The sequence below is a fragment of the Antennarius striatus genome, chromosome 6, assembly GCF_040054535.1.
Source record: "Antennarius striatus isolate MH-2024 chromosome 6, ASM4005453v1, whole genome shotgun sequence".
NCBI lineage: Eukaryota > Metazoa > Chordata > Actinopteri > Lophiiformes > Antennariidae > Antennarius > Antennarius striatus.
This window is the reverse complement of record NC_090781.1, coordinates 25,891,338-25,957,066: the sequence shown is the minus strand read 5'-3', so window position 1 is coordinate 25,957,066 and position 65,729 is coordinate 25,891,338. Positions and strand designations below refer to the sequence as shown.

Here is a 65,729-nt window from a genome sequence, read left to right as displayed (position 1 = left end):
AGTACAGAACTAGGAATGGTTATCTACAGTTTAGCCTGGAGTTCATTCAACTTATGTCTCCTGGAACTGATTAACAACGTAAATCAAGGTGTCAAATTATATTTATATTTTAAAAATTATACTGTATTTAAATACTTTAATTTATTTTTAAAATTTATATGTACATAAAAACATATCTTTAAAATTCTATATTTGAATTAGAATTTAAAATTCTTCTCAGTTTCTGTATCCAGTACTGTATATACTGTATACAATCGTATTGATGCTTTTGCAAGTAAACCACCTGCAGTCCCACTCCTGACCGAAGGGCGTCGCCGTCGGGACAAGCAGCGACCCGGAAGTGTGGCGGAAGCAGCGTCTGGACCTCAGCCGTCCCACACAGGCGGAGTATCTCCGGCAGCAGCAGCGGGATGCTCCGACAGCTGCTGGGCTCCAACACCAAGAACAAACGTCCTGTCGTCATTTCCTAACGCCGCGCGGGAACCCACCTGACCGGAAGGGGCGCGCGCACCGGGCGGAATCGATCGCGCGCGTGCGGAACTCCCGGTTCCAGTCTGAGGTAATGGTTTGTTTTCCCTGAAGAGTGACGTCATCATCAGAGACGCTCCGCTGGATGAAAGACACGCCCCTGGTCGCTGCTAAGCTAACAGGCTAACCGCATCGATAAAGTTTGAATAACTTTATCAACACCTGGGCGCGTGAACACAACAATCATGGAGCCGCTGCTCGACTTTGAGGAGTGTCTGGAGGACTCACCTCACTTCAGGTAAGGCGCGCGCTCACCCAGCATCTCCGACGCGCGCGTGCGCAGAACGCCCCTCTGACGCTGCCCCGCCCCCTTCAGGCTGAAGCTGGAGCGGTTCGAAGATGACGTCACGGAGCTGGAAACTCACCTGGACAAGGTATTTAATGACGTGTGGGGGGCGTGGCCTTTGCAGCTGTAAGAGACGCGTCATCCAGTCTTCATCTGATTGGTCTGCGTTCTGTCTCCAACCAATCAGGTGATGAGGCTGTGTGGTAACATGGTGGAGGCGGGGCAAGCATATAGCGCAGCCAATCAGGAGCTGCTGAACGGCTTGGCTGAGATCTCCACGCGCCACGAGAAGGATGATGTCATCAGGGTGAGTTGGTGCTAATGCTACACATAGCTTTAGCATTAGTGATGCTAACTCGACATATAGCATTAGCATACTGCAGCTGTTAGCAATTCATCGCTAACACCAATGGAAATGGTAACCTACAGACGCTGGCCTCTGACTGGTCCTGCAGCGCCACCAGGAGGCGTGGCTTCAGGCTAAACAAAGCTAACGTTTTGATGCTCCCCTCACTTCCTGGAGGAGACTTCCTGTTTGTCACTGACTTCCTGTTTCCCTCCCTTCAGAACTGTTGGAACCAGTTGAACCAGGGGCTGCAGGAGCTGGTCGGCTTCCACACGGTGAGCACACACACACACACACACACACACACACACACACACACACACGCACACACTGATCATGTGACCTCCTCCTCAGATGCTATTGGATCAGACCCAGAGGTCCCTCCTCCAGCAGCTGAACGCCCTCAGTGTGCAGTAGGTCCCCCCCGTCGGCCAATCAGTGCCTCCCTGCTGTTCTGGTTTCTACTTCCTGTGGCTGTTGGCTCTTCCAGGTTCCGCCCCCCGCTGCTGGAGACCCGGCGGGCGTTCCTCCGGATCGGGGGGGACGTGGAGGCGGCGGCGCTGAGGAACGCTCAGGCGCCGCGCCACAAGGTCGCCGACGCTGAGCGGGCGAGTCACGTGCTGCTCGCCACCAGGAAGTGCTTCCAGCACTTCGCCCTGGACTACTGTCTGCAGGTACACCCGCCGCCGCCACGCCTGTAGGGCGCCGCAGGGGGGGGGGGACCGTGTCTCAACACCCAACGCTGCCCTCTTGTGTTCCAGCTCAACGCCTTCAGGACGCAGCAGCGGGTCGACGTCCTGAACGCCGTCAGTCCCACAAACGCACCGCAGTGACGGCTCGCCGGCCGCCATGTCGCTCACAGGTGTGTGTGTGTGTGTGTGTGTGTGTGTGTGTGTGTGTGTGCAGGTGCTCTCCTTTGTCCACGCCCACTTCACCTTCTTCCACCAAGGCTTCGACCTCCTGAGGGACCTGGAGCCCACCCTGAGGATCATGGGAACGCAGGTGAGCAGTGGGTGTGTCCTCCAGGTGAGGGGGGCGGGGCGATGTCTGACCGTCCTCTTACTGACCTCAGGTGACCCGGGCGGCGGCGGACGTGGTGGCGAAGCGTAAAGACCTGGAGAGCCGACACCAGCTGGTCCAGCAGAGGGTGAGACCCCGATGCTAACCTTTAGCATCACTAAGCATCACTGAAAGGCGGAGCTTAACAAGCGCTGTGCGTCCAGGCTACCGGAGAGCCGCCGCTGGGCCGTTGCCCCGGCGACGATGACATCATCCACGGCTTCCTGTTCAAACGCTCCAGGAGGAAGTCCAGCACCTGGAGGCGGGGCTGGTTCTCCGTCCGCCACAACCAGCTGCTGTACAGGAAGTCCCACAAGGTACGACCTCTGACCCCCCGGGAGCCACTTGAGCGTCGCCGTGGCAACCGGGAGGCTGACTCCTGTCCCCGACCCGCAGGAGGAGGACCTGGTTCTGTTCGACGACCTCCGGCTGTGTGCCGTCAAGCCTCTAGAGGGCGCCGAGCGCCGCTTCTGCTGGGAGCTGCTGTCGGTCCACAAGTCAGTCATCCCACCGCTCGTACCACCGCTCGTACGACCGCTCGTACGTCCGTTCATCCCACCGCTCGTACCACCGCTCGTACCACCGCTCGTACGACCGCTCGTACGACCGTTCATCCCACCGCTCATCCAACTGTTCACCCGACCGTTCATCCGTCTGTCCGCTGCGAGCTGATTGGTTCCCTCCTCCAGGCGCTGCCTCCTTCAGGCCGACTCGGAGCAGCTGAGGGGGGCGTGGCTCGCCGCCCTGCGGGGGAGCATCGACCTCGCCTACAGACAGAAGGGCGACGCCCACAACCCCACCCAGGTGGGTTCAGGCGTCACATGATCAGATGACCATCAGGAGCAAAGACGCTTCTGACCTGATCGTTCCCGTGCAGACAACAGAGCTCCTCCCCCCTCTCGAGGGCGGGCCCTCCTCCCCGGCCCCTCCCACTCAGAAGGCCCCGGCGCTGGGCGTGGCCCTCAGGGGCCCCGGGAACCGCCTGTGCTGCGACTGTGGGGAGGCGGAGCCTCGCTGGGCCTCCGTCAACCTGGGAGTCACCGTGTGCATCGAGTGCTCCGGGATACACAGGTACCGTCGCCACGGCAACGCCACGCTACAGCCACGCCCAGTGTTACCCAGAATGCACTCTGCCTCTGTTTCGTTTTCCCAGGAGTCTCGGCGTTCACCTGTCAAAGGTGAGGTCACTCACTCTGGACTCATGGGAGGCCGAACAGCTGAAGGTAACACACACACACACACACACACACACACACACACACACACACACACACACACACACACACACACACACCCTGACATCAGGTCTCCTTCAGCTGCTGTGCATTCTGGGAAACGACGTCATGAACCGGATCTACGAGGCCAGGTGTTCAGAGGAGGGGCGTGTCAAGCCCCGCCCCCACAGCCCGAGGTTGGTCCTGCCCCCTGATGTTGTGGGCGTGGCCTAGCCGCATACATTAACGGGTTTTCCCTCCAGGGCCGATAAGGAGGCGTGGATCAGGGACAAATACGTAGACAGGAGATTCGTCGTCGTCGGGGGCGGAGCCAGTAAGTCCCTGAGGGTGTTAGTCTCCTCCCACCTCCTGTTTTGTGTCACACTGTCGTTCTGTTTCAGTTGCCGGGGGCGACGCCGTCGGACTGCGTCTGTACCGGGCCTCGCTGGCGGGGGATCTGCCTGCCATGGCGGTGGCGCTGGCCGAGGGGGCGGAGCTAAACAGGAGCGTGGCAGAGGAGGAGGGACGGACGGCGCTGATCGGAGCCGCCGTGGGGGTGAGGGGGCGGTCCGGTGGGCGTGTCCTGTCGTTGTTGTTGTTGTTGACGTGTGGTCTGCTGTTCCACCACCAGGGGTCGCTGTCCGCCTGCGAGTTCCTGCTGCTGAACGGCGCCAACGTCAACCACCGCGACCGCACGGGGCGGGGCGCGCTGCACGCCGCCGCCGCCGCCGGACACACTGGGTAAGGACACGCCCACGCCGATACGGCCCCGCCCACCGGCGCTGCTGACTCTCATTGGCCTCCGCAGGCAGGTGTGTCTGCTGCTGAGGCGAGGAGCCAATCAGTACGCGGCGGACGAGAGGGGGCAGGACCCGCTAGCCATCGCCGTGGAAACCGCCAACGCTGACATCGTCACGCTGTGAGTTCACCTGCGCCCCGCCCCTCCACGCCGGGTGGAAGCTTCTGATTGGACGCTGGCCGTGCTAATGCTAGCTGAGCGCTACTTCCTGTCTGTCGTCACGTTTCAGGCTCCGGATGGCGAGGATGAACGAGGAGATGAGGGACGCAGAGGGGGGGTTCGGCGCTGCCGGTGGGTACACGCCCCCCTCTTCCTCTTCCTCCTCTTCCTCTTCCTCTAAACCCACTTCCTGTCTTCAGGCGACGACGAGACGTTTCAGGAAATCTTCCGTGACTTCAGCGACATGGCGTCACATGACCCCGAGAGGCTGAGCAGACGACAGTTCAGCCGCGGAGGAGAGGAAGAGGAGGAGGAGGAAGGAGGAGGAGCCTCAGCGAACGCTAATGAACGTTTCTGAATGTGTTTTTAACCCAAACATTTGAAAAGGTCATTTCTGTCCCCGTGTGTGTGTGTGTGTGTGTGTGTGTGTGTGTGTGTGTGTGTGTGTGTGTGTGTGTGTGTGTGTGTGTGTGTGTGTGTGTGTGTGTGTGTGTGTGTGTGTGTGTGTGGTGGTGGGAGGCGGGGCATTTCAAAGGCATTTCATAAATTATCAAGTTAGCTCAGAGGCTACATAAGCAGAATAAAATTGTGTAAATAAAGTTTTTCAAATATGTGATTTCCAAACACTTGATGTTTCGTGTCATGAAACCCCCCCTCGGCGTTGCTATGGTAACGATTTTTGATGCCGGAAAACGAGACTTGGGACCACAGGAAATGACCCAGGATGTGTTGAAAGAACTCAAGGTGAGCGTCACCATGGAAACAACTTTGGGTGGAGCTACAGTTTAATCAGATTTCAGATGGGCGGAGCTCCTCATAAACAGACGGAGCAGATGAACATTGGTTTACATCATTAATCAGTTCCAGGAAACGTTAGAATTAAAAAATACACATAATTAATTTAAAATACACATAATTTAAATATATAATTTTAAAAGTATACGAGTTTACGTACATATAAATCTAAAAATATATAATTTAAACTATTTACACAGTATAATTTTAAAAATTAAATTATATACTACATATAAATACATATTGAACACCTTGATATACGACGTTAACTAGTTCCAGGAGACATAATTTAAATCAACTGGTCTCCAGACTAAACTGTAGATAACCTCAGTTCAGTTCAGAAAATTATTAATGAATATATTTCAATAATATGTGGTTCATATGAATCTATTTTAAGCTGACAATTACATTTTATTTTTTAATATAGTACAGAAAAAACGTCTCGTCTTCAGCTGCTTCTTCCTCATTGTGGGTCACGGGGGTTGCTACGGGCTAATAGTATGATATATGTTTTATTCTGATTTATTGTACAGTAACATTTATTTTTCCGTGTATTTTTTTTAAACCGACATAATCGAGAACGACGTAACAAAACGACATAAACCCGAGGTTGACCTGTAGTGATGGCTGATCCCCTGCAGGTGGCAGCAGCCTGCCTTTGGATGAGAGATGAACATGTCTTATAATAGATACCGTATTGGCCCGAATATAAGACGGTGTTTTTTGCATTAAAATAAGACCAAAAAAGTGGGTGTGGTCTAATGATCAGGGTCGTCTTATAATCAGGCCAATACGGTATCTATTATTCATAATAGTTATCTATTAGAAGTTGTCATTCAAGGAATGTTGTGGTAGTTTGGGGAGACAGTGTCACGAGTGTGAGTAGAGACGACCCCCGTGACCCCCCAGTGAGGAAGGAGTGGATAAGAAGATGAATGAATGAATGAACCTCTGTTCAGACGTTTGAGGTGTCGCTAAAGCATTAGCATCAAAATCAGACTTGGTTATACTAACAAAAGTTAACACAGTTTAACCAGTTATAGTTAGTTAAGTTATAATTAGTTAAGTTATGATTAGTTTAGCTATATTTAGTTTAGTTATATTTAGTGTTGACGTTTCTACTGACGTTCAGTCAAGGGTTTCTCTTACCTCGTTTTTTTAGCAGTCAGATGAAGGTCACGACCCCTGTCAGGAGTTTATCCATTAGTTCTGACTTGTCTCCACCTCCCAGCATGCAATGCAGCTGCTCCCTGTCACCGGTGGCCACCTGCGGCCCATCATCCAATCAACCTCCACGGTACATAGATCCTGTTCACCGTCTGCTCCCGGTTAGCTTGTTAGCGCCTTCGGTTAGCGCCCGTCGTCTCACAGCAGGAGGTTGTGGGTTCGACTCCCCCCTGCATGTCGAATGTTCTCCTCGTGTCTCGGTCCAGAAACACGCAGCTGAGGATCGATTGATCTACACTGAAAGCAGGTGTGAGTGGGTTTGTCTTTCATGTGGCCACGCCTCCGGGGTGACCCCGCCTCCCAGCCATAACCAGCTGGGATTGGCTCCAGCAACCCCCATCACAAATATCACAACTTGTACTGCTAATGCTACAGGAAGTAGCTGCACTAATTCACAGCCTGCTAATGCCTGCTAATGCTACCAGCTAGCAGCTGTTAGCAACACTAGCGACAGCTTCTCCATCCAGCTCTCATCTCATATTTAGCTCCTCCTCTTCCTGTTTTAAGGACAGGTGAAGAGCATTTGCTCCATTGGAGGCGGGGCTTAATGAATTACTCGACTCAATGCCAGAGTCAAATACTGTAACCGTGACAACCAGAAATTACAACTGCAAAAAGAACTTTATCTCATAGTACTATAGATTTATCCCCATTTTTGACAGAGAAAAATGTCCTAAAAATTTTTTAGTCCTAAAACGACCTTTTTTCCTGTAATATTGAAAATAATTTCAGTATCCATTCATCCTCAATCTGGTTTTAATCTCACAAAAGGTCAAACTTAATTTATATTGAATATTTGTGACCAGAAACATTTTTTAAAAATCCAAAATATTTTCATTTAGTTTAAATGTGTTTTTTGTAAGTTGAGCGTTTTACTAAAAAAACCTTTTTGTTTGTGTAAATGTTTTCATAAACAACATAAAGTTGTTTTTTACATTTTAGGACCTGAACCATTTTTTTTAACTCCATGATCAAATTTATTTTTTAAATTTATTTTTAATTTTCTTTAAATGATGTCGAGTCGAATTTTACTCAAAAATCTTTGTTTTTATTTAGTTTTTATTTTACATAAAAACATTTTTATTGATGAACATAAAAGAAAGACAAAGAGTGAAACGGTGAAAACCTTTGATGTCAGGACTGAACGCTGACGTTGGCGGCGCGGCTCTGTTGTCAATGCGTGGCGTTTGTCCCCTTTGGCCTCCGTACCGCCAGCAGGGCGGCGCTGTGGGTTCACATGTGGTTCAGTTTGTTCTGGACCATCTGGACCAGCTGGTCCGAGTACCTCTCCAGTAAAGACGCCTCGCCGTCTTCCTCCAGCGGCCCAGAGGGGGCGCCGTCACCGCCGCCCCGCCAGCCTCCAGGCGGCGCCAGCGAGCGCAGCTCCGAGTCGACGTCGTGGAACGCCTCCTGCAGGACCGACGCCCACGCCCGTCGATCCGACCCGGCGAGCTGAAACGAACGCGGTTTGAACCTCGAAACGGAAACAACTGGCGTGACGCTCGGAGCGCCGCTCACCTGCCGGTAGAGACGCCCCGCCCGCTGCGCCGCCCGCCTCAGGTCGCCGGCGACGTGCTGACTCAGCAGGAGACCGAGGTCATCATCACCTGGACCTGCAGCGAGCATCGAATCAGAACCAAGAAGCGGAGAGCAGGGGGCGGGGCCTAGATGGCGTCCCACCCCATCACGTGTTCAGGTGTCGTCTCACCGGGGTCGGTCCGGGTTCTGGTCTCCGATCCGACTGGACCTTCCTCCTGCTTGGGGGCGGAGCTTGCGCTGAGGTCACACAGACTGGAGGTGCTGGAGGGGGCGGGGACTTGGATGAGCGTTTGGTTTTGATTCGTGGGCGTATCCTCGACGCTGCTGACGCTCCACTGCCTGAACCCGCCCACCTCGGTGGGCGTGGCCAACGCCTGCGGGCTGGTAGGTGTGGGGGCCGACGGGGCGTCGCTGATGGACGGAAAGATCAGAAAACAAGAAGGAAACACTGAACGTGTTCGTCACCCCGGGGCGGGTACCGGGGCTCACCTGCTGGCCCCGCCCTGGTGGGGGGCGGGTGTGGCCCCGTGGGGGGCCGGGCAGGACGACAGGTTCTCCTTCTCTTCTTCTGGGCTGGAGGTGGGCGGGTCCTGGGTCAGTTTGGCTCTGGAGCTGGCCGTGGTCCCCAGGTACCCGAGGCGGGGCGCCCCCTGCTGGACGGAGGACGCCACAGCCCTGGAGGTGACGTCTGAGAAGAGGGTCAGACTCAGAACCGGAGCCTCAGGTAAAGGTAGAAAAAAAAGGGAGTGGCTCCGATGGAAGGGGGCGGGGCCAAGAATCACTTTGTAATCACGCCTACATCATTCAAAAGTCTTGATTGGCATACATGTGAGAAGTGATCCGCGCCGTCTGATTGGTCGGTGAAGAAAAACCCCGAAGACACCCGTGTGACCACACACACACACACACACACACACACACACACACACACACACACACACACACACCTTTCAGGATCTCTCTGCTCTGGACGACCACCACGGTGTGTCGCCGCCTCCGCGCTGGGTGGCAGAGGGGCTGATGGGTAATAACGGAAGAATTTCTGCGACGAAGCACTGGGGGGGGGTTGCGTCTCACTGCGATCACACAAACATAGGGACACCCCCCTCACACACACGCCTCACGTTAAGAACGCGGCGTCCCTCAGGGATTAACCCTTTATTTAACCATTAGGAGCTCATTAAGCTCCGCCTCCTTCTTGTGGAAAGGCGGAGCCATCTTGTTAAGATGAGCTGCACGATTCATGTAAGATAAAATGTCTTCATACACGGATGACGTCTTCCTGTTTGTACCAACCTGTTCTAAGGAACACGCTGTGAGCTAACGTTAGCACGACAGAAGCTAATGTTCCATCGATACGACCTTTTAGCTCCGCCTCCGCGGCTTAAACACACAAGACTGATCATTTTTTACTTTCTACCGCTACGGAACGAAGAATCTTTTGTACGTTTTGGTCCAGGTTTCTGTTGGCCTCACCTCCTCTGGGCTCCGTGGGCTCTGATTGGCCGGCGGTGGGCTCTGATTGGCCGGCGGTGGGCTCTGATTGGCCGGCGGTGGGCTCTGATTGGCGGGCGGTGGGCTCTGATTGGCCGGCGGTGGGCTCTGATTGGCCGGCGGTGGGCTCTGATTGGCCGGCGGTGGGCTCTGATTGGCCGGCGGTGGGCTCTGATTGGCCGGCGGTGGGCTCTGATTGGCCGGCGGTGGTGTCGCTGCTGCCTGTGGAGCCTCCCTGTGAACAAACACTGATTGGTTGGCTGAACGTCGTCGATCCCATCGATCAGCATCAGGTGCGTTCGTACCGCCGCGTCGCCGATGTCGCTCTCCTCCGAGATCCGGGTTGTCATGGAGACGGGAGGCAGGGCTCCACCCTGTAACGCCCTATAAAGACAACAGAGATAACGTGGTGTCGCCACGACAACAACAGAACCCTGATCTGGGGCATTGTGGGTCGTCTGACCTCATCCTGTCCTGGAAGCGGGACAGGAAGCGGGCAGAGATGCTGAAGCGGGGGTTCAGGAAGTGCTTCTCGTCCGGGGGGGGCAGCGCCCGCAGGTCCGTGTCGAACGTCTCTGAAACACGCGAGACGCCTCGTGAGGGGGGGGCGGGGCCAGACGTAAGCGACCAACATCGGAGGGGGCGGTACCTTCATCCGGCGCGGTCGCCAGCGTGTGGAAGTGGTTCTTCAGGGAGTCGCGGTCGTCCTCGTCCTCCAGGGACGAGCCCCCCCCCGAGCTGCCCTGGCTCAGGGAGTCCGTGTCTGAAACGGGACGGACAGGAAGTTGGCGGCGGCGGCGAGGACGCGGGATACCAACGTGAGAATGCTTCCTGACCGCCGTCCGGGGGCGGGTCCAGACTTCCTGCTGATCCCTCGGAGCAGGCGGAGTCCGGGCTCAGCTGGCCGCCCCACCCTGGCTGCTCCTGACCTTTGACCTCCCTGGAGACGCAGACAGACGCCGGTCGGTGGCAGGAGGAGACGCGTTCAGTCGTTGTTGCCCCCGGTTACGGCGCTCACCTGTCGGCGGCGTCCAGGATGAAGGTCCTCCTGCACACCTCCTCACCCCCCCCAAGCAGACTCTCCAGGCTCTGGGGGGTGAACTCCTCCTCCTCTTCCTCCTCCTCTTCCTCTCGCCGCGTGGCGAAGTCGGACGAGTCGATCAGGCGGTCTGGTTGGACCGCCCACCTCCCACGCGCCTGACGAGGCTCGGCTCCCGATTGGTCGGCTGCAGGGGCGTCGACCTGCGCTTGCTGCACACACACACACACACACACACACACACACACACACACACACACACACACACACACACACACACGGTGGGAAACAGGTCGTCTCACACGCTGACAGCTGATTGGTCGCTGGCGTCTCACCAGGCGTCGGAACCACATGGGCAGCTTCCCATTGGTCTGCAGGAGGAGAGGATCTGAAACACAAACAGCCAGGAGCCAATCAGAGACGGGGGGCGGAGCCAGTTGCTTCACGTCCGTCGCTCGTCCTGACCTGCGGCGGGTTCGGGTCTCGCCGGAGTCTTCAGGTCCTCCTCCTCCTGGGGGGGCAGCGTGATGAAGGTCTCCCTCCTGGAACAGAACTTGGTCTCAGGCCGGCGCTCGTTTCTCCCGCAGACCCTGAACGCCTCCTCACCTGATGCTCTGGACTCTGTGGCTGCAGCTCTCAGGGGCGGCGGTCAGGCCCCGCCTCTTCCTCATGACGCCGGTCATCTGGGCGTCCAACCGCCACACGAACACGCAGCTACGGACGCACAGGATGGGTTCGTGAACGCAACGTGGCCACGCCCCCTGATGACCCCCATGACCTCTAATGACACCCTGAAGACCCCTAATGACCCCAGTGATCCAACGATGACCCCTGATGGCCCGTTGACCCTATATGACCCCTGCTGACCCCTTGTAACCCCTGATGACCTGTTGTTGACCCCTGATGACCCCCTAATGACCCTCTGATGGTGCTTCAATGTTAACCCCTAAAGATCCTGACGACGCCCTAATGACCCTCTGATGGCCCTTCAATGACCCCGTTGACCCCTAATGACCCCTGTGAACCCCTTGATAACCCACTGTTGACCCCTGTTGACCATTGACAACTCCAGTGACCCCTGATTAATGACCCCTAGTAACCCCTGTTGACCCCTAGTAACCTCTAATCACCCCTGTTGACCCCTAGTAACCCCTGCTGACCCCACTCACCTGTCTCCGGACGCGGTGATGAGGCGTCTGCAGTCCTGGCTGAACCTCATGCAGGTGACGATCTCTATGAGGACACGCCCGTTAGCGACCGTTAGCACGATGCTAGACATCAGACGCGTTGGCGTCTCCTCACCCGCGTGTCCGAACAGCGTCGCCACCCGCTCCCCCGTCTCGTAGTCCAACACGCAGATGTTCTTGTCGGAGCAGCTGGTGGCGAGGAACGCCCCCGACGGGTCCAGGTGAACCTGGGGACAACGCTGGCATCAGACAGGAAGTGCCAACGGCAACTGGACGAGCTGGCTCCGCCCCCCCGGCGTTCACCTTCAGCAGAGCTCCTTCGTCACCTGACGAGCCTTTCAGGCACTTCTTCAGCTTCCCCGTCTGGACGTCGTACACCCTGAGGGGACACGCCCAGTCAAGCTCCACCCCCTCCGGGTGGGTGGATCCGGAAGCTCCTCCCCCTTACGCTCACCTGACGTTCCGGTCCTGACAGGCGACAATCACGTGGGCCCCCGTCGGGTCGCGGTCCATGTCGTACAGCGTAGTCTTCTCCACCACGTGGTGACTCCGCAGGAAGGACACGCCCTCCGTCGCCTAGACAACCACACAGAAACACCGGGGGCGGGGTCTGACACGGTTCCAACAATTTGTTCTTAAGTTGAGGACTTGAGCTCCGACCCACCTGCTCCGCCCTCTGGAAGTAGATGCTCTTGTCGGCGCCACAGCTCACCATCCGGACCTCGGGGCTCTCACCTGGAACACAGGTAACACTCGTGAGCCTGGCCCCGCCCCCCCGCCGTGTGCGTGGCGTCGCTGGTTTACCGGTGAAGGCGACGGCGGTGACGGCGGCGGAGTGGTCGCTGAGCGTCTGCTCCAGGCTGTAGCGCGTCTCCGGGTTGAACACGTGGATCAGGCGGTCCCGACTCGCCGTCGCCAGCAGCGTCACGCCTGGAAGGATGACAGCGTGAGGCGGGAAGCGCTCGGCAGCGACGCCCGACCAGCGACCTCTGACCTCACCTGTGGACGCCGGCGAGAACGCCAGACACGTCACCTCGGCGTCGTGAGCCTCGATCTTCACCAGCTCGTCCAGGAAGTTGGCACCAAACACCCTGGACGGGGGAGGGGGGTGTCAGTGGGCGTGGCCGTACGCGCCAGTGGGCGTGGCCGTACGCCTCGAGTCTCTCACCTCAGGTTTCCGCACCGGTCGCCGGCTGCCAGGTGGCGCCCGTCGGGGCTGATCGCCAGCACCCTGAGCCCCGTCTTCCCATCGTGTGCTGCAGGCTCCGCCCTCTCGCCCTCCGCATTCTCGTTGACGTACGCGATCCTCAGCAGGTCCTGTCGGGCAAACAGGAAGTGGCGTTAGCTCTCCTCGTGTGCTAGCGCTCGGGTAGTGGCGTGGCGCCGGCCTCACGTCGCTGCAGCGCTCGCCGTCTCCAGAGGGGGCGTCGGCCTGCCACAGGCGGATGGTGTTGTCGGACGAACAGGTGAAGAAGGTGGACGGGGGCGGTGGTAGGAGGCGGGGCTGGAAGGCATCGCGCGGCTCCGGGTGCACCTGAGGGCGGGTGACAGGGTTGGTGGAGGGGCGGCGCCCGGGGGGCGTGTCTCAGGTGTTTCCTGATGTACCTCCACGCTCCACACGGCGGCGCTGTGGTAGAGGGCGGAGTAGAGCTTCGCGCTGCGCAGCACGTTGCTCACGTCCCACACGTAAAGGCTGTGGTCGCCGTAGGCGCAGGTGAGGCGTCTGGAGGCGGGGTCGAAGGTCAGCGCCACCGTGTCAGGGTGCTGGGCGGGTCCCAGGCTGCCAGGGAGACAGGGTGGGATCAGGGGGGGGCGTGTTCTATGGCGTCCTGAGGGCAGCGGCGGTGTTCCTACCTGTGGGCGGCGTGTAGGTCGATGCCCAGCCGGTGTGGGCGGGGCAGCGTGGTGACATACTGCAGGTGGGAGGGGCTAAAGGCCCGGATGACGCCGTCGGCGCAGCCACAGAAGATGTAGTCCTCACTGACCGCCAGGCAGCTCGCCGCCGCCGTCTGGCATCGGGTGTTTACAAACAAACAACAACAGAACGTTCTTATTGTGAAAGGAAAACGTCCTACGGGTGTGTTTGTAGTCCTACGTGTGTGTTTGTAGTCCTACGTGTGTGTTTGTGGTCCTACGTGTGTGTTTGTAGTCCTACGTGTGTGTTTGTGGTCCTACGGGTGTGTTTGTGGTCCTACGGGTGTGTTTGTGGTCCTACGTGTGTGTTTGTGGTCCTACGTGTGTGTTTGTGGTGCTACGGGTGTATTTGTAGTCCTACGGGTGTATTTGTAGTCCTATGGGTGTATTTGTAGTCCTATGGGTGTGTTTGTAGTCCCACAGTAGGACTGTCCCACTGACCTTGAGGTCGACCCAGGCCTCCAGGTGTCGGCTGCTGTTGAACAAACACAACAGGCCGGAGCTGGTGATGCAGTAGGTGTTGCCGGCGGCGAGGCCACGCCCACACGCCACCCCGCTGAACATGGTGTTTTTGTGGTCGCCTAGCAAAGCCGAGCGACCAATCAGAGGCACCGTGCTGTTCACCTGGAAGCAGGGAGGAGTTTCAGACCACAAGCGTGTTCAGGCGGCAGGGCTGGGTCTACAGGGGCGGGGCTGGGGTGTGTTCGGACGCGTACCCGTCTCTCTTTGGACGCCTTCAGGTACCAGAACTTGACATGTCGGTTTCCCGCGGTAACGAAGTAGCTGTTGTCCTCGGAGACGGAGACGGACAGCACTCTGCTGGACACCTTGTTGGAGGCGATGACCAAACCTTTCTGCTCACAGACAGGAAGGACGTCAGCATGTAGCACGTTAGCATGTAGATCAAAGCATGTTTTTATGATCCGTGTGTGTGTGTGTGTGTGTGTGTGTGTGTGTGTGCTCACCCTCCAGTCCCACACACTGACGGTCATGTCGTGCTGGTATCCCACGGAGACGATGTAGTTGCTGTTGATTGAGAACGCCACGCAGGAAACGCCGTATTTGTGTGACTGGACCTCGGCCACCTGACCTCCGTCCACGTCCCACACGCGCACGCAGGGCATGTGACCGCTCTGAAACATACACACACACACACACACACACACTGACCGACACGCCACGCGTCCTGACTTACTCAGACTGATGACATCACAGAGTCCTACCTCGCCGGTGGCCAGGTATTTCCCATCGTGGGAGAACGCCAGCGCACTGAAAGGCTTCCTGAAACAAACAGGAGAAGAGTAGACACCGTTACTGCGCCAGGAGGCATCCCAGCATCACCACTGGACCAGAACATAACATGACCCCGCCCCCCCACAACAATGCGGCGTCCATGGGATGACGTGCTTGTGACGACGGCTGATGGATCTACCTGGACGTGTTGATGATGTGACTCTGCTTGTTCTTCTTCAGGTGAAGCAGCACGATGACACACCTGTAACACACACACACACACACACACACCAGGAAGTCAAGTTTTCAGCTCCGTGTTTCCTCTCTTTGGGTCAGAGGAGGCGGGGCTTACCCTGCAGGATATGCGATGAGCCCCGTGTTGGGGTCAGAGGTCAACCCGCTGCCACTGGATGTACTGATGCCCAGAACTTTCTCCAGGGTCACCTGCGACCACACAGCTGAACGTCACTTCATGTATTGATTACATGATTGACAACACAGGTACAAGTTAGCTGGAAGCTAAATTTGCTAACGGGTTGTCTGTGCAGTTTGCCTGATTAAAATTAATTCAGGAACATGAAACACAAACTTATGTAACTAGTTGTAGTTGACCTCCTACATTACCCAGAAGCCCCTGGTTGGGCTCCAACCAGCAGCTGATCAGCAGCAGTTTGTTTATTTGTTGTGTTTGTCTTCTAGTTTGTTGTGGAGTGACGTCACTGAGGTGTACTGGTGTTGCTCTAACCCCCAGAGCAGCTGACCAATCCCGTGTGAACTATTCGCTCCACCTGTTGAAGGTTTGGCTCTAAACTTTGAGCTAACCGAGGCTAACGGCTAGCCCCGCTAGCATCGAGTCCTACCCGGCTGCTGGACGTCTTCTTGTGGCCGCTCGGCCGGCTCTTCCTCCCGGCTGTTTGTCGCCTCTTCGCGGGGTTGACCGGACCACCGTCCGCTCCCTCCGCCATGTCGGACGTTAACGTTTAAAATATCCACAGATAAAAACAGACGATAAAAACCCGGGTTAAAACCGTCTAAAACCCGTGTCGCTCCATGGAAGTCGGCTGACACGAATCACGAGCCCGTTAACGGGGCTGCTAGCTTAGCTTTATGCTAACTGTCGCTAAGGGAAACCTGACACTTCCCTCTGCGGCGGGACTTTGGTTCAAATAAAGCCCCGCCCACTTGCTCGGGCACAAACCAATGACAGCAAAGGACCCACCTTATGGCCAAAAGCAGCCAATGGGCGAAGGAAATCTGGTTTGTTGTCAAGAGTCGAACCAATCAGGAGCCATTTTACAACAGACATTCAGAGTCAACTTCCGGTTTCTGCCGGATGAGAAACTTTCCGTCTTCTATTTAGAACATTTTAAAATTCGAAAGTAAAGTATTTAAAAAATCATGATGAACTAAACGTTGATGAAGACATAATTTATTTATTGTTGTTTTATTGTTATGTTTAATATTAAACCCTTTCGCAATTGTCTTAATGTTCTTCAATGCATATTTTCCATGTCTGTCTTCTTATATTTAAATACTACTGTACCATTTAAATTTCCCAGTTTGAGATAAATAAAGTTTAACAATTTTATGAGAAAAAAATTACAAAATATAACATTTTACAGGACGTTCAAATATTACCTGAAAGTTCTTCATTCACAGCAGAGAGGACAACACACAATTTAAAGAACATTAGTTGTTTTTATTACAAAATTATTCACCACGAAAACTAAAATATATGATTTTATTAAATTCCAGTTAAGTTTCAAGAGCATCACAAAGTATCTGAATTTCGCTCAAACAGGTGCACTAAAGCAGAACTGCGCTTCAGCGTTAGTGTTTCTCATTTGGACTGAAGCAGCGGCCCCCAACCTGGGAGTCGGGGCCCCCCCAGTGGGTCACAAGTAGAGACGGTTCAGTCGAACACCACAGAACAGGGTTGTTGATCATAGAAAGCTCCCGTTTCTGCGATTCGGTTATTTTTTTGAGGGTGGGGGTGGTGCAGGAATCGAAGTGCAGTAGAATTCAACGTTACAGACGTGTGATCCTACGAGTACAAACCATCATTTCACCAAGAAATTACATAAAAACCTCTTAAGAACAAAAAAAAAACCCAGAACAAAACGTTTCTCCGGAGCAAATCTGTCAAGTTCAAACAAAACAAAGCAACTAAAAAACCTTCCAGATCCAAAGGATCGTGCCGCGTTTCAACAACAGCAGCACACGACGGGTAAAAGTCTATCATGGTGTTCCTCAGGCGGGGGGCGGGGCTTGATTTCAGGATAGAACGATATAAATGTGCAAAAACTTCATCATCAAGCACTGGAAGACAGGAAACAGCATTCAGGATGTTGGGTGGAGTCAACAGGACTCCAAGGCGTTCTTCCTCGTATGGATGAGGGTTGTCCTGCTCTGGACGAGCAGAGGCAGGATTAACCTCAGGGGGAGGGGCCTCTACACATCTGGTTTTCCTCAAACTGGCGCTACAAACAGCTGTGCTGTTCCTCAAACAACAGGACCGGGTTCCAGGAGTCGGTCCGGTCCGTTAATGCCCACAAACGTCTCACCAGGTGAAACGAGGAGAATCTGAAACACGTGGATCGGTGAAACGAGCTGAAACTCACCAGAGGCTGGAAACCGTTAGCTCCACTGTTAGCTTAGCTTAGCTTACAGACTCAGTTTAGCTACAGACGGCGAGCCTAGCGTAGCAGGAAGTGAAGGCGTGTCTGGCCGACCTGGGAGCAGGAACGGCCAACATTTGGTCGGTGTTTACGTCACGTGACGAACTCTACGGCGTAAACAGGAAGTAACAGGATGTTGAAGGCAGCGTGGAGACCCCCCCGTCGTCCGCCAGCCCGACGCCACGTTTCTCTTTGGCCTCCTGAAGCTTTTTTAAACTGATTGAGGATTCCCCGTTTCTACTGACCGTCGCCCCCACTGAGGTGTTGAAGGCACGGAGGAGTCCTGTGGGCGGGGTCAGAGGTCGGAGTCTGGGGTGGGGGTCCGCCTCCTGTAGCGCCGTCGGTCGGCCTACATTCAGCGTCTGTTAAGGTCACTTCTTACCATCCTTAGAAAAATAGAAATAACAAAAATAGAAAGATGTTCTAAAAAAGGAGGATCCACTCTGAAGACGGCCGGTCCTGGAGAGGAAGAGGAGGAGGAAGAGGAGGGGGGGGGGGAGATGAAGAGGAGGAGGAAGAAGAGGAGGAAGAGGAGGAGGGGGAGGAAGAGGAGGGGGAGGACGAAGAGAAGGAGGAAGAGGAGGGGGAGGAGGAAGAGGAGGAGGAAGAGGAGGGGGAGGAGGAGGAGGAGGAAGAAGAGGGGGAGGGGAGGAGGAAGAGGAGGAGGAAGAGGGGGAGGGGAGGAGCATGAGTGAGTCGACTCTAATCTCCCGCCGCTTCAACTTTCTATCAGTTTTACGTTTCCAGGCGGAAAGAGACGGCTTCCGTTCACCTGGAGTGGGCGGGGCTTACCTGGGCGGGGCGGGGCTCAGGCCCGGAACACGTGCACGGCCCTGACGACGTACTGGCGACAGATGGGACACTCGTTCATCCTCTTGCCACACTTGGTGCAGGTGATCATGTGACCACACTCCAGCAGCACGCAGTCGATGGGGCAGTCCATGCAGATCTTACACAGGCTCTCCTCCAGGCCCGCGGGCAGGCCGCCGTCGCCAGGCTCTGGGGGGGGGGGGGGCATACAAACAGAAAGGTAATGACCCGGTCCGTCCTCCTGACCCCCCTGGGTCGGATCTGATCTAATCTCACCTGCGCCGTTCACCACTTTGGCCGCTGGAAGAGAAGGACGGAAGTTTTAGTCAGGTTTAGTCGTCATGGTTACGGGCAGACGCTGTGGGGGGGTGAAGGTACTGACCCCGCAGGTTCTGCTGGTCCTGGAACAGCCGCCGGACGCGCTCCATCAGCTCCCACTTCTCGCAGCAGCCCTTGTAGTTGACGAAGTTCCTGGCGAGGATCTCCTTCAGCTGCCGGACGCCGAGCGCCTCGATGTCGTCCAGGTGGCTCAGGTCGGACAGCGACGCCCGGCGGCCTGACACCGGGTTCCCCTCGGGGTCCGGGGCCTCGTCCGGGTCCCAGGTCTGCACCGGAGACACGCGCACACACACACACACATACAAACGACAGGTGAGTCCCAGGAGCCACGGCCCTCAGAGGCGGCGTCGGTCCGGGGTTTACCTGGTCTTCGTCTGGAGCCTCTGGCTCGACGGGGGCGGTGTCTGCGGCTGGGGGCGGGTCTTCTGGCTGTGCTTCGGAGGGGTCAGGGGTCGGGGGAGGGTCGGCAGAGGTCTCGGCGGTCGGGGTGTCCGGGGCGGAGTCGCTGGACGGCGACGACTGCTGGCAGAGGACCAGCTCCACCAGGTCCTCCTGGGAATGGGGAAGATGGGTGTGAGTGGGTGAGGCCAGGGGTCAAAGGTCAGACGTTCAAGGGTCACAGATGACGGAGGACCTTCTCTCTGCACAAGTGGGTGGAGACCTCGTGGAGGTGCAGGTAGTCCCGTAGCTCCTTCACCTTCAGCTTCATGAGCTCCGCCCGCGCCAGCAGGTTGCCATAGAAACGCTGACAGGTGTGACACAGACGGGGGCGTGGCTCCTGCTGGGCGGAGCAGCGGCTGCAGTAGTTCTTCTTGCAGTCCACACACACGTGCTGACAGACGGGTGGAGGGAGTTCACGTTTCATCGCTTTGAACAAACAAAGGAAGTGACAACGGAGGGGGGCGGGGCTTACCTTCTTGGCCGGCGTGTCCAAGCGCCCCCCGCAGGCCTTGCAGGCGTGTTCGGGCTGCGTGGGGGACGGCTGGCTGCTGAAGGCGGAGTTGGTGTAGGACTGATGGCGCTGCTCGTCTCCGTCGGACTGCTCTTCATCCGTTGAGTCGACACACAGCCAGTTACAGCAGGACGCATACATGCCTGGAACACACACACACACACACACACACACACACACACACACACACACACACACACACACACACACACACACACAAATACGTGATAAAATGAGGAAATACTTCATACAAAACCAACCATTAAATTCATTAAAAAGTTGGACATTTTCAACACGACTTTTGGCAACTTTTCTGAAAAGTCCAGGACTTCATATTGAGATAAAATAAAAAAAATTATTTTAAAAGGCAAAATATTTCTTTAAAATAAATAAATAAATAATAAAATAATCTTGACAGAATAATGAGGTTATCCTGATTAATGAAACAGTTTCTACCCTTTCTCCACCTCCTCGGTGACCAATCCCCATAGTAATATCTGACAAGCTTTACTTTACTTGACATTTATATTCCAAATTACCAAAAAAAAAAAAAAGGAATTCTGTAACTTCTCCCCTCTGATATATTTCCGTTAAAAAAAACACAATTTTTTACGACATTTATGCCGAGTGAGTCAACATACATTGAAAATACATAAAAACACGATAAATAATTTTTAAACATCATTATTGTTTTACCACCGTTAAATCAGACTAATTCCTAACGGGCTCTGGTTCGGGACGGATGGGCGAGCATCAGGCAACAGAGCAAAGTTGAAGGATCCAAAATTCAACACAAATAAAGTAGTAATTTATATATTATAACGATGCCGAATGAGTAAAAACACGTTAATAACACAGAAAAAACAATTATTTTGCAGTTTATATGATTATACTTTTACCGGTAAGCCGTTAAACTTTAAATGCATTAATATTTAAAGGCAGTTCGGCGCGTCCGCTGCCTCCGCTGCTAGCAGGCTATGCTAACCGACACCGGGTGAGTGAAGTTACACAACTTGAACCAAACACAAACCAACAAACACAAACACACGAGAGTCGTGACGACTAACACAAGTCACGTTCAGACGCGAACCGACAACCAGCCGGAGGGATCGGCCGGCCGGTGAGGCGCCTCACCTGTTCCCGACGGGGCTGCGACGGCTAGCGCTTAGCCGGCTAACCACCGCGTAGCTCCAGCTGAACCAACACTTTATGGCGTCCTTAAAGCTCAGGCCGCCGGTTCGACGGCATCTCGGTTCGGTTCGGTCCAGGAAGAAGAAGGAGGAGGCGGGAGTGAAACTTAAGGCGGAGAAGGAAACAACAAAACAACAAAACAACAACACAACAACACAACAACACAACCAGGAAGTTCCCCTACACACGGGCGCGCGCGTCCACAGGCGGCCGCGCGCACACGCGGAAGAAAGCGAGGCGGTGAGAGGCGGACCAAACCATTCCTGTTTGAAGTCCCTTCAATGGTCGTTGTACTTTTAAACACATTGACTGGAGTAAAAATCACTTTAAAGCAAATTTTGTAATTATTTTAACGCGTGAAATGTTATTTTCTTCTAAATGACAAATAGTTGTTGACAACTTAACGATAAACCCCCTAACGGAACGGACCACCTCCACAGACCTGGACCCCAGTTCCGTTCTGGATCCGATCCAGGAAGTTCAGTTCGATAGAAATCATAGATGAAAACCACGTTGACTGACGTCACTACCTGTTCTGACGTCAGACCTGTTTAATTGTCCTGTCGATGTCACTTTTTAAGACATTACAGGCTCCAGTTCTCTTTTTTTTGTTTTCCATAAAAAGTGATTTATTCTTGAAAAGAATGTCTCTATTATTCCATATTAAGTACCTGTGAGGCCAGAAGTTATGTTTGTAGATTAGAGACCAAGATAGAAGAACTTGCCTGTGAAAAGCTGACAATTTTACAGGAAGTTTGTCTACATCAATACCTGGTGATTTGTTCTTCAGAGCAGCGATGGCATCAGAGACTTCTTCTGCAGTAAGAGAGGTGTCACAAGAGTCCTTATCCTTATTCTTAGACCTTTTGAAGGTCTAAGAAAGTAAGTCTATCCTCTTCAGTGATTTCATCAGGGGCTCTTTGAAAGAATAAAGTGATTTTTGTTATAACTTCTTCCTCCGCTCTTTTAGATTTAGAAATTGACAACACCAATTTGAACAGTTCCCAATTGGTGCTGTACAATTTTTCTCTTTCAGCCTTGTTCCGAAAATGTGAAATCAATTTACAGATTTCAGGTTTAACTGCATCATGCTCTAACAAAAAGAGTAGTTTAATGTCCAGTAGGAAGATCTGAGTGGCAGAAACCAGAAATCAATACGTGATGGTCTTGAGTCTGACCTGTTGATCCATGAAAAGGTTCTTTGGTCTGGAGACTTCTCTCTCCATACATCTAGAACATCAAATTTCTGCATGAATGCTTTAAGATTTAAATTAAGGGAGGAGGGCTGTCCTGGGGGCCACCTATCAGCAGCATTATGTAAGGATAGAATTTGGGAATCTTGATAACCAAGAGTCAAGTCGCCTCTCTGTGGAATGAAGTTTGTCATCCTCAGGTTTGGTGTTATATCCATATATGTTAACAGTAATTAAGGTAACATCAAGGTACTTTAGCACAAGGCAAACAAGTGACCTAAAGAATGGCTGTCTGAGTGTCGTACACATCCACTGGAAGAGTTTTAACAGTGCTGACTGACTGAGTGCTCTGTGCCGCGACAACACCAGATATCATGACCCCACCGTGATGTCCAGAAACTGCTCTGCAGTGGTCGAGCGTTTCTCTTGATAGTAACAAAAGTCCGTATGAAGATGCTTGGCAAACAGAAAAGTGGTTTGTGTTCACAGGTCTGTCTTAGACCCCCGGCATTCAGAGACACGGCAGAAAGCCACAAAGTGTTCAACAAGAACAAATACGGAGATAACGAAGTCTGTGACCACTGAGAGCATCATTATGAACATGAATTATAACGGTGAACGAAGGCTTCTGAAGGAAGCAGCTGGCTTCATTTACAACAGTCTTCAGTCGCTGCTGAACCAGGAATAAGTCTCTGGAGGCATCAGAAGGGCAGAAGAGTTGCTCCAGAGAAGGTTCTGATCCATTAATGAAGCCACGACCTCCGAGGAAGTAGGCCGTCTTATCGGGCCACAGCCTACTCCTGCTGTCGTCTTTGGAGAGATCCTCCGAGAACTTCAGGCTGTTGCTCCTCAGGTAGGAGAAGAGGTCACAGGTCACACCGCTTAGGCTCGCTGGCCGCTGGGTGTTGGGGGAGAGCGTCGCCTTTTTCGGAGCGGGAGACCTGCTGGGGGCGATGGGGAGAGGTGGGGGGGTCGTCTGAGCCCGGCAGAGCGACGGGGGGGTTGACGTAGTCGGGGCAGTTGTCAATGAACACGTTGCCAGCCTCAGAAACAGTGGGGTGTGCTGTCAGCCTCTGCTTCACGTTGTCCGGGGGGGGGGTTCTCTCACCCTGGGCCGACATTACGTCACCAGTCTTAGGAGCAGCTGAGTGACGTCAAAAAGCTTCGCTTTTAACCCTTTACTCAGCAGAGCTCGGCAGAAAGCGATCACTCACTCGGCCATCTTGGCACGCCCCCCCCCAGAAGTTGTTTGATAGAAATCAGACGAAAACCACGTTGACTGACGTCACACCTGTTTAATTCTGTCGATTTCACTTGAAGACATTTCAGGCTCCGGTTCTCTCTAGTTACCAACTTTGCTTCGGAATCACGTCAGCTGACGTCAAGGGGCGTGGCTTCACCTAAACAGGTCACAATAAAGAGGACGATGACCTCCGGGTGGATGTATCATGATAGTTTTATTGCCATAGACAGTGTAGGAAAAAAGGAACATGGGCGGGACAAGTTAAAACAGCCGGTTGTTTTTTTCTGAGGTAAAGCAAATAAAACCGCTTGTGGGCGTGGCCAAAGGCCAGCAGAGCGAATACTGTTCACCTGATCCACAGTGGGACACCTGAAAACATCCACCTGGACCAGTTTGCTGTCCAGCGTTCAGACGTTTCAACTGCAAACACAAACTTCATTTTACGATCAACATTTGTGACACGATTACTTTTTTTATTTCTTCTTTTTCTTTTTTTAAAGAATTTCACAGGACGTCGTTTCCGTGTTGAAATGAGGTAAACCAAAACCTTTAAATTTTCTTCTTTTCTGTTGGGGGGGGACACGATGTGTTAGGGCCAGCGTCTGGTCGGATGTGTGTTGTTCGTCATTTAAATGAATCACGACTGCAATCAAAGACAGATGGAAGAAAGGAAGAGGTCGAGAACAGAAAGAGATGAAGAAAAAAGGGGCAAAGGAAGGGAAAATATTAAGCATAACAGAAAAAGAAAACATTTTTTTTGCTTTTAATATTCTCCCTGCGTAAATCCTTCCCCTCTTTCATTCCTCTCTTCCATTAATGCTGCGCTTTCTGTCGTTTTCTAGAGCGGATGGAGCATCAATCAAAAGGGGCGTGGCTAAATGAGGATGATCAATGAATGAGAGAAAATATTAGACAACAAAACAATGACCTGACTTCTTTTTTTCCACCCCAACACGTCTTTTAATTCCGCTGATCGACTGAAAGAAAAGTTAAATCAATCTGTTGACATTAATTCACTTTGATCTGTCCCCCATTTCTTGATTTGGACAGAAATCAATCAATCCAATTCAGGTGAAGTTTTCAGCGTGGATCAATGGAGTAATCGATCTGATGACCTGTGTTTGGAGTCAGAGACAACCAATCAGGAGATTCCAACAAATAAACTGTGCTGCGTTCAGGGTTTGTGGGAAAACTCTGCTCTCTCCAGAAGAGAGAAAGGTTCGAATTCTGTCGGGACGCCCTTTTTCCCCTGAACGCAGCCTTTAAGAACCGTTTTTCAAAGGATTCCTGCAGACATTGAACGCAACATCAGTTCTCTAAACATCAGGTGGGTTCTACCAGCAGTGCATCATGGGAACAGACACCGGGACGCTGTCACTTACGGCCTCCAAAAAAACTTCCCAGCAGGTGAGGCTGCTGCAGGTACCTGTGGTGGGCGGAGCTATGCAGGGCAGAGGGCAGTCTGAAGACAGACTAAGCCCCGCCCACCCACAACGACAGGCTGATTAAAAAAAAAAACTCTGAAGAGGAATTCTGGGATGAGAACACATGATTTCTTTGAATAGAGTGAACATCTGGGTCACCATAGCAACAAGTGGAAGCAAACAAAGAGTGAAAAGAAAAGCTCTTCTCCGATTCAACCAATCAGGAAGAGGGGGGCGTGGCCGCAGACAAATAGCTAAAAACTGACTTTACAGGTTTGAAGTCTGCTGGAGGAGGAGGGGGCGGGGCTATGGGGGCGAAGCAAGTGATGACATCACAGTAAGCAGAGGTGGAGGCGAGGGGCGGGGCAAAGGGGCGGGGCTAGCCGACGTTGGGACATGCATTGGCGAGCCGCTCGTGTTTACAGGTTTGTCATCAGTGTGTTTGTTTGTTTACTCCGACGAAGAATAAATACTCTGTTCAAAACCAACTCAAACAGGAAGTGGAACAAGAACGAGAAGCAGAACGAGAAGCAGAAGAGGAAGAGGAGGAAGAGGAGGGCGCGCCGCCGCTCGCTCTCAGGAAGGAATGCTCTCTGTGGCGTTTGATTCGTCCCACTGGCGTCGCTTACGGTTTTCTGTTTTTCCTTGTTAAAGTTCTCTATCTCCACCCCCCTCCCTCTCCCCCACCCCTCCCTCCCCCCGCCCCCCTGGGCCCTCACGGCCTTCAGTCTCTTAATGTTTATCCTTGGGGATCACCTCCTCTCGCGGCTTGGCTCCGCCGAAGATGGCAGAGTTGGGGTTGGCGACCTGGTTGAGGGGCTCGGAGACGGTCCGGGGCTTCAGCTGCAGGCGGGGCCGCTGGGCGCGCTCCTCTGTCGGCACAACAACAAACACAAACAACTTGTTTACCTCACAAAAAAAGACGCAACGGAACGTGCAACCGAAAGACGGCGGGTCAGGCGCCAGAAACCAGAGGGGGACGAGCGATCGTCGCTAACCGGGAGCTGCTCTGGTGCCATTCATCAATCAACCAATCAGGTGACGGGAGGGGGGCGGGGCAAACAGACATCAGGAAAGCACATGGTCCATTTCATGACACCCAATTACCAACAACAGTTAGCGGCTACTTTAGCGACAAGCGTTCAACAGGAACGACGTCAGACTGAAACGTTAGCCGTGTACCGCTAACATGTGTAGCTGCTCTTGCTAACATGAGACGCTTCATCTTCCTCTTTAGCACAAAAACAAATCAGATGGATGATGTCACCGTCAGACGGTTCCCTGAAGTCTGTCGTTCCTCCGCGGGGGGGTCCGTCTCTGTAGCGACCTGCTCCTAAGCCGCCGACCCTTCTCTCGCCGCCGCGGCCGCTGCCTCGACTCTGCCCCCCCGCGTAGTCGTCATCTCTATAACCTGCAGAGACAGACGGATAGACAGACAGGTGAGTCATGGGACCGACGCCCCCTGGTGACCCGCTGCAGCTGGATCCTAGAAGGCAACCCATGAACATGAGGTGGTGAAATGCATGATGGGAAAAAAATAGGGCATGGTCCAGCAGCTCCAGGAGGCGGAGCTAGGCTACCTCGGAGAACCTAGCCACCGCTCAGGTTAAATTTGATGATTGAGGTTTATACAACAAGTTGAATTAGCATTAGCAGCATAGCTACCGCTAACATTTTTGCTATTTGTCTGAATAAAGTTTCAAATATCTGAATCTGAACTGTGAAAAATGGGAGCACCGATGTTTTTGGAGAGAGGTTGGAAGTAAAGCAGCTACTTCCTGTTTGATGGCTGCTGGGTGCTGCCACCTGTTGGTTAGCTGCAGAACATACATGCTAGCTGCAACTGGCTAACGCAGAACGAATCAGAAATATGGATTGTTTGAAACGGTCATCCGACTTCCTGGGTTCTGATTGGTCAGCTGCCGCCACTGTCCAACCTGAGCCGGCGAAATCTCTGGCCGCACTTCCTCCCTGGTGGTCAAACTCTTCGCGATAATCACGTCCTCCTCCTCGGGGGGGTCCTCGTCCTGCAGAGGACAGGGGGAGTTTAACACGAAGGAGGACAGGAGGAGGAGAGGAAGAGGGAAAGAAGAAGAAGGGACGGGGAGAAGAGGACGGACGAGAGCAAACAGGAGAGAGGGGTTTGGTGGTGCCTCCTTGTGGAAGGAGCAGGAAGTGCAGCTCAGAAGAGGCAGGACTTGTTAGTAATCAACCAATCAGAGCTACTTGATTACCTGTTCCCGGCCTGCATGGACCAGTGACAGGAAACGAACAAGAAGGGTGGGCATGAAGATGAAGATGAGGATGAAGAGTCTCCTCCCACAAGTCAAAACGTTTGGATCAAGATTGAATTTGAGAAACATTTGTGAAAAAATGTTAATTTACATAAATTTTGGGTTCAAATTGTTTCTCATTGGATCACGTTTGGACTGGTGGAGAAACAAGAGAAGAAGAAACACTCTTACCAAACAGTATAAGTAACTCAGGTTAACTAATGCGGGTTAACTAACCCAGGTTAACACAGACACACGCCAGCGTACGGTTGAGGGTGTCGCCCTCGCTGGCGATCGTACCTTTACCGTCATCCTTCCTGTAGTTGAAGCCGCCGCCTCCTCGCTCTGGCTTCCGTCCGTCTGCGATGTCCACCCTCAGTGACCGGGTTCCCAGCAGCTGCAGGGGTCAGAGGTCACATGAGGCCAGCAGCGTCAGCAGACAAGCAGGTCGTGATTAAAGTGACATCAACGTCTTGATATCAGCACGTTTACACAGAACGCTGGATTTATTCTTCTGCATCAGCTAAACGTTTTATCCGTCAAAAAAGGCGACGCCCACAGGAAGTAGTTGCATGCGACTAGCTGCGCTAACAAAAGGAGTCTTGATCTCTAAAGATTTTCTTCTTGCCTCCTCCTAGAGACGGACGGATAACGGCGTCCGACTGGGATACTCACAGCGCCGTCGTATGCCAACGCTTCTCTTAGTGACTCCAAATCTTCAAACTCGACGTAACAAAAACCTTAAAGAGAGAAAAACAGGAAGTTAAGTCAGGATCACGGCTAGTGATGGTTAGCTGAACGTGTGGCATCCAACTCGCCAAACCTCTGACCTTTGAACTTGTCTGTCTCTTTGTCTCTGACCAATCGGATGCTTCGGATGTTGAGTTCGCTGAAGATGACGTCGATGTCTCCCTGCACGGCGTTGAACGGCAGGTTGCCCACGTAAGCCGTGAATGGCGGCTCCCGTGGGAGTTCCTTCTGCTTCCTGGAAGATCCGATGCTGCTGGAACCGCCTCCACGGTGCCTGGAGGGGAGGGCACAGAAACACAAAGCATGATGGGAACAGGAGTAAGGAATCAGGTTCCTGTTGGGGCTCTCTCACCAAACCCGATCAAATTTGATTTGGTGATCGGATTAAGGATCTCCAAATAACAGGTGATGTTCAAGGACCTCTCAGGCTGTAGGAATCCAGAGATTCACAAACATGTCACCTCACTAGACAGGTGACGTTCACGGACCTTTGAGGCAGTAGGAATCTACAAATTCTGATACACATCACTTCATAGTTTGGTGGAAATCGGTCGAGTTGGACGATCCTTTAATTTACAAAGGGGAAAATAAAAACACTGGATCTGGTTTCTGATCCACATCAGGTCTACACCGGCTAAAAAAGTGACGTCAAGGGAGCTAAAAGTTGTGTTCCTGCCCCGCCGCGGTGTGAGACCATCTGATTACGTCACTAACACGCGCCAGTCAAAAATCAAACGTGGAAAACGATTTGGAAACGCGTTGAAACGGGATTTCTGGACCAATCGAATCGGTTTTTCACTTTTTTAAAATGGAATCAAATTATTAAACTCCACATCAAAAAACCACAACGACCCGCAGATGAACGAATCGAACCGTCCTCCGGATCGATCCACTGATCAGATTCCACTGATCAACTTCTGACGTCTCAACTAAATCAATGCCTCCAGAATAAATAAATCGTGTCTTAATGAACGTTTCGTCGTGACGTGAGGCCACGGAAAACAACCAAACACCGAACAAGACGGAACCCTCCCGGTCCCGGACATCACAACAAACACCGCCCCGCGGGTCGGAGGCTACGTGGATCACTCCGTCCCGCGGACACATGATGCAGCCATGCGGGCAGCCTGCAGCTGCAGCCCCGCCGCCACCTCCACCAGCTGCGGCCTCCTGCCCCACTCCGAGCCGCCTGCTCGTCCACGCACCGCCGAGCGGCCGCAGACACCGGCGGATAGCGCGGCTTCGCCTCAGCGCCGCAGGGCGAGCTTCACCGTGCGGCTGCGTTTGTCCCGCTAGCAGCTAGCCGGCTAGCTGCGGGACCGCGGTACTTCCCTGGCGCCCGCGCCGGCCTTCCTCTCGCCCTGTGCGGCTGCGGCTGGGTAAGCGCCTGGCGGGTCGAGCTAACGGGCCTGGCCAGTCTGACGCCGAGGCCGGCGGGGAGCGCAGCGGCGGCCCGGGTCGCTTTGAGAGCAGGCCGCGGGGCGACCGCGCGGAGCGGACACTCACCCTCTGCTACCACCGAAGCCACCGTAACTCCGGTCCCGATCGTCGCGCTGCTCGTAGTCCGCCATTACTGCTGCTGTGTGTCGGAGGAGGAGGTCCAATACGTCACGAGTGGAGCGGGTTTAGCTGCCCGCCCCGCGCCTGACCGGGAACCGACAAAAATCACTGAAAAACACCTAAAACCAGGATAGGAAGAAAAGTTGGGCCAGTTTATTAATGAAACTCATGTACATTAGAAAAACCTGGTAAATTAACTCTGAAGGAAGCAGCAGAATCAAACAAAAACAGTGGAAAACAAACCATGTGTGGTTGGGAATCCATCAACATTTATTGAATGTTAAGTGACAAACACTCTTTACAACAAAGTCAAGAAAAAAGGTAACTCATCACATCCAAGGGCCCTTTGAGCTTTACTTTCAAAAAATAACAAATTATTATTATCAAAATCTGTTCAGCAGATTACTGGCACCTCTCTGATACCAGTTTGTAATAGATTTTGGTCGATGCTGGTCTTGAACCGGCCACTATCTGATCCACAAACCTGGACTAGGTGGACTGAGCTACCGAGCTAACCCACCCCGGGGTAGACACGTGTTTCTGGAGGCCTGGGGAATCCAACATGAATAACATCCCAACTCCACAAGGAGAGGCCCGGGTCAGGGTTTAGACAGAGAACCCTAACTCGTAAGAAAACAGAGTCATGGTCAGTTGGACACCATCCTGGACCTCAGATGGATCGACTAGTTTAGGGTTCGCATTGGCTAATGTTCCCAGTATTTAGTGCTGTCATCTCTTTGGGGTTCTATTACTCTGGTCTCTGGATCTTCTGCCATCCATCTGGAACAAGATCTCAGCTCCACCTCCAACCCTTTCATAATAATTCTTTTACTCAGAGGTGAAACTATGGGATGTTTCCAAGAACCATTTCCGAGTGGACAACACTGACGTCACAGGAGAGGAAAAAACTGCCAGAAAATATTTAACGATCATCTCCATCCAACAGTCGTCACTCCAAATCCATATTTTTACATAAGAAACTCATAATTGTAGAACTCATTAAAAAAATGAAGAGATTAACGTAAAAATCACCTAAATTGATTTGTGTCTAAAGTATGTGCAAAGAAGCAACAGAGGAAATCAATTATGGGATGCACATTTTTAGGCTCCAGACAGTTTGTTTGAACAGATGAAGCTGAAGGAACCAAAACAAATTTCTGAATCATACTGAAAGGTATTTACTTTATATATTCAGACATGTTTATTTGTCAACAAATGGTTTACATGTCTGTTATATGTTCAAATACATATGGCTGAAGTTGTATGAACAAACATAAATCTGGTAATAATTATGCGATCAGCATCGCAAGAAACTCTTAAGTTTAGATAGTAATTAAGCTCATTTTATTAGTTCATGCAGGGATCACATCATTAGATAGTCTCTATTGGCCACGTTAATGCATGAATCACACCATCACAAAGTCTTCAGTTGTTAATGTAGGGATCACCTCGTCTTCCTGTTCTAGAAGTCTTGCATAACACATAAATATCCAGTAAATGTCCTCTAGCCATCCTCGTCAGGAGGTCTTGTGGACCTACGCTTGCAGAACTCCTGTAGATGAAGGGGTTTGGTTCATCAGGCACAGCATAGGTCTTGCAGGGCTGGTAGCTTCTTCAGATATACATAGATATACTTTATTTATACCAAACTGGGAAATTTAGGAAATATGATGCAAAAGTCTTGGGTCATGCCCTGCAAAGTCCTTTTCTTTATATCCATGAGGACCCAGCACTTAAGTTATTGTAGTCCTCGTAAAGGTCTTATGGTGGTCTTGCTGGTTGACCAAACGGAGTAGCGTAGCCGAGTCCAGGTGGACTTTGAGGTAATGGAAGGATCTCATGCTCGGCGTTCATGCGAGCTACAGCTCAGCTGTCTGCTTTCTCAGATTCCTCATGGATGCCGACCAGAATCTGTGGCGGGGGGTCCCTGCATAGTAACGGCGAGGGCATGAACCCATGCTGCTTCAGGTCCCTGGACCGGAACAACTGCTCTTCAGGAAATATGGGCATAGCGAAAGACTGGAAGCACAAAACACAACATGGGATCAAACCAAACAATTACCTCGAGTGCTAAGAAACAGAACTGTACAGAAACGCCCAGTAGTGAAATATAAAACATGAGACCCTTTAAATCGCAAAGGTGTTGGCTTGGATCGACTACCTGGTTCTCTGCCAGCGCCTCTTTAGCCATATAATGCTCCCTCTTCATCTTAATCTCTACTTCCTCTGGTATGTCAGGGACCATCAGGTCGATAAAACGACTGATGAAGAAGACCACATGCTGGAGAAGAAAGACAGGAAGGACATTCACCGAGTCCCAGCAATCCCTGAATCCCCCCTCCCACTCCTCCGAAAAAAAAACCCCCAGATACTGACCTCAAACACGATCACAAACGTGAGTCTAACGGCGAGGAGATGAAAGTAATCAGGAAGATAGTTGCCGTTTTCGTCCCTGAGAGCCCGATACCTGGACAGAAGCAGTTCTGTTCTGCTTAGAAAAGGACACTAGGGTGTTTGCTAGCTGTTGTTTACTGGTAGATGTTTGAGATAGGAGGTTCTCCTTGAACCCAGAGTCTTTTGATTGGTTGGGTTATTTGTCGTAAAAGGTAATGAGGAAGGGCCAGGCTGGGACATGAGGAACAATACTGACAAATTCTGGTCCCTAAGTACAAAAACTACAGAAACAATTTCCTCAAAACTTGGAAGGGTGGTGCAAGTATCTGCCAAGAAGCTAAAGCAGTTGATGTGGAAGTTTTAGAAAATACATCAAATACACAAGTGATTTATTTTATGTGTTTTGGTAGCGACTCAGACATTCAGGATTATTGGTCTTGCTCTACCTGGGGACAACCCAGTTTACAAGGGGATTTGCCTGAATGCAGGACGGATGGAGGTGTTGTTACCTGCAGGCCTGTTCACTGAAGTTTTTTGGCGATACTGATAGAGTAAAGTTGATGTAGCCCTTCAGCGTGTCGTCTCTGGTGTAGCGGTAGTACAGCCGAGGCAGGAAGGACGAGGTGAACGCGATGAGAAAAGCCTACGAGAATGTTTGGACATGTTCAGATTCTCAGAGCGGACTTCTCAAGACTTGACAAAATGCCCATCCTAAAAGAGGTCTTGACAAAGAACGTGAACACAGTCTTACATTGGTGAGGACGGCTATATGTGAGATGAACTGCATGATGGGAAACCAGATGCCAATGTCTTGAGCTCTCTCAATTACTGGCCGGCGGTATTCCGTCACAAACTTCTGGGCATCCAACCGGATCTCAACCCAGTTGTTAACGAGAGCGAAGAAGGGAGCGAGAGGAAACGCCGCCACGAAGATGGTGATGAAACCAAACTGGATTACTGAAGAACACAAGTCAGGAACACTTCAATAGAAATGAAACACCGTTCTCCGTCAAACGGATCAGGACTTACCCATCTCTAGGTACTCGTTGAAGAGTCCTTCACAGACCAGCAGCTCATAGTCGGCCTCCCAGGGAGGGACCTTCGCCACCCCTTCTTGGTCTTTCTCCTCCCCACTCATCCCAATCCGAGCCTCCTCCTCCTTCACCTTCCTCACACAAGGATTCTTCTTCTTCTTCCACCACGCCTTCAACTTTCTATGAAATTAAATTTCATGAGGGAATGTTTGCATTGTGCAAATGTACGTGTTGCTTACATGTCTCGTGTTAATTAGTAATTACTCACAAGCAATTCAGCTTACAAACAGCCTCTCAGAACCAATTGTGTTTGTATATTGAGGACTACCTATGGTTCTGGTCTTGGTTTATCTCAGCGCTGGTGCTGCTGCTTCTGATTTGTCTAGATGTTGTTGATTTAATACGACCCCAAAGACACGACCCTGTTTATTGTTTGTTGTTGTCTGTTCTTACGGTGCGATGAACTCCTGGATGTTGTTGATCAGCTGTTTTCCGACCATGATGACCAGCAGCTCCTGAGCCAGTTCAGTGAGACACCCGCCCACCCCACACTGTAACACATGAGACGCTCTCATCATCATCATCATCATCATCATCATCATCATCATCATCATCATCATCATCATCATCATCATCATCAAGGTGACTCACGTCTTCATTGCGAACACCAAACAGAGTGTAGTAGTGTCCAGGGAAACCGTTAAACCTAAACAAAAACAAACAAACAGCTGGTCTGATTGGCTGGGTCAACAGGATCGAACCTTCGACGCGTGATTGGCCGAAACAAACCTCACCTGCCTTTGAAGAAGGCGATATAAATTGGAGACGAGTAGAAGTTGATAAACTGAAAGATGAAAACTTTGAGGATGAACATGTCTTCATATTTGGACTGAGTCCGATGCATCTCTGACAGGAACAGGAAGACATCGTTAAAAAAACATTCTAAATAAACAACGCAAAATCTTTTCATTTACTTCATTATTACAGTAGAACCTACAATAGAACCTCGAGGTCCTAGTTTAATCCATTCTGACTGAACTTGTAAGTTGAGCAACATTTAACTATTTAAAATAAATAAAATCATTTAATCCATTCCAGTCTTGTAAAAACAACCACCAACACGTGGTAAAGAACGAGATCCGGTCTCACTGATGTCGTATCCATCCACCAACACGTGGTAAAGAACGAGATCCGGTCTCACTGATGTCGTATCCATCCGTCAACACGTGGTAAAGAACGAGATCCGGTATTGAGGTTCTACTGTAGATGTTTCTAAATTACTTTAAATACATCATTAAATTTCAGCTTTTTCTCGTTTTGAAACCAAAGCTTTATTTAACGTCAGATACGTTGACGACAGACGGCGACTCACCCCAGCGGGTGAGGATCTGGGCCAGCGAGGTGTAGACCCTGGACAACATGAGGATGACCACTAGGTTCAGCACAGACCCTGACAGACTTGCGATTCTCCCAGCCTGGACAAACAGACGGGAAACATCCCATAATCAAACAGTGAAGTAAGGCGGGGTCCCTCAGGGCAGCGTCCTCGTACTCACGGAGAAACTGACGAAGCTGTTTTCCGACTTGTAGATGATGATCTTGAGGATGGTGCGATAGACGATGATGGCGATGAGGAACATCAGCACCACGACGATCTGCACACAGGATGTTCTACTTAGGACCACTTCCTGCCCCGGGACACGCCCACAGGACACGTCCACAGGACACGCCCACAGGCTGGAGGTTGAGGACTCACCATGAGGAGGATGACCATGAAGCCCATCACTCTCCTGTTGAGTCGCTGACCTTCAGGGAAGTACGGTTCCTCTGCTCCCGTCACCGGGTTCCTAGTGGTCATCGGTGCCATGGTGGCAAACTCCGGGCGGGGTCGCTCCTGTGGGGAGGAGGTGAGTCAGCGTTCAGATAGATGCTGAGTCACCTTAAAGATCCCTCCCCCACCCACAGAGGCGGGACCTCAATGTCCTGGAACTCGGAGCAGTCCCAGCGGTGGGACAGAGCGTAACAGGTCCTCTTCCAGTACTCCAGGAAGCTGACAGCCCACAGAGACATGAAGACGCTGAAGAACACCGTCCCCCCGTTGTCAAACAGGATGCCCACCTGCAGGCACAGGTGAGAGGAGAGGCACAGGTGAGTCAGAGAGGCACAGGTGAGTCAGAGAGGCACAGGTGAGTCACAGAGACACAGGTGAGAGGAGAGGCACAGGTGAGTCAGAGAGGCACAGGTGAGAGGAGAGGCACAGGTGAGAGGAGAGGCACAGGTGAGTCAGACAGGTACAGGTGAGTCAGACAGGACGTACCTTGTAGGAGATACAGATGCTTGAGTAGTTCCAGTAGGAGCAGATGTTGCAGAGGGGACACATGACCCACTGGTCTCCACTCTCGCACACCTCCTTCCTGAACAGATCAATCAATTAATCAATCAATCAAGTTTTATTTACATAGTGCTTGATCACATCAACAGACATTTCAAAGCGCTTCAAAGTGCGGCGACTCCAGACACGGCCGTTCACCTGGACGGGTTCCATCTGGTGCGGGCGGACAGGATGGGGGGGAGCGGGGAGAGGAAGGGAGGAGGGCTGGCGGGGTTGGTGACCCATCAGTGGTGTACCCCTGGACACATCACTGTGGAGGAGCAGCACTGCTGCTGGGACATGGAACTGATGGCGGTCGGCATACGGCCGTATTATCTGCAGCGGGAGTTCTCACACGCTATAGTGATAGCTGCGTATGTCCCCCCCCAGAGGGGGATTTATTCTGTGACTCTCATGGGGAGGACATTGACGGTCTCACAAACACCATCACTGACTACATTAACTCCTGTGTGGATAACACCGTACCCCCAGGTCTGTACGGTGTTATCCCAACAACAAACCCTGGATCACCCCGGACATTAAGGCCCTTCTTAAGGAGAAGAAAAGGGCCTTTAGGTGTGGAGACAAGGACGAGCTGAAGGCTGTCCAGAGGGGGCTGAGGAGGAAAATCAGAGAGGGGAAGAATATGTACAGGAGGAGGATGGAGGACCAGCTGCAGCAGAACAACGTCAGCGAGGTGTGGAGGGGCCTGAAGACCATCTCAGGCCATAAAGGACCCGACCGCCAGGTCACTGGGGACCAGGAGTGGGCAGATAACCTAAACAAATTTTTCAATAGATTCGATCAGGCATCCACGCCCCCCCCAGCCCAGCCCTCCAGGCTGTAGCCCCCTAATCCCCCTCCCCCCTGCCCCTCTCCAACACCACTACCACATCTCCTCCCCCTCCCCCTCTACAACAATCAGCTCACGGCCACCCCCCACTGCTCAGGTCATGCTACAGCCACCCCCTACAGTTCACCCCAGCACACAGTCCCCCTGCTCCACCCTGTCCCTCACTGAGTCCCAGGTGAGAAACCAGCTCCGGAGGATCAAGACGAGGAAGGCTGCGGGTCCAGACGGCATCAGCTCCAGGCTCCTGAAATCACCTGAACACGGTTGTCTGCAGCACGGGGGCACCTCAGGGAACGGTTCTGGCTCCGTTCCTGTTCACCCTCTACACTGCAGACTTCTCCTACAACTCCCCCACATGTCACCTGCAGAAGTTCTCTGACGACTCTGCAATCGTCGGCCTCATCACCGATGGGGACGATAGAGAGTACAGAGAACTGACCCAGGACTTTGTGGACTGGTGCCAGCGGAACCGCCTCAGATCAACGCGGGTAAAACCAAGGAGCTGGTGGTGGATTTCCACAGGCGATCACTCTGCCCGGTTACACCGGTGAAGATCCAGGGTACGGACATCGAGGTGGTGTCCTCGTACAAGTACCTGGGTATTCACCTCAACAATAAACTGGACTGGAGTACCAACACTCACTCTCTCTATAAAAAGGGTCAGAGCAGACTCTATCTGCTCCGGAGGCTGAGGTCCTTTGGACTGCGGGGGCCACTCCTAAAGACTATTTATGACACTGTAGTAGCCTCAGCTATTTGTCATGGGGTGGTCTGCTGGGGCAGCATCACTGCGGCTGACAGAAAGAGACTGGATAGGCTGGTTAGGAGGGCAGGTTCTGTCCTAGGATTCTCCCTGGACTCAGTGGAGGTGGTGGTGTCCAGATAGAGTCAGTGTCTCTATGGTTATAGATAGTCCAGATAGAGTCAGTGTCTCTATGGTTATAGATAGACCAGATAGAGTCAGTGTCTCTATGGTTATAGATAGACCAGATAGAGTCAGTGTCTCTATGGTTATAGATAGACCAGATAGAGTCAGTGTCTCTATGGTTATAGTCAGACCATGTGATGCAGGAGCTGAACTGGGGACCAGAAAGTCAGGCTGTGTTCACCGACTCCTGGGTTGTTGTCTTCATACATGTTCCCCATCATGTAGTTGGTAAATTCAAGGCACAGTTACAGCTGGATGACTGTATGGTCATTAACAAGACGACCCCCGCCCCCCCATATGATCCCGACGGGTTCCAACCAGTTACAACCTGAACACTTACGCCGGAACGTCTGTGATCATGATCCAGATCCCGACGATGAAGATGAAGATCCCAAAAACCGAAGCCGGTAGCAGCCAGGCAGTGTAGAACCCTGTAGTGGGAACAGTCAGACACCGTTACCATGGAAACCAACGATGGGTAGTCGACGGACGGGTGTTTTGCCGTTACCGATCCAGGCGAAGTAGAGCGCAATCTTCTCTCCGAAGTACTCCCTGATGTGGTCCAGAGGTTGATAGCGCCTCCAGCAGGACCAGCAGGCCCAGTACCTGTGCAGGATCTGCCTCAGACCCAACGACTGGGGGGGCACCGGGGGGTTTGGCAGCTCAAAGTCGCCCTAAAAAAGACAAGGACACTAAGGACTTTTACGGCCGTGAGTCCTGATTGGTCCAGAGTCCAGCGCTCACCTCGTGTAGCGGGTAGGCGGCGCTGAAGACCCCCTCACTCAGCAGTCGGTCGATTCCTACCTCCCCCCGTTTCACCACGCCGTATGGAGTGCGAGCCAGGATCTCGTACACCTGGGGGGCAGGACGCCGTGACTTGACTCGAACCAACAGTCGACACGCTAACGGATACTGTCTGTCAGCTGATCGTCCATTCTACTAAGCTACGCTAACCACCAGATGTCAAAGGCAGGTCAATGCTAACGTTTCCCTGCTACCAAATCAAATGTGTTTGTTTGCCTAGTAGTTTTCCTATTTGTTTTCCTATTTGTTTTTCTAGGTGTTTGCCTAGTCGTGAACCACGGACACGCCCCCCGTCTGGTCGGATTCAGGTCGGATATTGATGGGTGTTTACAGATTGTGTTGAGGATGAACAGCTGATCGCAGTATCCGTCTCCTGACGGAAACATCCTGGAATCACCCAGACCTGCAGTCTCTGACCAATCAGAGGACTTTGTGAAGACCACACCCCAAACCAGGACTTAAATTTCTGGGCTTTATCTGTAATATACGAGTTTTACTGAGAAACGAGTGGAAATTTAAATGTCAATGTCAAGTCAGAAACTGAAGGATTTATTTTTGTTCTGGTTTGGATGTCTCAGATTGTTAAAACTACTTTAAGGTGGATCCAAATTTTAGCAAAATTTTAGTGTTTTCATCGCTCCAAGACGAAAAGGATAAAGTAGGATATCTGGTTATTCCACTTTTTAAAAAATAAGTACATCTAATATTTGTCTATGTTTAAATAAATACTTCCACACGGCTCTACATTTGTATTGACAAACTGGTTTGTGAGCCAATCGGCTGAAGACTGAAACAGAACCTGTCTTTTACAACGTATATAATATTATATAATATATATATATATATATAGTGTATTTGTAGAGGTGATCTGTAATTAGCCGCTACATGCTAACAAACAGGTGTGGAGGTTTTATTGCTGAGACAGCGTGTGTTTGACTTCACATGCGTGTTTGCTTTGTGGGTGTCGGGCCTGATGAAGAACTCGTAAAGTCTTTTATGTATTCATGGTGATGACAGGGATCAGGTGGTAATCCAACCGGGTTAATCTACCCTGGGGTAAACAGATATCCCGACCGTCTTGAACTCACCACTTGATGTCTCTGAGTGGTTTTGAAAAACGTTTCTTTTTCCTCGTTGCCCAGAAACCTGCAGATAGAACTCAGGTCAAACATCAGCCTACAAAGAGAAACAACCGGGTCATCATCAGCGTTCTGAAGAACCTCAACAGAACCGATTTAAATTTACAATTTTAAAATGACTTATTGTCCAACGAAAAACCACCAAAAAATGTTGTAAGCCAGAAACGACGCAAGTCAGAGAAAAGTTGTAAGTCAAAAATGACATAAGTCAAAAAACGTAAATCAAAATGATGTTAGTCAAAAAACGATGTTAGTCAAAAAAACGTAAGTCAAAACGACGTAAGTCAAAAAAACGACGTAAGTCAAAAACAACGTAAGTTAAAAAACAAAAGTAAATTCCTAGTTCAGTACTGAACTTTATTAATGAATGTATTTTAAAAATCTGATGTATAATCAAGAACGAAAAAAATGTGAAAACTAAAGATGAAGTTTTGTACTCAGATGTCTCCTAGCCGTAGGAACAAGTCTTAAGAGCGACCAGGTGAAGACATTTTCGTGTTGGTACCTCTGCAGCTTGTTGGTCCTGAACTGACAGGTGTAGAAGTCTGCAGGGGGGTTGGGGACGTCCTGGGACAGGATGCTGGGGAGGGACAACCTGGTCAGGAACTGCTCAGACCAGTTGATGATGGAGGTGCTTCCCACCTGTGAGAACCGACACCGGGGTTCAGTTCACACCAGAGCCCCTTTGTCCCCTTTGTGATGTCACAGGTTTAAGGTAGCAGGAGGCGGAGTCAGAGCGTTACCTGCAGGGGAACTCTGAGACTGATCTCCTCTCCGTAGTAACAGAGGACCCTCCAGGGGGCGCTGAGGAGGACGAAGCAGACCCTGGACTTCTCCTGAATGACCATCTTCTGCAGGGAGACAAGCTGTTACTTATGGGGTTCCACAAGGTTTATGTCTCCACCCCCCCGCCACGCCCTCAGGTGGGCGTGGCCTTCAGGTGTTCGTGTTACTCACCTGTTCCATAAGCAGTCCAAAGTACTGCAGCTTTCTCAGGAACTTGTCCCTCCACTTCCTGTGGTTGGGGTTGACGTTTTCACACTGGTCTGTCGATAAAGTCAGAGGCTCCTCCCACGCCAACACAAAATCTGTCCAATCGGACCACAGGTTTATGATCATGATTGGATGATGTCACTACAGATGCTGCGAACCCATCCTCTACTCTGGGTGGGTCCTGGTGATGTCACAGGAAGTTGACTTCACAGGAAGTGAACCTGGACTGTTTCACCTCGTGAACCTGGACTGTTTCACCTCGTGAACCTGGACTGTTTCACTGTGTGAACCTGGACTGTTTCACCGCGTGAACCTGGACTGTTTCACTGTGTGAACCTGGACTGTTTCACCGTGTGAACCTGGACTGTTTCACTGTGTGAACCTGGACTGTTTCACCGTGTGAACCTGGACTGTTTCACCGTGTGAACCTGGACTGTTTCACCGTGTGAACCTGGACTGTTTCACCGTGTGAACCTGGACTGTTTCACCGTGTGGACCTGGACTGTTTCACTGTGTGAACCTGGACTGTTTCACTGTGTGAACCTGGACTGTTTCACTGTGTGAACCTGGACTGTTTCACTGTGTGAACCTGGACTGTTTGACTGTGTGAACCTGGACTGTTTCACTGTGTGAACCTGGACTGTTTCACTGTGTGAACCTGGACTGTTTCACTGTGTGAACCTGGACTGTTTCACTGTGTGAACCTGGACTGTTTCACTGTGTGAACCTGGACTGTTTCACTGTGTGAACCTGGACTGTTTCACTGTGTGAACCTGGACTGTTTCACTGTGTGAACCTGGACTGTTTCACTGTGTGAACCTGGACTGTTTCACTGTGTGAACCTGGACTGTTTCACTGTGTGAACCTGGACTGTTTCACTGTGTGAACCTGGACTGTTTCACTGTGTGAACCTGGACTGTTTCACTGTGTGAACCTGGACTGTTTCACCTGAACTACTTCATCGGCTGGTGTCTTTGTCATACATTTATTATTGTTACTGTTATTACTGTGTTATTAATCTCTACATGTCATATCTATTGCTTCGTCTGTCCCCTCCTGGAGGAGGGGTCCCTCCTCTAGTCTTCCTGAGGTTTCTCCCATCCATTTTTCCCCTGTTAAAAGGGTTTTGGGGGGAGTTGCTCCTTACCCGATGTGGGGGTCGTACTGGTCTCAGGACACAAAGGTCAGAGGGATGTCGTCCGTGTGCAGATTGTAAAGACCTTTGAGACACTGTTTGTGGATCTGGGCTATAGAAGAATGAATAAACTTGAAAACTTGAAAAACTTGGAAAGAACGTTTCACTGCGTGAACCTGGACTGTTTCACCGCGTGAACCTGGACTGTTTCACCGCGTGAACCTGGACTGTTCCCGTCCTACCAGAGAAGCAGCTGTGTCATCAAACCGCCGTTAGCTGGCGCTGCTCGGGTGTGAAGTTTGCCCTCCGCTCAGCTAATATTGACTCACCGACTCGAGTCGATCCGTCGGAGAAGACGTTGGCGTCCTTCGGCTTAACAGGTTCATTCTGGGGAACATTAAACACGGGGATTAGCATGTTGCCACAAATAGCATGTTCAGCAGGTGTCACATGTTCAGACATTTTTCTTGTTGGACTGGTCTATATCAAGACGACACTAGCTAATGTTTCCATATGGGCGTTAGCGGTTAGCGGTGTTAGCTCCTCTATGATGGGTGATGAAGGTTATGTTTTTCTTCGCTTTGAGGGTTCTTCCTGTTTTTGTTTCTATCGTTAGCGAGGCAGAACTAGCGTTGCCTTCCTGATTCGGTGGCTCGTCACTCCACACTAGTGTTAGCGTGCGGCGCCGCTAAGTCCTGACTCCCCACCCACTTCCTGTCAAACACACCATCTAGCTGTCCCAGAATTCTTTGGGTGTGTTCTGTCTTCTAATGGAGCTAGGCTACATGCTACTTCCTGTTTGGAGTGTTTGTGCTAAGCTCAGCTAATCAGCCTGTTTCAGGTTTTCTTGGATTTGTAGCATTTTAACGTAGCGTTAGCATTTGTATTAGCTGTGTTTTCTTCACAGCAAAAAGCTGAGGTTCCTCCCTGAGGAACACCAGAACTGATTGCCCTGATTCCTGAAGCTAATCAGCTGGTTATTGATCAGGTTTTTGATGAGGACGTCGTTACCTCGTAGATGCTGCCGTAGTTCTTCTCCGGTTTGGTTTCCATGGTGAACAGTTTGGTGACGTCCTCCCTGGGCTCCGCCCTCCTCCTCATCCTCCTGAACTTCCTCACTCCTCTTCCTCCTGATCTACAAACACACACGTTCTCAGTCCGGATATGTTCAAACCTTTAGCCCCGCCCCCCTCAGCACCTGTCAGTCACACCTCAGGTGAGAACGAACCCCAGTTCTGATTGGTTCCTCACCTGATGCGCCGGTCGGACCTGTTCACCTGTTTTTGTTCTTTTTCTAATTTTCATCAGAAAAGAACGGGACGGGTCTCACCTGAGAGGAACCGGATCTCACCTGAGAGGAACGGGTCTCACCTGAGACGGACCGGATCTCACCTGAGACGGACCGGGTCTCACCTGAGACGGACCGGATCTCACCTGAGACGGACCGGGTCTCACCTGAGACGGACCGGGTCTCACCTGAGACAAACCGGATCTCACCTGAGACGGACCGGATCTCACCTGAGACAGACCGGATCTCACCTGAGACAAACCGGATCTCACCTGAGACGGACCGGATCTCACCTGAGACGGACCGGATCTCACCTGAGACAAACCGGATCTCACCTGAGACGGACCGGATCTCACCTGAGACAAACCGGATCTCACCTGAGACAAACCGGATCTCACCTGAGACGGACCGGGTCTCACCTGAGACATTCGTCACGCCTCCAGAAACACGCAGCTGGGGGGTTTATCTGTGAGTGGGTGTTGCAATGAGCTGGCGACTTGTCCGGGGTGTACCCCGCCTCTCGCCAGCTGGGACGGCCCCCAGCTTAAACGACTGGAGGCAAGACAATATTGATCGTCTGGCCTCACAGAAACAGAATGCATGTTGGGTAATTATTTAAATCAGAGCAAACTTCCTTGGGGGGGGCGTGTCCTTTTTCTGCCCGGGGGGCGTTCCCGTTCTCAAGGTGCGTCACGTGACGTTCTGCACAGAACACGCTTCTGGCCTTCAGGTGCTTCCACCTGACATCTGCGTGACCTCTCCGAGCCGCGTGCGTCTGCGTGACGCGCATGCGCGTGAAGCGCAAACATCCTGGAGGCGCGAGGCGCGCAGGTGGAATCCGGACCGAGTCGACTCCGGCGGCAGAACCGAACCGCGGAGCCCGGATGGGTCCGGGACCCGACGGTTCTTCATCATCATCATCATCATCATCAGTCGTTCTCACCTGGACCACGTGACGCGCTTCTGCTGGACGCACGCTTGTCCCCTGACAGCTGCTGATCACAGCTGTTAGACCCCTCGAACCCGGACCCCCCCCCCTCCCCGGACCGGGTCTGAGGGGGTTAGGGGGGGTCAGAACCAACCCGCGCGTCCCCGCCAGGCGCGCGCCTCACACTCACCTTCGCAGCCGGTCCGGATCGGGAACCGGTGGGTCTCCCGTTTGGTCCATGTCCGCTGAAGAGTGTGTGTGTGTGTGTGTGTGTGTGTGTGTGTGTGTGTGTCTGTGTGTTCAGTCTGCAGCAGCAGAGCCACCTCTGTAAGCCCCGCCCATCCTGCTAACCCCGCCCCCAGCCTCTGAGGCTTTAACCCCTGTTGGAACTGACACCCAACCTGTAACACCCAACCTGTAACCCCCAACCTTTAACCCCAAACCGCCCACTGCGCTCTGATTGGACGGCGCCCCCCCCCAGGACAGACACGCTGCTTTCAACAAACTGAGTTTATTCTACATCAGATCTGCGTCCTACTGTACAGCTTATGACACACCAGGCCCCGCCCACACCAGAGGCCCCGCCCACCCCCACACACACTCCTCCACACCCACGAGGCGACAGCGACGCAAAGGTTCTAAACAGAACCCGAACAGAACCGTTACACAGCAGAACCAGTGGTGACACACACACACACACACACACACACACACACACACACACACACACACACACACACACACACACCTTTGACAGGAAGCAGCTTCTTCTGCTGAAAAATGATGTCATGACCTGCTCGGGATTGGTCGTGATGTCATCAGGTGACACGCGCACACACACGCACGCACGCACACACACACACACACACACACACACACACACACAGTTTAATGTAATGAGACTTTAATAGTTTGAGTCCAGGTGAGCAGACGGCGCCACCTGCTGTCAGACATGAGTAACTGCAACAATGAAGGATTATGGGTAATGTAGTTGAGGTAACATCTCAAACTGACATCTATACTGTAACACTCCATGTAACACAGTTAATACTTAATTCAATATAATTAAATGACTAGAATAAAAGGGTTTCAAAAGTTTCTTCACTACGACTCGGGTTCGAGTCCCTGAACGCCTCACAGCGATGAAGAGGAAGGGGGGGTCACGAGGACCAATCTCTGAATCTGGACAGTAACGACTGACTTCATCCAACCAGTTCCTCTTTTAAGGCGTTCTTTCAACATTTAAGGCAACATTCCAAAGTCAGAACCAAACCTCTAAGGCGCTTGTTTGTGTTAAAGCCGCTGAATTCATTCGGATGGATCCTGATTTTCTGGAGTTCAATGCGATCTATGAATGACAACAATTAAATTAAGTTATTTCTGCCTAAAACTGCAAAATTCTGAATTAAAAACGTCATTAAAAATAAAGTGGTGGTTTTAACGACTGTATTCTATTTTTTTTAAAAATTAAATTTGAGTTCAACTCCTGAATTTAAAGATTTGAGGCCCAAATTAATTTTTAACACTCATAACAAGTTTTTATACATCATATGTTAATTATATAATTTAATTACTGTCAGTTATACTTTTTATTTTTCTTGTCCTGCAAGCAAACATTTAATTTGGGGTTTTTTTGTCTTGGAAAATCAAACATTTTAGAAAATGTTTGAATTTTAAGTTTTAGGTGTTCATACTAATAATCCTTAGATCTTTCTGTCCATTAATTTTACACACAGAATGAAAGTTTTTCCTTTAAAGGGATAATCAATAATCATCAACAGGGTCGGAGAACATTTTAAAGGTTAAATAATTTAGAGAGAAATCTATTCTTTCATTTATTCTCTACACCAGAAGTTTAACGCCTTAATTAAAAATAATCAATTCATTAAAACCACTAAAAGATCCAAGAACATTGATTATTGATTAATGGAACCCTGAAAACCACGACCTAAAAGTGAAAACGGCGTCGTGTGTGTGTGAACGTCACACACGTCCGCGACTGGCGAGCTAATAGTGAGGTCATCACAGTGATGTCATCAGAGGAGAGCGTCACACATACAGACAGACAGGGAACCCAAAGCCCGCTAACAATACGTATCAATAATGGCGAGAAAGCAGAAATCCTCGTCCCGTGTGGCTTCATCATCTTCATCTTCGTCAGTCCTTCATGTTCCTGAAGTCCACCGAGTCCGATCCCAGACAGGAAGTCCGTTTGATCGGGTTTATATTCACCGTACGGAGCAGAAGATGAAACCCGATCACCTCCTGATGTCCAATCAATAACCTGCTGATCAATCCGGCCTCCGAGACGCTCATCAGCTGGCTGTCGATAACAATCTGACTCCTAAACAAACTAAATACCTAACACAGTAGTCTACTGAAGCCCCGCCCCTCTGGCGGCTACCACACCTCGCAGCGCTTCCCCGTGTTCATCGGCGTCCCGGCAGGACACAGGAAGTGGCGGCTGAAGTCTGGCGAGTTGGCGAGCGTTCCGATCACCCGGAACCGGGGGGGACTGTGGGGGTCGGTCACCAGGCCCTCGTGAGCGCTCTCTGGTGTCCGGACGGAGCACCACACCTGTGGCGAATAAATACATACGTGTGAAACCCCCAAAATGCATCAGAACGTGACGTAAAACCAGCTCCCAGCTATGACGACTGCGCGCCAGGAACAGGGATAAGCCCCCGTACGGAACCCCACAGAACGCCGTTCTATTCCGGTCAGTCTCACCTGAGCGAATCCCACAAAGAACAGCTGATCGTTGGTCAGGTTGACGGCAGGAAGTAGCTTCTCCTCCCCGTTCTTCCGAACCCACGACCGGTAGGCCTGGAAGGAGACGACAAGCATACGATTTAGCGTCGGAAGAGCTAACGCTAACGTCACATCCGGTACCAACCGGTCCGTACTCACATGGTACGCCGCCTTCAGCCCGCCGTTGTCGGCGATGTTCTCTCCGAGCGTCTGCTTCCCGTTGACGTGTTCTCCGTTGACGTGGTAACCGCTGTACTGATCCACCATGCATTCCGTTCTCTCGTGGAACGCCTCCAGCGACGAGTTCTGCCACCACGGCCTCAAGTTGCCCTCCTTATCGTACTCGCGACCTGAAGGCACGACAGGACAAGACAAGTCTGGACAATCTCCCAGCAGCCCCTGCTTCAGGGTCACCAGTCCCATTTTCCCCTACGGGTAAAAACCTCGGCTAGTGTCGTTCTCGATTACATGTCGTTTTTCAAAAAAATACACGGAGCAATAAAAGCCACGTCATTTTACTCGACTTATAAATATGTTGCGTCTCCTCGAAACGATTAACGTCAAATGAGGTCGCCCTGAATTCCCATGAACGAGATGCTAATCGCTATGAGCTACGTAGCAGGACCAGAGATCCAGACTCACCCTGATCGTCGAAGGCGTGCGTGAGTTCGTGACCCATCACCACTCCAATCCCGCCGAAGTTCAGCGCCCTGATGACAGTCAGATTCAAGGTTTGACCAAAGACCAGCAGACACTCAAATAAAAGACATCCACGGTTCCGAAAACTATTCTAAATTGTTGTATAAAGAATATTTTTCTAGAAAGAAATCAAATCAGAAGCTAAAAAAATATCATCAAGACTCAGAATAAAACAAAGGAGTCTAAACTTTTGGAGCTTGAAACGTCTATTTTGCCCAATCAAGACTTTTGGTCTAAAACTTGCCACTGCCCCCTGGAGGCTGATTGAGGTACTCCTCAGTTTAGCTGAACATCTGCTAAGCTAATCTGCTAAACCTCCTACGTCTCCTAATGATGACACGTTCGACAGGTGCAACGACAGACAGGTGGACAGACAGACGGATATGCAGGTAGACGGACTTGGGGTGGTCGTGGGCGTAGAAAGGAGCTTGAAGGATCCCGGCGGGGAAGACGATGCCGTTCTTAGTGGGCATGTAGTAGGCGTTAACGGTGGGCGGAGTCATGCTCCACCTGGAGGCGGGCACAGGAGGTGAGGGGAGGGCAGAGGAAACAAGGACAGGAGTTACTTTGTGGTTCTGGTGGTCGGTCAAACGGGCCAGATGTCGGATCCACAGGTGTCCTCGACACACAGCGCTACCAGCTCAGAGCATCCAGCAGGGGGCACTGTGCAACGAGTATCCATCCAATCATCCATTACCCATCCATCCATTTCCTATAGTCTACAAGCGAGAAGCAGGGTAAACCCTGAACACCTCGCCGGCGCATTGAGTGTGGTTTTGGTCCAATCTTAATAAAAGCTAAAGGAACCAATGAGAACGCAAAGATACCCCGTGGAACAGAGAAGCTAGCATTAGCATGTCAGCAGCCAGGTCTGAAGCTGCTAGTTTAGATGGTTCTGATTGGTTCTGTTGGATGGTTCTGATTGGTTCTGTTGGATGAAGCTCTGAGCCGTGGGTCTGGGGATCCGACCCCTGACCTGACGTGACTCGGGTGTTACTGGTCTTCGTCGTTATTACTGGTCTTTGTTGGGAGTCTTCCTCAGCTGGTCGGCCATCACTCGCGATGAGAAGTTGAAGAAGTTCAGCATGTTCTGGAAGAAGCTGTCATCTGACACGTCGTACTGAAAAACAACAGTTAGAGGCTTTACCAGCAGGGGGCAGCAAACCATCAGCCCGTTTAACCCCGTCCCACCTGGAGGGCAGGTGAGCCCACCACCGACCGCCACCACTCACCCCGTCGTAAACGTCATCCAGCTCTTTGGGGTCCAGGATGAATTCTGGGAAACCGATCATATCGTAGATCCCGTCTGCCTGATGAGGGACACCCAGAGACCGTCAGACCAGAGCCTTCCCCGACCTGTTTGCTTGCCCACTTGTTTGCCTACCTTGTCTTTGGCGGCCTGCCTCGTCTGCTCGTCCATCCAGCTGAGTTTGTCTAGAGATTCTTTGAACGCTGATCGGATCTCGTTGATCATCTCCTCGGCCTGGAAGAAAAGGACGGACAAGAGGAGACCCGGTCAGATCCAGGACCCGCCTCCACCGAACATGTGGTCTGAAACCAACCAACAATGACTCACAATCTCTTTGCTGTGTTTGTCGAAGGTCGCCTTCACGAAGAGTGAACCCAAGGCGAAGCCCAGGGTGTCATCGGTGTTCTCAATACAGGTCTGCCAGCGGGGGGTGCAGGACTGCAACCAACCACAACCAGTTAGGACCAGAACCAGAGGTAGAACCAAAAAACCCAACTTTTGATTGCTAGAATTCCACTAAGACCAGTTAGAACCAGAATCAGAACCAGCTGTAGAACCAACAAACCCAACTTTTGATTGCTAGACCAGTTAGAACCAGTTACACACAGCAGACACCAGCTTCCCCAGCACACCCTACACACCCAACTACCCAATGAAAACCAGAACCACCCAATGTCAGCTGTCAATCAAAGACACCACACCCATGTTTGTAGCATACCAAGCTAATTAAGAAATTATCAGAACTTGATTGAACTTTTTGGGTTTGGTCTTGTAAAAAGAAAGGGGAGGGGTTTATTATCTGCACCCGTCAACCACTAGGGGGCAATCAAGGTGCAGGTCATGTTTAGGAAAGACTATAGATAGAACCTATTACAGATAGAAATAAAGATGTGTCAAAACCAGTCCGGTTCCATCAACAAACTGGGAACCACTGCTGGTGGGAGGATTACCATCTGCTGTAGTGGAAGAAACAACCGGGTCAGAACCAGAACCAGGGGAACAGCATCTATCTACAGTTTCAGGTGTGGCGGAAGTACCTTCTTTGTCCCATAGAGACTTTCCCTCAGTTTGTCCTGGGCGTTCTCGAAGCGCTGGTCCAGACTGGCCTCGGTCTTCTGGACCAGCGTCCACATCATGTAGTTGTTCAGCAGACTGGGAGGACAGAGAGACAGCTGGTCAAACTGGGGGACCCGTCCCGGGTCCGGGTGCCGGGTTGGGTTGAGAGTCGGTCCTGACCTGCGGTCCGTCTTGTTGATGAGGTCGGACACCTGCTGCAGGTACTCTCTGGCGTACAGGACGACGGGCTCGGTGTCGTTCAGCTCCAGGGGGGACAGTGAGGACAGCAGGTAGTCCAACCAGTCCACAGCTGGGGCCAGCAGCTGCAAGACCCAGATTCTGATCAGAACCACAAGAAAAACCCACGCAGACGGACAGACCGGGTGGAACCTGAGAGACCAAACTGAGGGCAAAGCGTTCTGCCTGAGGCTGTTCAATAAACTGGATGTAATAACTGGTCTCTCGGCCCTTGTCACGGAGGGCCCCGGTCAAAACCAACATAATCCTCTGTGTGGGAGCAGACTGCACCACCCGGGGGGGACGCGCCGAGATGAAAAACTAATCCCCACCGACTGCTTCAGCAACAAACAGTCAAACCTCTGCAGACAGAAGGCGGTGCACGTTGGTCCGGTTGGCTGACGACGGAAATTATCGTCTCTTTGCTCTCCTTCTGGTTGATCAGTGTAAGGACAGCTGAATAGGTTTATTTCATCATCAGAAACATGTGATTTGAATTAACTTTATTGCACTTCCCTAAAAAACATGAACATGTAATGAGCTGAGTGACCTGCAGGCGGCGCTCTGCTCCACAGGCTTCACCTCCTCTGACAGAAATGGACTCAGGACAAATGATAAGGTCACGTTATTTATCGGAGGACATGTTTATGTAATAACCTGTTATCTAACCATGGAGATGCAGACTCATAGCAACAAGCCCCATAGCAACAGTTGCTATGGTGACCCCAGAAGCATCTATAACCCTGAAGGACAGAGAGCTGCAGCAGCAGAGACTGAGCTCAACAACGCATACGACCAACCTTAGCACCATCCGATGAACGTTAGCATGTTCACACCTATCACTGAAGCCAATGTTAGCACATGTGCATATGACACTGTGGCTAATGTTAGCATGGTTACAGCCAGCATACAACTATGTAAGCTTTTTCACACCTATCACCAAAGCTAACATTAGCATATTTACATGTGGCACTATAGCTAACGTTAGCGTATTCACACCTATCACCACAGCTAGCGTTAGCACGTCTGCAGGTGACGTGTCCTCACCTGTAGTTCGGCGATGGTGACCTTATGGTAGATCTTCTCCTCGTCTCGCCGTTGGTCCTGGGGGACGGTGATGTTGGCGAGCGCCGTCTCAAAGTCCAGGATCTGCTGCATCTGCTGGAGAGCGGTGGTCCTCTCCCCACCCAGAAGAACCCCCAGCTCCACCATGTAGTCCAGGTACGCCACCAGCACCTGGGGGGGACGCCTCGTTTCAACTCAGTGTAAAACGCATTCAGGAACAACTGGAAGGTCATCCTCACCTTCTCATTGGCTGTCTTGTTGAGGTAATAATCTCTGGATGGCAAGGAAAGCCCCGATTGGTCCACCTGAAGAGTGTTAGAACAGGGAGGAGCCAGGAAACCAGTTAAATTTGATGAGCCGACGTTAAAACGTGGCGTTCCGGTTCCATCTGGTCGCGGCTCACCTGGATGATGTTGCTGTTGGAGTTCTTGGGATCGGCGTTGACTCCGACGCTGAAGAACGGCTGGGCTCTGTAGGGGCCGGACACCACCTTCAGAACCTCCATGAAGTTGTCCTTCTCCCAGGGGCCCGTCAGGTTCCAGCCCCCCAACTACAGGTACAGGAAGTCCAGGTATTGATCACGACAGAACAGATCAGAGCAGCAGTCACCAGATTCTCCACCTGTTTGCTGATGATACTCTGATTTATATCTCAGGTGTTTTTTTTTTAAAGGTGCGTTTGTTTCGTTTCCCCTGACGGATTGAAACGAAGTAAATTCACTTGAGAAGCTTGATTTTCTGATTCTTCACATTTTTGGAAACAAAAATGTTGTTACGATATTTAATAAAAGCAACAATAAAAATATTTTATAGAAGCGTTAAGATGGACAAAAAACGGTCTAGGCCCCTCAGAGGAGGTGTGCTTGATACGATGTGTGCACGCTAACAGAAATGGAGTTAAACCTGAGTGAGGCGGCTACCATGGTGAGCAGGTGTGTCCCTGGTTACCTTGGTGATGAGGTCAATGAGGGGCTGAGCCCCCAGCTCCTCAATACGCTGCGTGTTGAGACAGGACAGGTAGTAGGACTGGGTCTTCCTCTCAGCCTCGCTGCTGCCGTTGAACGTCCCGTTCTCTGGTAGACGAGAACGTAACGGGTCAGAACCGGTCAGGACCACCTCCACCCATCTCCCCCACCCGTCTCCCCCACCCGTCTCACCCAGCAGGTGCTTGAGCAGGGCCTGGTTCTGCTCCCAGATGCTGTTGAAGGTGGACCAATGGGAGCGCCCGTCGGGCAGCGGGTTCTTCCTGATCCAACCGCCGCAGGCAAACTGGTAGAAGTCCTGACACGGGTCGGCGCCGCGGTCCATCGCCTCCACCATCTGACTGGCCACCGTCACGCACGCCTCCGACAGGCACAGGCCGCGGCTGCTGTCTGCAAAGCATCATGGGACAGGAAGTCAGAAACCTGAAGACGAGCCCAGGAGGAGACGGTAAGTTCAGAACGGACGAATCGCAGGAGGAGGGAGGAAGTGAAGAGAGAATCAGACAAGGATGTAGGGAACAAGAGGAAAAGGAAAGGAGGACACACAGAAAGGGAAGAAGAATGCTTGAGGAGGAAAGAGCATGGCATGGGAAAAGAGGATGGGTGGGGGCAAGAAAGGAAATGATCAGAAAGGAAGTGAAGGAAATGAGAGGGAGGGGAGGAAGGGAGGAGGTAGATTCTCTGGGGCACCGAAGGAAAGGATAGCGGAGGAGAAGAAAGACGAGTCAGAGGAGGAGGTGAAGAACGGAGACGTGTTGATAGTGCTGCTAAAACCATTACTGTGTTAGCTGCAGCTAACGTTAGCACGTACACACCTAACAATACAGCTAACGTTAGCACGTATACACCTAAAAATAAAGCTAACGTTAGCACATATACACCTAACAATACAGCTAATATTAGTACATTCACAACTCTACAGCTAATGTTAGCATGTCTGCAGATAACACTGTAGCTAATGTAGCTAACACATGTTTACTGGTACCCAACTGTACTTGGTACCAGCATCCAAAGGTACTCAAAGGTGTCAGTACAATTGGGTGCTATAGGGTACTTTTGGGTATCAGTGGGTACTGTTGGATACTATTGGGTACTGTTAGGTACCATAGGGTACTTTTGGGTAGGGGTGGGTACTGTTGGGTACCGGTGGATACTATTGGGTACCGTTGGGTACCATAGGGTACTTTTGGGTACCGGTGGGTACTGGTGGGTACCGTTGGGTACTATTGGGTACCATAGGGTACCGGTGGGTACTGCTGGGTGATGCGACCTTACAGGTAATGCAAGAGTAATAAACGAGGAAGTGGCAAGAAAATAAAGAAAGGGGCGGAGAACGAAAGGAAAGAAAGGGAAGAGAAGAGGGCCAGGACTACGAGGTAGAGACGGATGTGAGGAGTAAATAAAGGAACGATCAGGAGAAAAGCAGAGAGAAGGACAGAAGACGTAGAGAACAGTTTGAGACATCGCTGGAAGCAGGTTTTGGGGTCTTACCTGAGCTGAACCCGAGTCCCAGGACCAGCAGGCAGGCCAGCAGGGCCAACAAGGTAGCTAACAGCAGGACTGACAGGAGAACCTCCAGTTGGGTCCTCCTCCCCAGAATGTCCACACCTCCTTTCCTGAAACCCAACTGAGAGAGACAAGTCCATCAACACAAGCCTCATCCAGGACCCGTACCTTAAACCAGAACATCCTGGGACGACCCCAGTGGTGTCCAGAAAAACTGAGCAAGATGACCCAGATGAGGCTCCAACCGGTTCCCAGGGTTTAAGGCGGGATCTGTGAAGGCCTAACGCGATCATAGACCGGAAACAGAATCTTGAGGAGGCGGGACGAGAACCATCGGACCTGAGACTCTGGTCCTCAAGTTCTCGTTCTTTTCGGATTCCTCCCAAAAAAAACTGCAATACACGTGAACTGATGGCTAAAATGTCACCTCTCAAGACTAAGCCCCGCCCACTTTCTAATATCAGCCAGTCAGTGACTCTGAACAGGTTCACAACTTCCTGTCATTTGACCCTGGTAGTCCTTGTAATTCCTGGGTGGAAGAAAACAAGACAGCTTACAGGCTGCAAGGGTCACTCGCTCTAGCTACCAATCACAGGAGCTCATTTCACCTTGACTCCGCCCCCATTCTTTGTCAAAGAATGATGATCTGAGGCTCAGTTTGTTCCACATTCGTGACATTCTGACAGCATCACTAACATGAAAGCAGCTAGTAGCAGCAGCTAGTAGCAGTTAGCAGCTAGTAGCAGGTAGTTGCTAGTAGCAGTTAGTGTAGAGTAGCAGATAAGTAAGTAGCAGTTAGCAGCTAGTATTAAGAGTTTGTTTGACACCACCTTAGATGCTAATGGGCTAAATGTCACATCACTTTTGCTAGCCATGCTACGTTAAAGCCACTCATCAGAGAGCAAACGGATTACGGCGTGGTGGAGGAGGAACCTGGCGTTCGTTGCCTGACGCGTGAAGAAGGTCGTTGATTGTCCCTCCTGGCTTCGGCTGGTCTTCATTGTGTCGCTGTTGGCTGTTGCTCATGGCAACGACGGGTCGTCAACAACAAAACGGGTTCAAACTGCAAGAGTTGACAGAGGCCCAACTTTGGCAGAAGTCTGGTCCAATCCTGGAGATGTTAGCAGCCGTTGCTAACGGGCGCGCTGATGGTCGCTGGGGCCAAGCCGGACCTCTCTGACCGGCGCCATCGCCACAGACTCACATTTGTTGGACGGCGTTTTGGGCCGGGCAGCGTTCCAGACCTCCCGCTGCTCCTCTTTGTTACCGGTGGCCCCATTTTGTGTTTTTCAGTCAGAGCCTCCTCCCCCTACCCCCCCAGGGCTTGGCTACCCCAGACTTACATGTACAAGTGCAGGACGGCGAGAGTCTCCAGCTGGACACGCTAACACGCTAGCTGAGTCACCGACCCGAGTCAGACGCTAACAGACCTCCTTTCTCTCCTGTGTGTGTGTGTGTGTGTGTGTGTGTGTGTGTGTGTGTGTGTGTGTGTGTGTGTGTGTGTGTGTGTGTGTGTGTGTGTGTGTGTGTGTGTGGTGCCTTCACTGACCTCTACTCTGTCGGGAGACGACACCATCTCATGGACAGCGTCGGGCCGGTCCTCCTCAAACGTGGTCTGCTTGTAGCTCGACATCTGAGAGACGAGGACAGGAGAGACGGAATCAGTCGTACGATAACAATAAAAACACTATAATAATTGAGTGTTTTATTTATTTAACTGACACAACAGAACTTCTCTGCCGTTACACATCCAAACTCCAAGTGTGAAATAAAAACAAATGTATTCTGCTTCAAAATAGGTTGGTGTCATCATCAGACCCCAACCATGAAAAGTAAAGTGAAGTGTTACCTGTGTACACACAGGTTACCTGTGTGTACACAGGTAACCTGTGTTGACTGAGTGTTTGGGAGCCGTGAGCTAAACGACTTGGCATCATCTCCAGCTAGCAGCCGTCACAGCATTTTGGATCATTGATAATGGTTAGTAATTGTCATTGTTAAGGTCTGATGATCTATTTTAAAGCGTGATGTATTATAGTTGTCAGTGTTTGTTTGTCCGATCGTTTGTTTGTTTGTGAACCCGCCAAATATCTTCAAACTGTTGCCGATAGAAAGATGAAAGAAAAAGCACATGACTCAGGCAGCAGAGGGGATAAAATAAGATGATGACCTTGACCTTGAGAAAACTAGGTCAAGGTCAAATTTAAACTTTTATACATTCAGGTAGTTCTAGGTAGTAATACTCAGATCTCTTTTGTGTTTTGAAATTAAAATGATAAAACAATGTTAGAATAAAATAAAAACACATTTAGGAAAAGTCAGGCTCCTATTGGTCCACAGGTTTGAAACCAAGTCATTGGAAATTTTGAAAGCAGCCAAAACGGTCATAATAGTGTTAAAGTCGTGCTTCAGTATTTAGTTGTTACAGCCATGAAGGAGTTCACTGTGTGAACCTGGACTGTTTCACTGCGTGAACCTGGACTGTTTCACTGCGTGGACCTGGACTGTTTCACTGTGTGGACCTGGACTGTTTCACTGCGTGAACCTGGACTGTTTCACTGCGTGAACCTGGACTGTTTCACTGCGTGAACCTGGACTGTTTCACTGCGTGAACCTGGACTGTTTCACTGCGTGAACCTGGACTGTTTCACTGCGTGAACCTGGACTGTTTCACTGCGTGAACCTGGACTGTTTCACTGTGTGAACCTGGACTGTTTCACTGTGTGGACCTGGACTGTGTGACCCATCTAGTCCATTGATTAACATCAGTGATGTTGTAACAGATCAATACAGCAGCAGCCATAACGCTCCTCTTCCTCCTCCTCCTCCTCCTCTTCCTCCTCCTCTTCCTCACCCGTTCCCCCAGAGGTTTTAACACAGCGCTGCCTGTTGACTAGCCTGATTAGCATCATGCTAGCAGCAGCGCCGTATTGATCGCTGATGATTAATTATTCATGGCTGCTGTCGGACTCAAACCGTCCGGTGGGACGCTCTTCATCCTCTCCTGAATAATTCATGACATCAGACCCACCTGTGGCTGCCATTGGCTGCTGAACGCACCAGGTGACGTGGAGCCACAGAGGCGGGTCTGGACTGGAGGCGGGATTAGAACCGACGACCAGCTGTGATCAAATAAACCTCCACTTCCTGTGTTTACACTCAGCTGCCCCCTCCCCTCCTCACTCCCCCCACCCTCATTGTGTGTCTGAACTATAAACAGTAGAGCTCTCCACCCTGCACACACACACGCACACACACACACACACACACACACACACACACACACACACACACACACACACACACACACACACACACACACACACACACACACACACACACACACACACACACACACACAGCTCCCGGATCACCGCAAACACACTCCAGAAACCCAAACAGCTGCAGCGCCACAGTAGGCGGAGTTTGGTTACCATGGCAACCACAGTGGCGCAGAGAAGCGTGGCTCCCGGTGCCGAAACTGAGAGGTTGGGGGGTGGGGGAGAGACCTGATCCCTGTGGGGTTCTTGACATCCGGAGAGGTGATGCTGGTTCTGATGTGGTTCTGTGGTTTGTTTTATCTCCACTCAGGAGGCCCGTTCCAATCCGGATCCAGGTCCTGGTTCTAATCCTGATCCAAGTCCTGGTTCTGATCCGGATCCGGGTCTTGTTGTGGGTCCGGCAGGAAGCTGGTTTCCTGGAGCATCGCTCCCGTCGGGGTCGATGTCGCTCGTCCGGCGCTGTTCTCTTTAATTGATGACGCACGTAGAGGGGGAGGGGAGGGGGGCGAGCGTGGTTGCCTTGGAGACGGGAGTGTGTGTTATATCTCAGTCGAGGGTGATGTCATCGGACGGTGTGTGTGTGTGTGTGTGTGTGTGTGTGTGTGTGTGTGTGTGTGTGTGTGTGTGAAGCGTCTTATGTAACGTCCGTCCCGTCGCTGACGTCTCTTTTGTCTCCTCGCGGCCGCCGTTAGGCTCCGCCCACAGGGCGCGTTAGCCTAGCTTAGCACGATGACAATGACACCAGAAGGTGATCCCTGAGGACACACCTCCCGTTGCCGTGGAGATTCCGGATGGCAGGTGGGATCAAGCCCACAACCATCCTACAGCCAATCAGGGGGAGGAGGAGGCGGAGCTCCATCATCACTGAGTGTGAGCGCAGAGAGGTCACCGGCAGGTTGTCTCCATAGCAACAGCTCCATCACCTGACCTCTGACCCTGAACGTAAACGTAAGCACACAGCGGTGATCAGGTGACCCCGTCAGAGGAACGATGGTTCACCCTGCTCTGGATCTGGATCCTGGTGCGTTCAGATCCAAATCTGGATCGAGTTTTCAATCAAGATTTTGCTCTGGATGTGAACGGATCTGGATCGAGATTTGGATCTGAATGGACTTGGACCTGAATCCAGATCCAGATGCGTTCAGATCCAAATCTCGATCCAGATCTGAATCCAGATCCAGATGTGTTCAAATCCAAATCTGGATCTAGATCTGAATCCATGTCAGGTATGGATCCAGATTTAGTTCTGGATCTGAATCGACATCCAGATCCTTCCAGATCCAAATGTGGATCCAGATGTTCTTCTGGATCTGAACGGATCTGGACCAGAATCTGATACCAGAACATACTGAAGGAAGTCCACTCGGACCAATCATCCTTCTAAACAGGTCTACAGAGCTCCGCCCAGCGGCTTGGTGGGCCACAAGCCCCGTCCTGATGTTGAGGTCATCCGACACGCTTCCAGTGAAGCAAACGATGAGACGCTCCAGCGGCGGCGACACGCCGATAAGATCGTCCGCAGCGGTGCGTTCACTTCCTCCTCCTCACAATAGGAAACCGGACCGCCCCCAGGGAGCGCACAGCGCTAACGCTAACGCAATCAGGAAGTCGTTCCAGAGACATCATTCACAGACAATATTAGCTCAGGACGCTAACGCCTGCAACGGCTGGACCTCCAGGAAGTCCAGGGGACGATGGACCGACGAGGATCAGAACCGTTTGTCCCAGAGGAGGTTTGGAGGCTACGCCTACACCTGTTGTTGTTGTTGTTGTTGTTGTTGTTCAGGTTGGACCACCTCTAGAACATCCACCAGACCAGGAGGAACTTGGAACCCTCACTTCCTGCGGTGCCTTTCCTTCTTCCTGTGGCTCTTCTGGGTCAGGTAGCGGTTCTGGACCCTACCACCATCATCTACCTTCAGTTGCTATGGTAACGAGATAATCAATGACTTTACAGCTGACCGGGTCGGGGTGGATTGTGGTACGACTGAGAAAGTCGTAAATGATAAAACGACAGAACAGGAAGTCCGATTAGCACCTAGCGGTTAGCCAGCTAGCCTAGCCGTCATGCTAGTCTGGTTTGGCGAGTTCAGAGTCTCAGCAGGCGGAGCCGCATTCCAGGCAGGAGCCTGAGAAGACGAGCCCGTGGAACCAGGAAGCCCAGACGCTGGAACTGGTTCCGTTTGTACCCGCCCACACACAGCAGCGGCCAATCAGACGTCTCCGTGTGGCGCAACCACCAATGTTCCAGTTGCATTGTGGTTGCCGTTAGCTTAGCAGTTAGCATGACCGTCAACCGGTTGGACAGGAAAGAGGAAGAAAAACCACAGACTCCGCCCCCCAAAAACATTCAGGTGTTTTTCCTGAGAGGGTGCGTTTCTTTTGGTCACCGGCGTCCACCGCTGGAGTCACAGCACAAGTTTGACACTAAAGGATAAACAAGTTCATTCAGGGGCGGGACTTCCTGTTGATTTCCAAAATAAAACAACCGTGAGACGTTTAAACAAAAAAATATAGAGGAAAAAAAAATCTGTCTCGTTTCTCATGACGTCATCAGTCACAAATAAACAAACGCTCATTTTCACTGAATGTGTTTTAACCTGAAACAGGAACGAACTGATCAGACTGTTCGATCCGTGACGTCATCAGTCAGTCAGTCAACAGCAGGCCTGACACTCACACACACACACACACACACACACACACACACACACACACACACACACACACACACACACACACACACACCTGTCCACACAACAGCCAATCAATCAGGAGCTGATCGGATCGAACATAGTACCGCAGCGCGTGGGCGTCGTATCACGCATCTGTGCGCGCGCGTGTTGCGGTTACGTGTGTGTTTTCGGTGTGTGTGTGTGTGTGTGTGTGTGTGTGTGTGTGTGTGTGTGTGTGTGTGTGTGTGTGTGTGTGTGTGTGTGTGTGTGTGTGTGTGTGTGTGTGTGTGTGTGTGTGTGTGTGTGTGTGTGTGTGTACTCACGGTGTTCCGGAGGTCCTGCAGGGCGACGCTCATCCTGGAGGTCCGTCCGCCCATCCTCCTCCCCGGCGGCCCGTCAGTCTGTCCGCCGCCTCCTCCTCCGGTGTGTGTGCTCCGGTGTGTGTGCTCCGGTGTGTGTGCTCCGGTGTGTGTGCTCCGGTGTGTGTGCTCCGGTGTGTGTGCTCCGGTGTCCCCTCCTCCTGTCGGTGCAGGAGAACCGGGAGCCTCTCGGTTTGTGCCCCGTCCGTCTCGTCAGACCCCGCCCCACATCCAACCAGCCTCTTCCTCTCAAACAAACACACCCCGAGACACAGAGCTGCTGACGTCACGCTCACGGCCCGACGTCACCCCCCCCCCCCACAGCTCCTCCTCGGTGTTCTGTTGGCGGAACCTGTTGGACCTCAGACCGGCGGGAGGATGAAGATCAGCGGAGACCCTCCTCCTCCTCCTCCTCCTCCTCCTCCTCCTCCTCCTCCTCCTCCTCCTCCTCCTCCTCCTCCTCCTCCTCCCATCAGACTGGAGGAGGTTCCGCTCACCTCTCATTGGACAAAAACTAAAAAGCTAACATCAGATTAAATTAACAGATTAAATTATAATCTGATTAAATTATTCATAAACAAACAATACACAACAACAAATGTTTTCTGATGCTGCTCTTAGCATTAGCATGTAGCATCTGGCATCACTTTTTTTACCCTCTGTGGTCACGTGACTCTATCCTAACGGACCCCTGGGGGGGGGGGGTGAACATTTTAAAGCTTTATTGTCCGTTTGGATGTGATGACGTCATCAGCGGTTGTTGGGGTCCATGAGGAGGAGGATTAACCGGTACTTCCGGTCCAATCAATGGAGTTTATAGAGTTTAATCATCCAATAATCAATATTGATTATTGGATGATTGGCTGTTTGATCGGTTCTGCTGAATCAGCGCCGCACCAGGAGGAGGAAGTGGTTTCAAACTGGTTCAACTGGATTCATTCATTAGCAGCACGATAGGAACGGGTGACGTCATCAGGGCTGAACAGAACCAGATTCCGGACAGGAACAGATGGGTCCGCCCGGCTGCCAATCAATCGTCTATCAATAGACCTCAAAGCTGGCGCGCCTGAGGGGCTGGGCTTCCTGCCAAAACGATGACGTCACGCCAGGTCTTAATTAAAGCTCAGGAGCTGGTGATTAATAGTTATAGATAATCAATAGGTTCATGTGATCCGCTCCAATGAGCCAACACCGGGAGGTGACGTGTTGGGTAACACCGCCCCCCTGCGGCCGCAAACACTCGTTACACCGAGCAGGTCGTGACGTCACAGAACAGCTTTACGCCTTTTTAAAGTTTTTACGAATAATTTAACAACGAAAAGAAAGGGGCGGAGCCAACAGCGAGCCTGGATGACGTTTTTTAAATTACTAGGCGGGAGAGTGGGCGTGTCCTACATATATTTAAATGTTTAAAACGGACACGCCCAGCGGAACAGGAAACACGGATCAGCTGTTTCCTCTTAAAATTAAAGTCCTTGTGTTCGTTGTCATGGAGACAGAACGTTAAACAAGATCATCAAAACATGACAATGCCCCCAACACGTTTGTTTAATTAGGTGCTTCTATAACCCCGGTTCATTTTGGCCGTACTGTCCCTTTAAATCATCTCCTTTCTGATTCTCACTCCTTCCACCCATCCTTTCTCGTCCTCCTCTCTTCCTTCTCTCCTTCCATCTTTCCTTCCCTACTCGTCTCATTCATCTTTTCCATCATCCTGTTTTCCTCTTCATCTCTTTTCTTTCTTCCATCCTTTCATCAAACCCACCTGAACATCTCCACTCTCCTCTTCCAACTCTTCATCTCCTCTTCCTCCTCTCATTCATCCTCCTCCTTCCATCCTCCTTTTTTCCTTTCCTTTTTTATTCTTTCCGCCCGTTCTTGTCTTCCTCTCTTCATCCCGTCGCCGTGGTGAAGATGAGGAGTGAAAGACGTGAAGAAACGGAGTGATGAGTGGAGGAGGTGAAGCAGAGACGAGCGTCTCCTCGTTCAGGAGAAGAAAGAGAAAGAATCGAGTTTGAATGAAGACAAATTTTCTTTTCACTCGACTTGAAAAACCTTCAGCGTCTCTTCAGGCGAGGATGAGGAGGAGTCATCCTGGAGAGAAGAACACCTGCAGGAGGAAGAGGAGGAGGAGGGGGAGGAGGAAGAGGAGGAGGAGGAGGAGGAGGAAGAGGAAGAGGAGGAGGAGGAGGAAGAGGAGGTAGAGGAGCAGGAAGAGGAGGAAGAGGAGCAGGAAGAGGAGGAAGAAGAGGAGGAAGAGGAGGAGGAGGAGGAAGAGGACGAAGACGAGGAGGAAAAGGAGGAGGAAGAGGAGGAGGAGGGAGAGGAGGAGGAGGAAGAGGAGGGTTAGTCACTTCAGTCCGATGAACGAGGAAGAAAATAAAATGTGATGAAATAACCAGAAAGATTAAAGAGAAACTTCCTGTGATGGAGGGGGCGGAGCCTGTCAACACTACTTCCTGTTTCCTGTGTGTCTTCTTCTCTGGTGTGTTGCTCATTTTCCTCCTATTGGTTGATGGATGTCTTGGCTCCGCCTCTTCTTCATATCTCCCACCTGCAGCCTGAACCCAGAGACCCGTGTTTCTACCCACAATGCACCGGGCTCCATAAAGACCTCACACCTTTGACACGCCTCCACACCTGGAGACTGTTGATAACGTTACCATGGCAACAGGCTTTATGTTTGTGGGTTTATCAGCCGCTCTGATTGGTCCAGACCAACTGGGGGCGGCTCGACCTCTGACCTCTTCACTGCTTCACTGTGTGTGTGTGTGTGTGTGTGTGTGTGTGTGTGTGTGTGTGTGTGTGTGTGTGATGCCTAAAAAGAGGATTCATTGAAAAGAAAACAAAAAGAAGACTAATCAGCCACACACTCACTCACACACACACACACACTCACACACACACACACTCACACACACACACACACACTCACACACACACTCACACACACACACACACACACACACACACACACACACACACACACACACACACACACACACACACTCACACACACACACTAACACACACACACACACACACACACACACTCACACACACACACTAACACACACACACACACACACACACACACACACACACACACACACACACACACACACACACACACACACACACACTCACACACACACACTAACACACACACACACACACACTCACACACACACACACACACACACACACACACACACACACACACACACACACACACGTTCCGGTGAAGCTTTCAGCTGTAATTAAAGTTTATTTAACTTTATTGAATCCGCTCAGAAACGCTGGCTCCTGATAGGCTGACAAGTTAATCGGCAGCAGCTGCTTCCTGTTCGTGTGACGTCATCCCGCTGTTATTGATCAGCTGATCAACCGATCAACACAGCAGAGACCTGATCAATCGGGTTCAGGTAGAACCTGATCGGACCATCCAGCTGAACCACAACCTGGATTGTTCTTCTCTCAATGTTTCGTTTCATGATTGATCGATCGATTGATTGATTACTGTCTACCGTCTCTAGCTGTCATCACGTGACCCGCACCCCGTGGCGTTCAGAGACAAACAGCTGATTAAAAGCATCTGAGCTCATTAGTCTTCATTACCGCCTCTCCCGGGAGGCGTTTGAGTGCAGCTCGGAATAATCAGCTCCGCTCAGAGGGCAGCTCCTCTTCCTCCTCCTCTTCCTCCTCCTCCTCCTCCTCCTCCTCCTCCTCCTCCTCCTCCTCCTCCTCCTCCTCCTCCTCTTCCTCCTCCTCTTCCTCCTCCTCTTCCTCCTCCTCCTCCTCCTCCTCCTCCAATCACAAACAAACGTTTTGTCTCAAACAGATTTTATTCAAATCAACTATTAAAAATCGTTTACATTCAGAAAAGTTCCCGCCCCTCCCCCCCGGCGGGTGTGATGAAGAGCAGTGATGAAGAGGGGGCTCTCAGCAGGACGTGAAGGTCTTCCAGAAGAAGTTCTTGCAGCCGGCTTTCCTCTCCCGGGGGGCCAGCAGCGGCCCGGTACCGGCGGCTCTCGCCAGCTCGGTGCGGACGTCTTCCGGTTCTCCTTCATCCAGGCGGAAGTTCTCCTCCTCCTCCAGCGCCTCGTTCTCCTCCTGCAGGAGGTCCGACAGGAGCAGGTCGGCCAGCGCGGCGCGAGGCGCGTCCCGAAGCCCCGCCTACAAACAACAACACGTTTGTTTGTTTGTTTGTTTGTTTGTTTGTTTGTTCATCAAAAGGAACCGCGAGTCGATCAACTCGTCAATGAGTTCATCCGATGACGTCATAACAGTAAAATACAAACAAACAGAAGGAACTTAATTCAGCTTCAACTCGACGCGTCAGTTTGGAGAGAAAGGAATAAATACCATAATAATAATACCATAATAATAATACTAATACTAATACTAATACTAATAATACTAATAATAGTAATAATAGTAATAATAATAATAATAATAATACTAATAATACTAATAATAATAATAATAATAATAATAATAATAATAATAATAATAATAATACTAATACTAATACTAATACTAATACTACTACTACTACTACTACTACTAATAATAATAATAATAAATGTCAGGGCTATTTGGAATGCTCAAACTAAATGTTTTTTTTAGCTGATTGTTGTTTACAGAACAACAACAATAAAATAAAGTCTTATTTTACATGAAACAAACTCTTTAAATACTTCTGACAATTTTTTTAATTATTTTTTTTAAGAATTCGAGGACGTTAATAAAATAAATAATAAAAATAAGTAAAACCAGAGCGGACTTTATTATTTATGTGTTTATTGTTCATTTCCCTTCGTTCTGACTGTTGGTTCATGATTATAATTAAAAATGTAATTTAATTAGAGAGGAGATCCGACCGGATCGGAACCGGTAACCGAACCCGCGGGTTAAACGTCATCCTGATTAAATTTAACGACTGTCTGATATTAAAGAAAAATCACCTGATTTAAAATCAGAACGATTCTTTTGAATCTTTGATTTATTTTAGAATCATTTCAACTGAATTTCTTCCTGTTGTTTTTCAATTCTTTGTCTCTTTAGTAAATATTTTAAAATGAAAAGTATTTTTATAAATAATAATAATAATAATAATGATATTATTATTATTATTATTATTATTATTAATTCATAATATACTCATACATTCACAATAATTTAATATTTTTTTCATAAAGTTACTTGAAACTAAAACCTCAGGACATTTTTTAAAAATAAGTTAAACGTTTGATCATAAATGTCTGAATGAAGGAATGAGCCTCCCCCTGTCTCACCCCAGTCCCCCATGTCTCCCCTGTCTCACCCCAGTCCCCCATGTCTCCCCTGCCTCACCCCAGTCCCCCATGTCTCCCCTGCCTCACCCCAGTCCCCCATGTCTCCCCTGCCTCACCCCAGTCCCCCATGTCTCCCCTGCCTCACCCCAGTCCCCCTTGTCTCACTATCCCCCCGTCCCCCCTGTCTCCCCCCTGTCTGTGTGACGGACCTGCTTGGAGCCCAGCAGCGGGTACCGGTGCAGCCACAGCCGGACTTTGGCGTCTCTCTGCGGGTCGGAGCAGCTGATGGAGGCGCTGAGGGAGAGGAGGAGGAAGAGGAGGAGGCAGCGGGCGCGCGGGGACGACAGCATCTTCATCATCTTCATCACGTGTCTCTCGGTCTGCCGGTCTCGGTGTCTTCCGATCGTCTGGGTCTGTCCCGTCCGGGCGGCTCTTATACACCCCGCTGACGTCACTGCTCCCCGCGTGCAGATGAAGCGCGTGTGTGACTGATGATGATGATGATGATGATGATGATGATGATGGTGGTGATGATGATGATGTTTCCACCGCCCCCACTTTAGTGAAATGATCCGTTTTTAAACGTTTCTTCTCCGCTTCCCCGCTGATCAGTTTGTCACACATGATCGATCACTGGTCGGCCCCATCAATACTTATTGATGACGTCATCGGCGTTAGTTCAGAGGGGATAAAAAGATGTCACTGAAAACAACAAATAAAAAAGTTTGAAATATGAAATTTCATTTAAACGTTTTAAATGTGGGATACATTAAAATAAAAACAAGTTGATTACGATGAACGAAAAGTTGTTTCACCTTCAAGGAAAGGTTTGGAGGAAGGTCACGTGACTGGTAGGGGCGGAGTCTTTCAGGAGAGGGGGAGGGGTTTCCGACTGGAACGATCTGATCAACAAAATCAACAAAATTTGTGGTTTAATCGTCAAAATTACGACAGAATTCGTCCCATTTCATTCTTTATTTTTTATTTTCCGTCTTTTCGGCCGACCGTCCAATCAGGAGCTAGAAGCTCCATCGTCATGGCGATGCCTGCTGTTGTTTTCATGCGTGTTTGCTGCAGGTGTTACTTACGTGACGCACGCCGCGTGAACGCATCATCACACCTCCACCGTGTCCCGTAACACACAAACGTCACGCGAGGCGTTCAGGTGCAACGGGAGCCACCTGTTCGTTAGCCGCCAGCTAGCTGGCCAAACAAATGATCATTTCTGAAACGGGGGGAAACAACAGCAGGAGACCGTTGGGGGGGGGTCGTTTCCCGCTTACGCTAACAATAAAACAAGAAAAGAAGAAAATTAAACGATAAAACAGGAGAACTGGTTCATCGGCAGAAATTCTGCTAAAATGTTCTGGAAACCCGAAAAAGTTTGGGGATTTCAACAAACAGGAAGTTCAGGAGCCGTAAGACCCGCCCACCTCGCTGGGATTGGTCCAACGCGTTTCCTGGAATCCCAAC

The 65,729-nt window shown here is 51.0% G+C and overlaps 7 protein-coding genes across 18 annotated transcripts; 1 reads left to right on the top strand and 6 right to left on the bottom strand.

Annotated features, from left to right (window-relative positions):
• The first annotated feature begins 356 nt into the window (after nt 1-356).
• On the top strand, nt 357-4,886 carry zgc:162872 (BAR_ACAPs and ArfGap_ACAP domain-containing protein). The gene is made up of 21 exons (XM_068316921.1): nt 357-766; nt 845-902; nt 1,002-1,121; nt 1,382-1,435; nt 1,515-1,573; nt 1,651-1,834; nt 1,922-1,966; nt 2,067-2,162; nt 2,233-2,307; nt 2,384-2,536; nt 2,616-2,716; nt 2,909-3,023; nt 3,097-3,290; nt 3,373-3,442; nt 3,536-3,630; nt 3,697-3,767; nt 3,835-3,989; nt 4,065-4,174; nt 4,242-4,352; nt 4,462-4,523; nt 4,592-4,886. The coding sequence occupies exons 1-21, from the start codon at nt 714-716 to the stop codon at nt 4,747-4,749; spliced, it is 2,139 nt and encodes a 712-aa protein (XP_068173022.1). The 5' UTR covers nt 357-713; the 3' UTR covers nt 4,750-4,886.
• Nucleotides 4,887-7,476: 2,590 nt separating this feature from the next.
• Nucleotides 7,477-15,943, bottom strand: LOC137596703 (WD repeat-containing protein 62-like). 4 transcript variants are annotated; one of them, XM_068317412.1, is made up of 32 exons: nt 15,680-15,943; nt 15,172-15,263; nt 15,019-15,081; nt 14,552-14,867; nt 14,303-14,440; nt 14,028-14,210; nt 13,527-13,681; nt 13,278-13,452; nt 13,066-13,206; nt 12,841-12,989; nt 12,672-12,763; nt 12,477-12,602; nt 12,337-12,407; nt 12,127-12,248; nt 11,976-12,051; nt 11,788-11,899; nt 11,655-11,718; nt 11,092-11,199; nt 10,951-11,027; nt 10,821-10,873; nt 10,465-10,697; nt 10,283-10,386; nt 10,096-10,209; nt 9,910-10,021; nt 9,752-9,830; nt 9,606-9,681; nt 9,429-9,521; nt 8,900-9,028; nt 8,442-8,640; nt 8,122-8,363; nt 7,932-8,026; nt 7,477-7,865 (listed from the first exon to the last, which is right to left on the bottom strand). In XM_068317412.1, exons 1-32 carry the CDS (start codon nt 15,782-15,784, stop codon nt 7,647-7,649), a joined length of 4,113 nt encoding a protein of 1,370 aa, XP_068173513.1. In that variant the 5' UTR covers nt 15,785-15,943; the 3' UTR covers nt 7,477-7,646. The 4 variants fall into 4 exon arrangements, with proteins under 4 accessions (XP_068173513.1, XP_068173514.1, XP_068173512.1 ...); XM_068317413.1 differs by having other exon boundaries at nt 9,429-9,681; nt 14,552-14,719; nt 14,810-14,867; nt 15,680-15,942; XM_068317411.1 differs by having other exon boundaries at nt 9,429-9,681; nt 15,680-15,942.
• A 550-nt stretch (nt 15,944-16,493) lies between these two features.
• rffl (ring finger and FYVE-like domain containing E3 ubiquitin protein ligase) lies at nt 16,494-21,206 on the bottom strand. Of its 3 annotated transcripts, XM_068317192.1 has the most exons (8): nt 20,733-21,197; nt 19,560-19,741; nt 19,281-19,478; nt 19,010-19,198; nt 18,690-18,912; nt 18,584-18,607; nt 18,290-18,496; nt 16,495-17,956 (listed from the first exon to the last, which is right to left on the bottom strand). In XM_068317192.1, the coding sequence occupies exons 2-7, from the start codon at nt 19,737-19,739 to the stop codon at nt 18,306-18,308; spliced, it is 1,005 nt and encodes a 334-aa protein (XP_068173293.1). In that variant the 5' UTR covers nt 19,740-19,741; nt 20,733-21,197; the 3' UTR covers nt 16,495-17,956; nt 18,290-18,305. The 3 variants fall into 3 exon arrangements, with proteins under 3 accessions (XP_068173292.1, XP_068173291.1, XP_068173293.1); XM_068317191.1 differs by having other exon boundaries at nt 16,494-17,883; nt 18,290-18,607; nt 20,733-21,206; XM_068317190.1 differs by having other exon boundaries at nt 16,494-17,956; nt 18,290-18,607; nt 20,733-21,203.
• Nucleotides 21,207-23,420: 2,214 nt separating this feature from the next.
• On the bottom strand, nt 23,421-29,314 carry eif4h (eukaryotic translation initiation factor 4h). 4 transcript variants are annotated; one of them, XM_068317070.1, is made up of 8 exons: nt 29,179-29,314; nt 27,753-27,946; nt 27,598-27,662; nt 27,223-27,319; nt 26,587-26,676; nt 25,917-26,060; nt 25,406-25,521; nt 23,421-23,868 (listed from the first exon to the last, which is right to left on the bottom strand). In XM_068317070.1, the coding sequence occupies exons 1-8, from the start codon at nt 29,241-29,243 to the stop codon at nt 23,863-23,865; spliced, it is 777 nt and encodes a 258-aa protein (XP_068173171.1). In that variant the 5' UTR covers nt 29,244-29,314; the 3' UTR covers nt 23,421-23,862. The 4 variants fall into 4 exon arrangements, with proteins under 4 accessions (XP_068173171.1, XP_068173172.1, XP_068173173.1 ...); XM_068317071.1 differs by having other exon boundaries at nt 27,229-27,319; XM_068317072.1 differs by lacking the exon at nt 26,587-26,676.
• Nucleotides 29,315-29,434: 120 nt separating this feature from the next.
• Nucleotides 29,435-43,370, bottom strand: ano7 (anoctamin 7). Of its 3 annotated transcripts, none has more exons than XM_068317068.1 (24): nt 43,290-43,370; nt 41,895-42,013; nt 41,213-41,270; nt 39,713-39,843; nt 39,499-39,606; nt 39,261-39,397; nt 38,705-38,762; nt 37,557-37,667; nt 37,321-37,486; nt 37,153-37,243; nt 34,978-35,074; nt 34,635-34,778; nt 34,417-34,554; nt 34,217-34,315; nt 34,033-34,135; nt 33,455-33,566; nt 33,312-33,366; nt 33,114-33,211; nt 32,656-32,840; nt 32,378-32,583; nt 32,136-32,269; nt 31,609-31,699; nt 31,394-31,513; nt 29,435-31,251 (listed from the first exon to the last, which is right to left on the bottom strand). In XM_068317068.1, the coding sequence occupies exons 2-24, from the start codon at nt 41,982-41,984 to the stop codon at nt 31,099-31,101; spliced, it is 2,685 nt and encodes an 894-aa protein (XP_068173169.1). In that variant the 5' UTR covers nt 41,985-42,013; nt 43,290-43,370; the 3' UTR covers nt 29,435-31,098. The 3 variants fall into 3 exon arrangements, with proteins under 3 accessions (XP_068173169.1, XP_068173167.1, XP_068173170.1); XM_068317066.1 differs by having other exon boundaries at nt 41,895-42,018; nt 43,290-43,366; XM_068317069.1 differs by lacking the exons at nt 31,394-31,513; nt 31,609-31,699 and having other exon boundaries at nt 41,895-42,018; nt 43,290-43,366.
• Nucleotides 43,371-43,694: 324 nt separating this feature from the next.
• On the bottom strand, nt 43,695-59,284 carry ece2b (endothelin converting enzyme 2b). 2 transcript variants are annotated; one of them, XM_068317038.1, is made up of 19 exons: nt 58,924-59,284; nt 54,194-54,277; nt 52,630-52,765; nt 51,313-51,528; nt 51,104-51,228; nt 50,560-50,706; nt 50,396-50,461; nt 50,139-50,327; nt 49,035-49,177; nt 48,836-48,950; nt 48,126-48,236; nt 47,934-48,032; nt 47,782-47,859; nt 47,566-47,669; nt 46,949-47,059; nt 46,493-46,560; nt 46,010-46,200; nt 45,830-45,925; nt 43,695-45,676 (listed from the first exon to the last, which is right to left on the bottom strand). In XM_068317038.1, exons 1-19 carry the CDS (start codon nt 58,975-58,977, stop codon nt 45,500-45,502), a joined length of 2,310 nt encoding a protein of 769 aa, XP_068173139.1. In that variant the 5' UTR covers nt 58,978-59,284; the 3' UTR covers nt 43,695-45,499. The 2 variants fall into 2 exon arrangements, with proteins under 2 accessions (XP_068173139.1, XP_068173140.1); XM_068317039.1 differs by lacking the exons at nt 54,194-54,277; nt 58,924-59,284 and adding an exon at nt 53,578-54,044.
• Nucleotides 59,285-62,855: 3,571 nt separating this feature from the next.
• sst1.1 (somatostatin 1, tandem duplicate 1) lies at nt 62,856-64,681 on the bottom strand. The gene is made up of 2 exons (XM_068317859.1): nt 64,466-64,681; nt 62,856-63,135 (listed from the first exon to the last, which is right to left on the bottom strand). The coding sequence occupies exons 1-2, from the start codon at nt 64,619-64,621 to the stop codon at nt 62,902-62,904; spliced, it is 390 nt and encodes a 129-aa protein (XP_068173960.1). The 5' UTR covers nt 64,622-64,681; the 3' UTR covers nt 62,856-62,901.
• Nucleotides 64,682-65,729: the final 1,048 nt, after the last annotated feature.

Bases quoted from the DNA above. Each gene is read 5' to 3' on its own strand.
- LOC137596703 (XM_068317411.1), bottom strand. From the start codon at position 15,784: ATGGCGGAGGGAGCGGACGGTGGTCCGGTCAACCCCGCGAAGAGGCGA. The intron at 10,022-10,095 runs GTACCGCCCCCT...CGCGTGTTTCAG, and splicing joins GGCGACCGCGCCGGATGAAG to AGACGTTCGACACGGACCTG. The intron at 9,831-9,909 runs GTCAGACGACCC...TTGTCTTTATAG, and splicing joins CGCTTCCAGGACAGGATGAG to GGCGTTACAGGGTGGAGCCC.
- ece2b (XM_068317038.1), bottom strand. From the start codon at position 58,977: ATGGGCGGACGGACCTCCAGGATGAGCGTCGCCCTGCAGGACCTCCGG. The intron at 47,060-47,565 runs GTAATAACGACG...GCCCGCCTCCAG, and splicing joins AAGACTCCCAACAAAGACCA to GTGGAGCATGACTCCGCCCA. The intron at 45,677-45,829 runs GTGAGACTGACC...TATTCGCCACAG, and splicing joins TCTTTGTGGGATTCGCTCAG to GTGTGGTGCTCCGTCCGGAC.
- zgc:162872 (XM_068316921.1), top strand. From the start codon at position 714: ATGGAGCCGCTGCTCGACTTTGAGGAGTGTCTGGAGGACTCACCTCAC. The intron at 1,574-1,650 runs GTAGGTCCCCCC...TGGCTCTTCCAG, and splicing joins CTGAACGCCCTCAGTGTGCA to GTTCCGCCCCCCGCTGCTGG. The intron at 3,024-3,096 runs GTGGGTTCAGGC...GTTCCCGTGCAG, and splicing joins ACGCCCACAACCCCACCCAG to ACAACAGAGCTCCTCCCCCC.
- ano7 (XM_068317066.1), bottom strand. From the start codon at position 43,339: ATGGACCAAACGGGAGACCCACCGGTTCCCGATCCGGACCGGCTGCGA. The intron at 37,487-37,556 runs GTGAGCGCTGGA...TGTCTTTTTTAG, and splicing joins CCGCCTACCCGCTACACGAG to GGCGACTTTGAGCTGCCAAA. The intron at 33,212-33,311 runs GTGAGTCACCTT...CATGTGTTACAG, and splicing joins TTGGTGTTCGCAATGAAGAC to TGTGGGGTGGGCGGGTGTCT.
- rffl (XM_068317191.1), bottom strand. From the start codon at position 19,739: ATGTATGCGTCCTGCTGTAACTGGCTGTGTGTCGACTCAACGGATGAA. The intron at 19,199-19,280 runs GTCCTCCGTCAT...CCCCATTCCCAG, and splicing joins CCCACTTGTGCAGAGAGAAG to GAGGACCTGGTGGAGCTGGT. The intron at 18,913-19,009 runs GTAAACCCCGGA...TCTCCGGTGCAG, and splicing joins AGGCTCCAGACGAAGACCAG to ACCTGGGACCCGGACGAGGC.
- eif4h (XM_068317070.1), bottom strand. From the start codon at position 29,243: ATGGCGGACTACGAGCAGCGCGACGATCGGGACCGGAGTTACGGTGGC. The intron at 27,663-27,752 runs GTCAGAGGTTTG...TCTCTCTTTAAG, and splicing joins AGAGACAGACAAGTTCAAAG to GTTTTTGTTACGTCGAGTTT. The intron at 26,677-27,222 runs GTACGATCGCCA...TGTCCTCTGCAG, and splicing joins CAGGAAGGATGACGGTAAAG to GACGAGGACCCCCCCGAGGA.
- sst1.1 (XM_068317859.1), bottom strand. From the start codon at position 64,621: ATGAAGATGATGAAGATGCTGTCGTCCCCGCGCGCCCGCTGCCTCCTC. The intron at 63,136-64,465 runs GTCCGTCACACA...TGTTGTTTGTAG, and splicing joins CGCTGCTGGGCTCCAAGCAG to GCGGGGCTTCGGGACGCGCC.